A 72,089-nucleotide genomic window follows, 5' to 3' on the forward strand; every position below is an offset into this window, starting at 1 on the left:
AATTAGGAGCAACTTTGTTCAGCTTGTAAAAAAAATAAGACCTTCATTTAAAGGAAAGTCTACAAAAGTTAATACTAGGGTTAGTAAACAGTGTTTTTTCAGGCATTTATGTATTATTTTATTGTATTTTAAATGAGATTTTGGTTGAACAAAAAAGCTAAGTATCCTTCAAATAAAATCTTGAAACTGTTACTGATTTAAAAAAAAAAAAAATAGAATGAAAGCATGTAACCTCCCTTAATGTTTAATAAAATACAGCCATTATGCTTATCAGGTCCTGTGTCTATGAAACCGTGATTAAAAGAGACTTTAAAAAGTCCAGCCGTGGGACATCCAAAGCAAATAGTCAATAAGTCTGGAGTCTAGCCTGGGGTCTGCTCTCTCAAAAACAATCAGATGACTCATTGCAGGACTCTGGCTTTAATTGTGGTCCTGATTGTTAAAAATAAACTCTACTGGCCTTATGAAATCTGATTGATTAATACAGTTTTAAAGGCAGAACTAAAGCCTTGGGCGAATTAAGCCTTCATTAATGTGGTTGCCTCCTTCACTGGCAGGTGTCTTTAAGAGAGGGGCTTTTTCCCTCTGCAATGGAAACACATGTTTTAAATCCGTGTTCCCCAATGAAGTTATGAAATGTTCTGTGGTTCTGAGAGGGAGCACAACTGTTTATTTTGATAGAGAAGTAGATATTTAGTGTTGGGTCTTCATATTATAAATATTATAAAGACAGGAGGATAAGAGTAGGAAGTTGTAGGATATGAACAGTAGGAGAGAAGAATGGACAAGAGAGACTTATGACAAAAGTAAAATTATAATAATGAATAGAGGGAACCATGTATATGGGAAAGAATCCAGTCATGTCTAAAAGTGTCAATCTGATTCCTGTAATTGGTTTCATATTTGTGTAAGTATGATACACCAATATGAATCTGCAGGGAGCTGCCATGCTGAACAGACAGCCGAAGGTGTTTTTTGTGAAGAGGAAAGAGTGAAAAAAACAGGGGAAAGAAAAAGGAGGAGGTGAGGGGGTTGTGTTAACCTGAGAAAGTGCTCTTGATCTTTGCTGGGCTTCTGATACTGGAGACCTCCCAAGGGTCTCCACAGAAACTCTCCTTCACCTCTGTGTAGCTTCCACCTTCACTGATCCTGTCTACTGATGCACGCACACTCACTTGCTTGTAGCCTTCCACTGAAAAAAGACAACCAAAGGGATTGGATCCAGATGATCCAGACAGAGACAGAAGGAGACATATTGAACATTGAACTAAATTCATCTGCATCTCTCGTGTTCATCTGTGATGTTTTATAGGGTTACTGTATTGTAGAAACATGCAAATAGCCCCATGCTATACTTTTCTCTGAGTTGGGCTGAAAAAAATAATAGATATTGTTGCAAATAGTTGATTAAATACAGAAAACATATGGACACTAAAAGCAGGGAAGTGGTTAGTAGTTACAGCTCTTGCTGTATTTTGATGAGCCAGTATGTAGCGTTTAGTGCAAGAAAACATTATTTATAATTTAAAACAGAATAATATAATAAATGCAGTACATTAGCTATTTCTGGCAAACCACACAAATAATTAAGAAGTAAGCTTTAAAAATTAATGTACATTATGTAACCACATCTTGATCCCACTTTCATCATTATCTCTACCATAGTACTTATTATCCCCTATGTAAACTGTAAACTGGTTTATTAATACTCATGACTGTATTTAATTCTTGATAAGGGTAACATATAATAATGCATACAATTTTCAGAACTTGGTGAAGAACCATTCTGGAAAACCCAATTCTTTAGTGTGTGTTAAAGCATATTGACATTTATTTGACATATTACCATAAATAAGACAAGAAATGGAGTTTTGGTTATAGACGTATTTTTGTTAATTGGTTGAATTTGTTAAATGGAATAATGGAATAGAATAAAAGCATTCCCACTATATTGCTGGAACATTTCTTGTTGTAGAAAAAAAGAAATTGTAACCTAAGAGCATTGTGAAGCAAACCGTCAGATAAAATACGAGAATGATTGTTTAGAGCATAAATGATAGTAAAAACTGAATTGTTTTGTAGTCTCTTACTAATTATATTAATAACATAAAAGGATAAAAATACAATGCATCATACATTAAACTCCTGTTTCAGCAGCCGCTATCATACACATCTTGCTGAAATATCATTTAGTGAGTGAGCATGTGTGAAAAGGATGACACATTGTATACTGACTAGAACACAAAGACCTATCAGAGAGCTATGTGTCCTTGTTGTATCCTGCTGGCAAGGCTTTTCATGCTGTCATTGTGATAACTGTTTTGTTTTCCACTGTATAACACATGACCTCCTATTACTCTTTGCACTTGGTCTCACACACACTCACACACACCTCATTACATCACCTGTTTCCACTGCAAAATGCAGATCAGAAATGTCTTTTTGCCTTAAAATGTGTAGAACATGCATAAAATACATGTGCCATTTTCTCGGTTTGTAATGAATGTGATGTGACAGCGAACTTTTCCACCTCTGGTTTACACTTTATGTGTGGGCATGACAGCTTTATTATTATACTAATCAAATCATTACCAGTAAATGTTTGCTGTTTTAATATCAACATGTTATTTAATGGCTTTATTAGTTTTGTTTATGTCATAATCACATGCTAGTCATTGCTGTGTGAAAGAAATAAGAAACATCAGATCCCTAAAGGTTGTACAGATGTATTCTGAGGTCATCATCCAAACAGCTCTGCATGAAGTTTTCAGCAGTGCACCATGGTATGTGAATCATTCTTAGTTCACACAGCAGCATCATTTAGAATGTATTCCCCCAACCCAACCTGCATGACAGTGACCTCAATAAGTACCTTTGTTTTTACAAACCATTCAGCACCCTTACTCCAAACTGGTTAGAAAAACAAACAAACACTGAAGTCAGAGTACAATTACACTGGTCTGAATGTAAAAAAAAAAAATTACACTGTCTTTTTTCTATGTATACTGAAACAAAATAGATGGAACCACCAGTAGCTCCTGACTTCACATATTGGTCAAATTCTGCCTGGTCTTTAAAGTGCAAATGTATGTTAAAATAAATGACAGATGCACAAGATGCTGTACTCTGATATGATTCAACAGAAACATTACAAATAGTTATTGCAGGGGGAAAACTTCTGACACTCTCTTAAAATCAGGGATGATTCAGTGTTATGTTTGACTGAAATAGAAAACAAATAACAGATCAAACAGGCCAATGGAAAAAATGGTGGATTCATAAAAAAAAGCTTGATTTTAATGAGCTGCATCATTGAGAGCATCCTGATCAATTCCATCGCAGTGTGGTATGGCGACTCCACTATGTTTAGAAACAGAAAGCCCAGCAAAAATACCTCAATGGAGACCAGCCATGTGCCAGCCTGCTTTAAGACCTTACCCATCGTCACCAGTCCCCAAAAAGACAAGGATCACAGGAGTTAATAATTACAGACCCATCGCACTGACTTCTGCGGTTATGAAGTCTTTTGAGCGTTTGTGTTGTCCTACCTCAAAAACATTACAGACCCTCTCCTGGATGACAGTTGAGAGATTATAGTGGATTTCACGAATGACCTAGCCCCTTTCCCCCCTGTCATCCTTTGTGACTCTGCAGTGACATCTGTCGAGTCCTTCCAATTCCTGGGCACCATCATCACCCAGGAGCTCAAGTGGGAGCAGAACATCAGCTCCCTCACCAAGAAGGCTCAGCAGAGGATGTATTTCCTGCGGCAGCTGCAGAAGTTTCTCCTCCCTGCTGAGAAGGTGATCGGCTGCAGTCTCCCATCCCTCCAGGAGCTGTATGTCTCTAGAACCCGGAGACATGCAACCAAGATTGCAGCCAACCCCTCTCATCCTGTAAACAAACTCTTTCAGTCCCTTCCCTCTGTCAAGAGGTTTCAGTCCATCAGGACCGGGACCTAACACCACAAGAACAGTTTCTTCCTCACTGCAGTCAGTCTGCTGAACAGTGCCCCACTTACCCCCAGGTGACCCCCCTTTCAAAAACCTTACAGTCACTTACTTTCATATTCTAAATTGCACTACTTTTCATGCAATCTCACACTTCTGTATACAATATTTATTTAATTCAAGATTGTGTACATACTTCATGTTTGTATATATGTTTGGACCGTCACTTTCACTTTTACATATCTGTGTATATGTTTGCACTTGACACCAAGACAAATTTCTAGTAGTGTAAAGTGTTCCTTGCTGAGCCATTTGCTAAACCTGGCAATAAAACAATAAAACACTTGGCAGATGTATCTTCACCAGAACCAGCAGGTACAGGGCCAGGTATTTCCATCTACCATTATCCTACAGAATTCCACACTACAGCGTAGGACACTGTATACACACTGTGTATAACTTTTGTAAAGTCGTACATTCAATGTACATATTTAATATAGTAAATGTATATATCCCACATTCTCTAAACATTTTATGCCTTACACACATTTTGCACTAATATGATATAAAATATACCAGTGGTGGGCCGTGCATTTAATACTTGGGCCTTCAGTGGGGACTTAACCGACTTAATCCTCCTCTTAATTCCACCACTATCACGTCGCGATTATAAAAACCATCAATACTATACAAAAACGCAATATAACAACGCGTGGCATTACAAAGAGAGAGAGAGAGACATATGGAATGTGAATACCATTTTACTAAAGCAAGAAACCCAGTTAAGACAACTCCAAACCTCTACACTACAACCGCAACTGTACCACCTACATCATCTGGAGCAGTTCAGAATCAATATTTGTCTAACAACGTGACAAAAACATAAAAATGTAAATAAAATACAACCTACTTACCAGAGATGCAGACTCATAATTTCCACCGCTTCTCAGTGGCTGTAAGCCAGTGGTACCACTAGTATTCACTGGTCTGGAAGTGGTGAACAAAGCCTTTCCTGGGCTGAGACAAGCTAGCTAGCTTTGGGGTTGATCGACCTCTCCTCATGATGTCTAACTTTTCTTGAAAATGGAAGTATGTCTGAGACCAAATAAATTTCTCTTCTTTCATAGGCATTCAAAAAAAGTCTAACTCAGATGTATTCATGTGTGCAGAGCGCTACAGACGTGTTTTGCCAGTCGAACTTGGCTGTAACGGTTTCCCTCTGACCAACAATCAGAGGATGGAAAAATGCTGACGCTATTTTGGGCCAGGTAGTTGCCCTGTGAGGCGAATATGAAATCTGATTGGTTGAAAAAAAGTGCTATTTCTTAAGGAGACGATGGTAAAAAAAGGCAGAACTGACTTTGAAGGCCCTGGGCAGATTAGATTGACATGGCAGCACATAGAGGCTAAAATCTGATTGGACAAAAAAATCTAACATCCACATACACGTACTAGAAGCCGTGCAGCCAAGAGAAACACTATGAAATGAAGAGAATAAACTGTTTGAATAAATTAATACAATTTTATGGAACAAATATTAGAATTTAGGTTGTAAATGTAGGTTTGTGCTTCTGATAGTGTTTAGGCCAGCAGAGAAGGCTTTGCTGGCCCTGAAACCCCACCATTGATATACATACAGTATGTATATGAATAAACTTATGCATGTTTTTCCATGCCATTGCCTTTATATTTTTTTGCTGTACACATATTTACATACAGTATATACATTAAACGCTGTACATATATTTACATATTTATCTGCACAATTGCTACTATTTGCACTCCTAGTAGATTCTAAACTGCATTTTGTTGCTGTGTACCTGTACTACCTTTACTAACAGTACTTCTTAGTTGTGTAATGCATCTATATTTAAATATGTGGAAATAAAAGCTGAAATTCCAATATATCCTTGCATATTCATATTTTGACCCCAAACCCAAATATCTTGAATGGGTAGAAAAAAAACAAAAGAACTAGCCTTACTTTTTTTAAACTTTGGAGGGTAGTTATGCTCTAAAATGTGGCAAAGCAAACATTATTTGATGTACACATTCTCTCTGTGCTCACCCGACAAATATTTTTATGAAGTGGAAACCATAAGCAATTTCCATCTTTACCCCAATCCTATAACCAAATACCAGTTGTGGCAGATGTTTCATAAGAAAGTGCTTCCGAAGCTTTATATCCTGTTTGCATGTTTTCAATTACCAGATAAATAAATATATTATTTGCTCATGTCCCAAGCACAATGGTTCAGCAAATGTGCTGGACCGTCTCCAATCTGATTATTTCTCAAACTGACGCAAGATGCACATCTCAATATCTTCATAAAGGTCTATGATTTTAAGTAACCCTGCAGGCATGGTATGGCAACCCCATCTGCGTGAACGACCTGAGTGTCTATCTAATGCCTACTGTAGTTTTTCAAGGTCTGCATCATTGGCAGTAAATCTTTTCTAGACTGTAGACCATATGAGGAGGAATAAATGGAAATGACTGAGAGAAAAAGGAGAGAGACAGAGGGGAAGTTTTGTGAAGAATGCTGAGCTGATCTGTAAGTAATTTGGTGGTGGTGCTGGTTTGGTTTATTCATGTCTCCCTGAGCCCTAAGGGGGTTTACATCCAGTCAAGCCACTGTGAGGCAGAGCCGAGAGGAGGGATTTCTCAGAACTGAGAAGCAACTAGGGAGTAGGAGAGCAAGAGAAGGCTAGAAAGAAAGAAAAAACGAACGCAACAGATACAAATACATACATTTATATATGTATATTTATATACACCTGCTTGTGGATAACTGTCAATGATACTTCTCCAGAAATCCTCAAAACAATTTATTTTCCTTCTCCCACCGCTGTTGATTGATGACTGAGGAGCTTTGAACCCATGCTTTTTTCCTCGCACTTTGTCAAATAAAAAAAACTGGAACAATGTTGAAATGAAATTGAAATTATTGTCAAATGCTCCTCAAATTAATACCAGACAGAAAGAAGAGGAAAAGAAAAGAGAAAAGCAAGACATGTTATTTTTTGATCTGGTTTGCTTAAATTACACCTGGAAAACATGACTGCTTTTCCCGAAATGTATACTTTCATATGACTAAAGGACATGCTGTTCAGTGATTGTCTCTTTTTAATCTACATATTACATTGCAGTGGTGGTTGGTGGGTTTTGTTATACATACATACATACATAAATACATACATACATAAATACATACATACATACCTTTTGAACAAAAACCTTTTCTAAATTCAAGTAATATAGACATTTAGACACAAAATGTAGGAAGCTAATATAAAATAATCAAACAGATCATTATAACTACAGTTTACTTACTTACTTAAGAATCGCACCTACAGCAAACCCCAAGTCAGTGTCAGATGTGTCATATGTAATCCTGAAGTACAGTATTGATTGGAAATTATGAGGTTATAAGGTTTCACTGATTCAAGACAGCTACAGTACCAACCATGATTGGGAAAAGCTGTGAAAAAAGCCTCTAGTTTAGTGAGCATTCATCTTTTTTTTCCAGTTTAGCAACGATTACGACAACACTTAACACATTAGGTGATGCAAGGGTTTTAATACCTGTATATTATCATGTGGTACAGAAGACATTTTAAGACAGGCCAACACTTATGGTGTCTCTTTTCACGGTGTCTCTTTTCACGAGTCATTTGCCAAAATGACTCGTATTTTACTGTAACAATCTAACAAGAGTTTTACTATGCAACTATCGGTAACCTCTTTAGTACTGCAGCTTTTCCAGAACTTAAGTACAGTTAAAATAAACACATGGTTAAGGTCTGTGGTTAGAGTTAGGTTTACAGTATTTTTGAGTAAAAGATTCTTCATCCTTTCATTTTCATCAGAAAACCATTAATCATATGTTGAACATACAATGAGGAAATAATTATAGCCATGGCTAAATTTTATCCCGGTTTATGTGGTGCAGGATTCAAAGAAATATGTCAAACACTCATTCCTGATTCAGACAACATTAGGGCAAATCTAAAGGGTGGAGAGTTTAAACATGATAATGTTCATAATGGTCCGAGTTGTCATATTAGATGATTAATTGCTGTGACAAGGTGTTAAAAAGCTCTTAAATACTGACACCCATGACATCATGTGTGTAGCTGTCATTATTTAGGAGAACCTTGAGACAGAAAAACTGATTTGAACTTTACATCATTGACATTTAATGGAACCTTTAAACATCATGGTTGTAGGTTATAAAAATATAAATCGACATCCTGTATGATGAAAGGTGCTTATAAGCACACAACACTGTCTCGCCTTGATGACGTAATGGATGACGCTGATGACAGCAGTGACCTCTGATGTCATGGCTGCGATGGCATAGAGTATTACAGGTTCATGATTGAATTGCTTAGCCACCCAGGCACACATAGAGACAAAAAGTGTGAAATATAGTAGTGCGGTTTAAAAAACCCACTAGAATATTTTCCAAGTGAATTTATAGACATTGTATTTTACACAGCCAGGAGACGAAAGGAAAGGAAAGAGAGTGTGTGGGTCAGGTGTTCTTGGAAGGTAGCGGAAACCTTTCTGGCCCAGAGAGACGTTTACTTAAAGGTTATGAAATATGGAGGTGGGGTCAGGGAGGGGGTGTGGATTCGGGTCAGCAAAATCAGACTGACCCTAAACACACTCAATTACTCATATTACCATGAACATCAGCTCCCTCTCACTGCCTGCTCTCACTTTACCTCTACGACAACTCCGTGGCTCTCGCCTAACCTGGTTTTAAAAAAACACTCTAAATCTCCAGGGTTTTCTCAGTGTAGAGCTTTGATACTTTAAAACTGAGAAACATTTTTAGCCCCTTTTCGTTATTTAATTTTGCACGACTAAAGTTTTTATTTAATTTTGCCCAACTAAAGTTAAGATTGAGGGCTAAATAATACAGTGAAATAAAATAAAAAATAACCTACATATACACAATATAATTATATAATAATAATAATAATTAAAACAGCTGATAAGCCTACACTAAAATTAAACCCTAATCTTAACATCAGTAATCACAAGAAAACAGAGGAAAAGAAAACATGAGTTAAGAAGAAAAAAGTATCAAGAGTTAAAAAATAGCATTTTTTTTCACATAAAAAATAAGATTTGTCAAAAGTACGGTAGGAACGTAATTCGTTTTACAGGATTGCACCCATTGTACTGTATATTTTAAGAATTTTAATTGTTTTTTTATGGTTTATAACTGTTTAATCAATGTTTATGTGGTTATAAAATGCAGTATATACCCGTCAAAATACAGGGTTTACATTGTAATAATTACGGTTCATAACCATCTTTTTTACAGTTCAGAACTGTTTAATTTAATTCTCTTAAAACTGTTTATTTTGTATTAATTACAGTTAAAACCTATAATTATTTCACAAAGCAGACAGGAAACTAAACTAAGGAAAAAAATATGTAAATGCTGTTAAACTATTTTTTATTATAAATAACCACAGTGAATTCAAAGCATCATTTAAATTACACTAGCTGGGAGCTAGAAGAGATAGAAGTTACATTTCTAAACACTCAAATTTTATCTTTTAGAAGCTATTAAGAGTACTTTCATTCTAATTGAACACAAACCTAAATCAAATCATCAAAACTCATCAAAATCTATTAATAGACTTGGACATCAGTGTGGTCCCATGTATTTTTTTTTTTATTAAAGACTGGCAGGCATTTAAAACAATAATGTATTTTTCTGTTTGTGTTTTAACAGAAGTATACAGTGGCTTAAGATCAGATTAAGATCATGCATTTAAAAATGTAGACTCAGAATTAAAAAAATTTCTGCTATCTAACTGCCACTTTAAACTGAGCTTGGGAAGATACAGTACGTAACGGTTCAGATAAACATTTAATGTAAGAACTACTAAAGCAGAACAAGGCACAAGTGCTTACAGAGTATAGCTACCACTAAACACGTGGTTACAACGCAAGTCATTAACATTTCAATGTTCATAAAGTTTAAACTCGGAAACCATTTGCAGGCCACCTTTACATGGTCTCTCATCACTCATGATCAGAAAGGTCAGAGATTAGGGTGAAGACTCTTGGGTTCACTGGGAGTCGCTCATTGTTCTTTTCCACAACTTTTGTGTCCTTTTTGGGATTGATGATGAAAAAACACCTTGAAAAGAAAGAAAAAACATTGAAACTAAATATTAAGTGAACCTCCCCTCCGATGTGTCTTTCAAATACCTTTGCAGGAATTCAAGCACTGACGCCAGTTCAGTAGGGTAGTGAATGTTGAAACAGTAGTAACTGCGGAACATTAGGCAAACAGCAGCGATGAAAGTAGTGATGTCATCGTTCACAATCTTGCGGTCCACACTGAGCGAACAGCAGCATAGCAGAAGCGTCCTGTGAATACATTTCAGTTCAATGAAGACATGTACATGTAACAAGGTAATTGTGTATCGTGACTATCATACACATAGCAGTTTATTTAGTACTGCCCTGAAAAACTATCACAATAGCTTTCCACACATTCTACAACACAAATTACTAACTCCATTTAATGAAATAACCTAGTTCAAAGGTTTAGATGGTTTAGATGTTTAGATGTTACATGAAAGATGAACAAATAACAACAGGTCCTGAACATGCTTTGAATTTCCAGCATCCAAAATATCTGATCATGACCCTCGTCTTTTAACACTAATGACAATTATAAGACTCATACACAACTATTACCAAATGTCCACATATTTTAAAGACAAATCTGCACATTATACAGGGTCAGTTTTAAAAAGGGGAAATATGCAGATGTCAAAAAGCAGATAACGTGCAAGAACTGGGTTTATTTTGATAAGTTTTAAGTTTCAGATTAAACAAGACACTTGTGAACAATAATCACAAAACACAAATTCTCATGATTTATCTAATATCGTACAGTATTTAGCTTCTAGTGTATCTACACTTTTGAACTAGAATATTTGTGTAAACTGAGTTATTAGTCTGTGTTGTGGAAAATATGTAAATACTTATACTTACCACACACAATAACGCAAGGCGTCACAGGCAGGTTTTCCAACTCTACATCCTTTGCGAGGCTCATCTCTTCTACATAATGAAGAAGGAGCTCCTCTTTCTCCTCTTACAAGTAGAAGAAATGTGTCCTTCACATCATAGGGGCAACCATTTGTCTGTCCTCTCAAAACTTTTAATTTTGTGATAGCCTGTAAGACATGCTTGTTCTTGGTTGCACAAACATTCCTCATGAAGTTCAACAGTCTATTTCCTTTTCTGTCAATGCTGTTCAGGAAGGTCTCTATAAGTGGTATACCTGTGAGGTCTTTAAAGTGCTCTTCCATGACACTTTCCTGAAACAAAAATGGCCAGTCATCAGTGAGGATTTACATGTCTGTTCTCATGTCTTTTATTTTTGGTGTGCTGCATTTTCAACCCTAGCTTGAAATTTTTTGACCAAGGATTAGAATCTGGACCATTCACATCTTGCAAAGACTTTGGATATTTGGCAACCATCCTTTTGGCAACCTCCGTTAAATTCTTCCTACTTGGACAAACTTTCATCATTGCCGCAACAACAATACTCACCATGTCCCTATGCAACCGAGGAATTGGTCTTTTCTGTCTCTCAAGTGCCTGCATTAATTCCTCAGGAAACTTATTCCATAGGACTTCAAAGCTGTCCACCCAGTTCACACTAGGAGGGGAGGTGTTGAGAGATGAGCTTCATGAACTCGGAACAGAAAACAAGACCTAGGACAGAAAAGATCCTGGAGCTGAACAGACAGTTTGCTTTGGGGTTTCAGAAATTTGTGCTGTAAAAAAACAAACAAAAAAAAAAACAGTACTTAGTTGGACATGGAATAGTTCAACCAAAATGAAAAATATCATCAGGGTTTATTGCCCTATTCTTATTCCAAATCAGGCACTAATTTAGAATGACAAGATTGTAAGTAGATTACAGACAAACTTGTCTTTACAGTTGAACAGTTAATTTAACAATCACAATTTGTTTGCCTCACTGTTACTGTATAATAAACAGAATATGAAATGTATTAAATAAACAACAAAAATTTATAAATAAAAGTAATAAATATGTCTGCCCATTAAAGAGAGAGTTTACCCCAAAATGAAAATTCTGTCATTATTTAATACCATTTATAGTTGGAAGAATGTCAGTAAGGAAACAGACCTCATCTCTGCTTGGTTACTGACATTCTTTTAACTATCTTCCATTGTGTTTAGCAAAACAAAGAAATGTATACAGGTTTGGAACAAACTGGGGTTGAGTAAATAATGACAGAATTTTCATTTTGGGGTCAACTATCCCTTTAAGGTTTCTGTAACGGAATGGACTTTATGTTTACGGTAAAAATGAGCATTAAATGCCCCGTATGATCGAAACGTTTCATTGCAATCTGTAGCGGCGCACTTGAACACACCTCGTGGTTCATCATGGTGAAGTTTGACATGTAAAACATGCTCCCGAAGGGTTTGTACTGATATTCCACAGAAATAACAGCTAAACATTTTAACCACATGAACAAACACACACTCTACTGCTGTTTTAAACACCTAAATGATGTTTTACATCCCGGGCTGGAGTTTGCAAGTCGGACTATATGCGCTGTCTAGACATGCTTATGCGTCATTAAAACAGGTACAGGATACACTCGTGTTTAAATCCACACACTGATTAAAACAGTTTAATCCAACTTACCAATGTGCCCATACACATTTATCTAAGGAATAGTTTTACCTATTTGTAGTTCAGCTTCGACAATGCTTCGCAAGAATAGCCATTTCTCCACTGCTCAAATGCGAGAAAGCAAACGCTGCCGTGTGCTCCGACCAATCAGTGTTCAGCCAATCAAATTATTTTCACACTGGCGCCAAGGCGCAACGTTTATCATGATTGGATGATGCATAATGGTTACCTTTTTAAATGCTTATTACATTTTTCCTACCTTAAAACAAACACCTGAGGACAGAGACAAAACAGATTTTGGAAATTTCGATCACACAACATGAAAACTGTAAAATCACTGTTAATTGCAGCAAAACAATATTTCAGTCGTCAAAATCAAATAGACAAATGTCAAAGTGGACATTTTTAAGCTTTTTAGGCAGACAATTTAAGCATACATTTTTTTAGAAGTCGGTATATTACACATATATACCGACTATACCGAGTATATACCGAATATACCGACTTCTATTTTTTTTAGAAGTCGGTATATTACAACGTTACATAGGCAAAGATGATTTTATCACACATATGTAATAATTATTTATGTCCTCTGTCCTGCATTGTGGTTTTCAATTGCACACTGCACAGAGGTGTCAAATATGTTTATGTATTTGTAATAAGATTAGGAGGGCAATTCCATTAAACAAATTCACCAAAGATATTTTCACATTCATGACACGTTTATTTCCCTTTTGTAAAATAGAAAGACAAAATTATAATTTTTTTATGGTAACTAATACAGTATATTGTAAATTATAGTGCAATAAACTGTGTTTTTAACTGTTAAATTTAAGGTCTTACTCTGTAAAACTAATTACAGTTTTTGACTGTAAATTCTACGGTTATTGCAAGTTTTGTCAAATACGGTTCTATCCTGTAGCATTTATACGGTATTTTACTGTTAAATTTACGGACATTTTTTTACAGTGCACAGACACAGAGAGCGAGAGATAGAGCTGGAGCTAGAGAGAGCAAGCGAGAGAGAAAGAGAGAAAGGAAATCTGTGTGTTTAGTCTTACAAGCAGTGTGGGATTAAGTAAACCCACTGTTAACCCCCATTGGGGACAGATAAATCCTATTCTCACCTCCTCAAGCCAGCGATGCACCACCTTTAGATTGTCTACACGTCGAAGTTCTGCTTTCAAAACTTCATCTGACCCTGCTTCATTAGGGAGTGGTTAACATTCAAGGTCCTCAGGATGTTTGAGGGGCTTTGGGCACTGGTCATTTCCAACACCATGGTCTCAAGCCTAGAATTTTCCTAAGCAAGACATACATGGTTGTACCATGTGCTAGCAATAAACAATAAGAAATCCTGTGGTTGTCTTTAAATAGGCATATGGCTGTATGCAAAATGCACACAGACTCACAATCATGTGGTGAGGAGTTATGCTGGACGAGCTGTAGTGGAGTGTGCTAATACGGTTCACTGCAATTTGCTGATGTAAATTTTCGATTTTTAACTTTGTTTCCACAAGGAAGGAACATGAAAAATTATGAGCAAAAACCACCCTGCTGCCCACTGCAGCTTTTCACTTCGTATTTATCATTTGAAACGAAAGCTCTGCTAGAAAAGTTTCTATTGCTGTAATGACCACACTCTGCCTATAGGGGTAGTATTGCAATTAGATGGAAAGGAATGCAAACGGATCATACATGAACTTTAGGAATAGTTACCAAACATAAAGAATAGTTTCTTTCAATCTTTTTTTTTTTTTTTTTAAAGACTGCTGTTTATTTAAAGAAAAACTTAAGTTCAACTTTTCTGTTGCTCCAAGTGTGTTTGCTGATGCCCTGAGTAGTAAAGGGATAGAAAGTGTGATCTGGTGACACAGCTGAACTTTGCAATCAAAAGCAAGAAAGCATTATGTATAATAAATGTTTTCAGTTTTGACTTTTCATCTTTTTATGACCTTTGTCAGCTTTATGACACCACTTATGGTGCCTCGGGTAAGTTTGTTTTGCTGCCCTCCTTTCAACCTCTCCTCCTCGGCCCTTTCTCTTTCACTCGCTTGTTTTCCAGCCAAATGTGCCTCTGCTTTCACTCTTTCACCTTTGTTTACATTCCCTCTGTTTTTCTTTCCAGCAGGAAAACAATAATAATGTTCAGATGACACATGCATATGTGTACGTCTAAGTGTGTGTCTGTGTGCGTTTGTGTGCATATGTGTGTGTGTATGTGTGTGAACAAGTGCCAAGCCTCAAACACACTCTTGGTGACTGGAGGGGTGTTACGTACCCCTGTGACCTTCCTGAACCCTAAACATTGTGAGCAAGAGCCATAATGGAGTCCAGTTGTGGCATGCCACTTGTTTGTTTCTTCCCCAGAAATATTTACCTCAGTACACTGAAAAAAATCTTTCTCTCTTTCTGCCAAAATAGTGAGAGGTAACAGAAACAAAAAAGCAGACAGCACAGAAGCTGCTATCCTGAAAAACCAAGAGTCATTACATTTAATTTAAGCATTAGAATATATCTCCAAAGTTTGCGTTGTCTACTCAGTGACTTGATATCAAACAAGAACCCCAGATAATGAAAACTGCATGCCTGTTTCCTGTCTGCTTTTCTGTGCAAAAAAAAAAAATGGCAAAAATATTCACTGCACAGTGTCTTGTGTAAGAGCCACAGAAAATGGGTCACATAGCATTTTGTCACACAGAGAATAAGCTTTAAGGGAATAACAGTTATTCACTTTGACACAGCGGGAAGAATTTTGACAAACACAAACATTCGTACAAATATAGACAGTGAAGTATGAGCCATGAGCCCAGTTCACTGCAAACTAATCTGAGACATGTGTGAAGTATAGCTTTTCCCTATAAAACATATGGTTTCTATAGAGATACTTTGAAATTTTAGGCCTTATTATGGAAGAGACTCTTTGAAAGCCTAGGGCTAGCCATTTCAAACACTGCAGAATGGGAGGTGGTTTCAGTAGCCATTACCTCTCTGTTTGTATGTGGTGTGATTATACTATGAAGAATCATTTATCTTATTATTCTTTAGATCACGATTTCAGTCAAGGGAATTTTCTTTCATATATGGTCAGCTGATGTAAATATTGAAAATAGTTTGGTGAGTTAGCACTGACCTAAAATGCCTCAATAAAGAGCCAAAAATGCAAGATTTCTCTGCTCTTTTTTTTACTAAGCAATCAAACACTGAAGATCAGGTAACCAAACATTTACATTTATGGCATTTGGCAGACACCCTTATTTATAAAAATGTACAGTTATCTTAATAATACAATGGAGAGGTTGAGGGCTAAGGGCCTTGCTCAAGGGCCCACCAGTGGCAGCTTGGCAGTGCGGGAGTTTGAACTCATGAGATTCTGATCAAAATTCCATCATCTTTACCACCGAGCTGGCACTTATTTGCTTTTCCAGATCAGGGTAACCCTAGCAACAAGTTTTTCTGTTTGTAGCCACAAATTCAAAATCTCTCCACAGGATCCCTAGATTTTCCCAAGCCAACTGTAGTATATGATCTCTCCAGCAGATTCTAGGTTTTGGTTTTGCCCCACAGTTTTATTACAAGGAATGATTAATACACACTGCTTTGTTTAAGTAATGCGTTCCATTCACTGTTAAAGATTAGATCTTTAAAAGAGACTTTGAATTATATAAATAAGTATTTAAATTATTGATCTTCAATTATTTGTATCTTATATCACAGCATCCAAAATTCACCAACTCATAATAAAGTAATATTCAGAACAGATACATCAAACATTAATAACCTATACAAGAAAACAAATACAAAGTAACAAAGAAAAAGTAACATGCTCAAAACCTGAGCATGAAGACAAGGGGATACAGAAAGCAACAACTATTTAAAGACAAACCTGATACATGCGTGTAGTGCTGGTGCTAAGTAACCCTAAACATGAGCCAGGTGCAGACAGTCATGTAAAAGTGAGTGATTGGATGTGCAGTGGCTGATGGGTACTGATGTTTAGGGCCATAATCCTGACAATGTCTAACTTTGAATGTTATTGTCATGTAATGCAAGGTAATATATAATATAATATATAAACCAACACCATTGAAAAATAAGAAGGTAAACACTGGATATAACTCAAAAACAGCTAGAGTAGCAAAGCTGTTAAACATATACATACTCAATCTCAACAATACATTCTTATAACCTTATACAAGGTTGCCAAACAAACCACAGGTAAACATGATTAGTATCATGTAACATGCAGGGGCTACTGGGAAATCATAGTCATTAAAACAACTAAAGTAAATCTTACCTTAGTATATTTAATTTCTCTACTCGACGAAGCAACATAACTGTATTACAGTATATGTGACAGTACAGTATATACAACTCCACTGTAATAGCTGATATTGTACCAGATAAATATATTAATATAAATGCTGTTAATAATGGCAGGTCTTAGCCTCTTGCTAAATGGCAGCATCTCTCTTTATCTGCCTCTCAGTTGACCTGTGTTACTTTGCCTCAGTCTCTCATACTGAGTACATTTCTATTGCCATCTTACTTAATTTAGGTTCATCCACAAAGTGGGATGAAATATTGATCCTTAGGGTTTAGTTGCAACACTTAGCACAACTCAGTCTAGATTAAGACAAAGCAAATCAAAAGTTTTATTGCTATTCCTCTTACCATAGAATAATAGTACTATTCAATGTCAGACAAGCTGATATGCAACACAGTGACAGAAAGTGAAGTCAAGTATAAAGAAATAAAGTAAGTACTGACTAACTATACACTTTAATTCAGTAGAATAAGCAAGAGTGTAAACAATTCCTTTTTTTCACTAAAAACAAGTGCTTTCATATATAGTATTAACAATATCCACTTTGTTCATAGTCGTGAGTACGATCAGACCATGTAGAACTACTTGTGCATGCAGGTTTGTTAATTATTATGTCTCTATTGTAAAGTGACTGTGCTGTGTATCCTTCAAATATGTAATTTTTACATTTGGTTTGTGTTTATTGGATCATGTTCATGTCACAGTGCTCTGCAAAAATATCTCTGAGATCCTCTGCTCAGCAACTTCTGATCCCTGTGGGTTATGTGCTCTCTTATGAACTCTTCACACACTAATCCCACTTCTCACATTTCTGCCATATTTAGCATGATTACAGAGCAGATATAATGCCCAGGACCACCAGAAACCTAATAATGGACATATTATTGACATGGACATATTTGTGTTTTAGTGGATTTCCATCATCTGTAACATTATAATGTTAAATGTGTTAAATGTTTTAATGCATGTATTACAATTGTATGTTTTGCTTTGATGCACAATGTGTGGTGTCTTTAATTGTTTGCTCCACAAATCTGATACTAATATTGAGGGAATTATGAGTCATGTTTGGAAAATATTGGTGTATCAGGGGCCACTGGGCCAAGCGGTAGTTGCGATGACTTTGTAATAGAATTGAACTGCTGTTTCTTGATTTTTTTTTTGCTGGTCTGTTTTATTTTTTATTAAGGTCATTTCTTGTTTCTGAACAATATTTTTTTCATAAAAAACATAGACCTGTTTAACGTATCTAATAGAGCTTTGGCAGGCTCTCTATGATAAAAGCTCAGAAAAAGCTGTTATCCAATTACTGTATAAAACTGTAACCAACTAAAACTGGCATAAAATCAAATATCAAATTACTTTGCAAAAAAAAAAAATATATATATATATATATATATATATATATATATATATATATATATATATATATATATATATATATATATATATATATATATATATATATTACAAACTCTTTACTTCTCTTTATAGACCAGTTTTCTATGTAATGATTTCTAAAGGCATCTTTGCATTACAAAATTTGCTTAAAACAGTTGCAAAGTCTAAAAGATGGCTTTTCAGAGTCTTATAGCAAGGTGTTTGTCACTGTGCCTTTTCATCTTTTTTTGTTACATTCTCACTAACAGATGTAAATAAATTCAAGACATGATTCTTTCAATTTATACACTTCGGTGTATAAATTAGTCATCAACATGTGCTGTTCAATGTGATTTGCTACCTATGCTTTGCTAGCTAATACATTTAAAATGTGCTTAATGACTTTGTGTATACAGGCTTTAGTGAATGGGTAAATCGGAATGGGAGGTCACACACACCAAGAAAACACTGGAGCGCTCTCCAAGGTGCTGATCCCTCTTACGTCAGCTACTATTGCCATTAAGCACATTCATCTGTATGACACAATCCACTCAAGTAATGGCCCACTACAGTGCACTACATTTATATTGACTAAATGGCAATTATTAATTGTTTGCACAATTAATTCATACGGCATCACAAATAAAATAAATCTAAATGATGGAGTTTATTTTGAAACTGCTGAGGCATTTACTGTCTAAGTAGATGTTTATATCTAGTGTGTGTGGATGGCTTGAAAAACAGCTGTTTGTCACTGATTGCTAATGTTTTTTGCTGAGTCTCAATGCTTTGTGTTATGACAGGCTGCGGCTGACATCTTGAAGCATGTAGGTGTAATATGGACACTTTGCTTTTAATGTTCCCTTGCACCATTTAGCACAAGTGAAAATATTGCCACCCACCCCCTTCCTCACTCTCCCTGACAGACTATTCTTCCCTTTTTTCTTCATTTTCCTGAACCTGTTTGCACAGCTGTATGAAACGTGTGCCTGCTGACACTGCCACTGCTCTCTCTGAATGAGAAAAAGAGAACAGAAAAGAGAGAGAGAGAAAAGTTAAATAGGGGAATGAAGGCTGGAAAATGCTTGACAATTACTACTTTGTTAGCACTGAGGCTGGAGGATTGTTTCACAATAACAGAGACATGATGGAGAGCGAGCATATTTGTCCTGATGTTTGAAGCAGAGAGTAGAAAAGAGTCAACCTGCAAAGGAAAGAGTTTCATCAATAAGATTGCAACACTGATATATGAGTTCAAATATGTTTATGCATGTTTCTAGATCTTACACACAGGATGTGTGTAAATGGTTGCACTGACCTTGCCTGTTTGTTTATGCGGCCAGCATAAACTACACGTATTGTTGTGTAATCAAATGTGTGCAAAAGAAAAAATTTCAAGACACACAGAGCTGCTGTTACTTCCGATCTACATATTATCACAATACTTCAACAATTCATAAATATTATGACATTTGGGCTTGTTTTTGTCATGGAGCTTGGACTGGTTCTCACTCACTAAGCTCTGTGTATGTCTGTCTCTGTGTGTTTATGGCACTCACATTCTTAAATATAACAAAAACTCTTTATTGTTGTGGGTGGCCCACTTCAGAGAAACTTTGATTCCTCCCATGTTCTGCATGTAGGTCTTACAATGAATATATATAATAATAACCATTATAACCATTACTGTTAACTGTAATAATAAGTTTCAGAAGTTTAAGCACAATCCCTCGAAGATCTTAATACAAGCCTTTACATTAACCTCAGTAACCTTAATTTAAAAATAAATAAATTAAATAAACAAACAAACAAACAAACACACATGCATATATATATATATATATATATATATATATATATATATATATATATATATATATATATATATATATATATATACTTTTTGTGAACCAGAAGACTGTGAGTCGATTCTCGAACAGCATTAAATACATGTATATACAGATGCACACTGTCTTTGGACCTTTCACTGACATAATTATACCTAATTATATCTAGCCCTAATATTATTTATAGAAAACCAAACAAAAACTTAGGATTCTTTCATGTTGTTTTAACAAGCAGTTTTTCACATGGCTCAGCCAAATGTTCCCAAAATGTCCAAAATATCCCTCTCCCTATTCTTGTTCGGACATATGTCTTTAACCAGTATATATAAAAAGGCCACAATTACTCAAACACACACTTAAAATGCCTTTTTTTTTTACCACCCTTTTGTTAAAATTTGGAAAATCACACTCTTGGCATGAAAACATATACCATACATTATTTGTTCAAATACATCAAAATCTAGGTAAAGACTCTTAGCTGTTTAGCAGTTCCCTTGAACTGTATTGACTGTAAAGGATGTAGAGGCAGATATAGTGACTCACCTCCGGTTGTTCCCTGTGAGAACAAGCATCTGTGCTCTCACTCTCTCACAAATAAACACATATACACACACTGCAGGCTTTGCCATGTTTACCCATTCCATCCCAGTAAAATAATCACAGCACATGAGCATGGTAGCTGAGAGGAGAGGAGAGGGAGAAAACTGTGAAGTGACTGTTTGGCCTTCTAACCACACGCACACACACAGACATATACTTCCACAGTTACACCAGCCAGCTTGTGAGACCTGGGCCTTGTTCAAGGTCACAATTGTCTTCCTTCCAGGAAGCTCTTTTTTTCTTCTCTGTTGTTTTATGAGCTTGTGTTTTCAGCATAGAGGGCAAAACCTCAACATAGCAAGGCTACTACATCATACTGCAGCACCAGAGGTTTGAAATTAGACCCTGGGTTCAAACAGCCACTGTACAGAGCTGCCAAAAACTGAATTGAAGTGAACTGAACTTCTGTGGTATCAATAGCATGAAGTAGCAAGCGGCGGACCAACACAAAACAATAGTTTGGCTTCTCACAAACAAATAATCACAAGCACACAAGAAAGCCAGAACCTCAGGGACTAGTCAGATTTAACACTCACTGTGGAAGTACATCATTTTATTCAAACTACAATTCAGTAATCATGGGCTAAACTGTCTGGCAGTTTGCACTTTATAAACACTTGTGATTTCTTGCATACATGCAATAAATATTTTGCTGCCAGAAACTGATATTGCACAATTTGAGTGATAATAGATTGTTAATGCAGGTGGACCACTGGCCAGATTTGGTTTCAAGCTAGATGTTTAGGGCAGAATTATATACATGCCAGTATGTGTGTGTGTGTGTGTGTGTGTGTGTGTGTGTGTGTGTGTGTGTGTGTGTGCTCTGAGTGCTCGTGTTCTCAGGGGGTTCCTGATGAGACAGAGAAGAAGGGTAAAGTGACTGAAACTCAATGCCTAAATGTGCTCCATGCTCAGCCAGCCCACTTTAAGCCACTGCTGCTTATCCAAGTGACCTTAGGCTGACTTTCTCTCTAAAGGGTCATCTGGGGAAATGGTTAATGAGAGCCTAATGACCGTGAAGTCAGGACAGATGTATTGTGTAGACCTACTAGAGGAATAGCACAGAGAGCTGCTAGGGTTTCGTTCACATTGCACAAGGATTACAGTCAAGCGTGCACTTATTAATGCTATAATTCATATTGCTATTATTGAAGTTAAATTAAAATGATTACAAGTTACAGAGTTCTTAGAAGAAATTATTGCAACTTCATAATTGAGTTTTGTTGTTCACTGAAATTCCAGTCCTACATTCTTCAGGCTTTTGTATTTCTTTGTGTTATCAACAGAAGTGAACATACTGGAGTGGAAACCATCTTGCTCCATATGTGTTTATGTATTGATGATGGAGGATTTCAGGTCAATTCAAGTTAGCTGGCAGCTGTGGCCTTTTCAGCTGATAGAAAATGAAAATTGAGCAGGAACCCTGTAATTGCACATTGGAAGCCTGTGGCCCTTGACGGGGTTTAGGTTGACTAAGATAAATTGCCGGAGCTCAGCAGTGAAACCAACCACAAAGTCACCACTGGCTGCCTTAACACAGCTCCTGATAAAATAAATGGAATGATGTTGCAGTGGTTATTTATACACTGTGTGAAAATTTGGTCAAAGTACATGTGAGCCAACACACTGAATGTATACTGACTACTCGGTTTCCTGGGTTTGCTTTGTTTATACAGACTGTGTGTTTAGGCCCTTGCCTCCTCAAGCCACTGACACATTCATAGATTTTGGTCCTGAGACAAGTGCTTTCTTTGTGACACCCTAAAATATATTTCTAAGGAAGTAAGAAACATTCCTCCTCTACCCAATGTTTGTTTTTCAGTCTAAGTCACAAATACAGATGCTTAAGTGTATCCTTTATATTTTGCACCTTTAATGATATGTTAGTTTAGAAGACTGGAGAAACTACTAATGGTATCTAAATCTCGACCACTTGCTGTTGGGCAGTATTCCAGAGAAGGGCAGTTCTGCCTTGGTGTTTGGAAATCTGCGGTCAGAAGTGAGCTCTAAAAGTAGAGCCAGATGTGCTGGCAGAGCTTGCCAGGGATGCCACTGAAAAGGGCACTACTTAACACATGTAAACACATATTCTGGTTGCATGCCAAGAGAAAATAGTAGTATTTGATAGGACAGTGAAAGAGAAGTTGACAGTGCAAATATGAAAAAATACATTTGAAAAAAGTAAAACATACAAGACATTTTAAGTAATACCTATAAAACAACATTGGAAATATGGCCTTGTCGTAGACAGATATTGATGAAATAAGTTGTTTTACAAGCTAACAAATGCACTTTCCAAGCTACTTTCTCATAAACAAAATCAGCTTGCTGTCTTTCTTCACTCCATTGGATTAAAAAAAGGTTTTTGTTCTTTGGCAGTGCCACCTGAGCTCAGCATGAGCTATGAAGAATAAAATAATTTTATGAGATTTCTGCTTGGTGTTAAGTCATTTCACACTGTATTATTGAATTCTGCTGTGTGGAGTTTATGTATATGTTTCTTTTTTTAATGATCTGTTGAATTAACTTCCCATGTGAGGGCAATAAAACCGAAACCTGGAAAAATTATGAATAATCTTTTATGTTCTTATTACTTTCATGAGCAACGAATACTTTTAGTAAAAATAAAGTGCCATTATTTTATTTTTCTCATACCATTAAATTGCATTTTGTGTTTAGAGAGGAAGGATTTTACTTCCAAGTAGGATTTCACTGTAATATATGTAGCAGCCCAAAGAAATAACAATAAATGTGTAAAAAAATTTTTATTGGATTTGTTTAATTAAATACATTCAGTGGTATACTATGGACTTTGGGTGACATTACATGAGCCTACCACATGCTACTGCCTTCTTAACAGCTATAACAACTGCAACAAACTGTCAATACACATTCAATACTTCTAAACCATGCAGATGTATTTGCAATTAATCATGTTGGACAACATACATTTATAAATCGTCATAAACACAAGGATATAATTGTGCAATTCAGACCATATAAATTCAGTAACCTGCCATGCAAATCATTGTTTAACAAATATGTATTTTACAGTACTTCATGATAATATGACAACCAGTCACATTTCTGAATTTGAAATAAGAATCTTGTTGCGGATTGTCCGCTGTTACTGGTGATTGTGTTATTGACCGCCACAGAACTCTGGTCAGGGAGTTTGAGTCATCAGATAGAGTTTAGCCATTTATTGCGCAAGAATAACATTACACACAGGGTCATGTGTGCAAGGTAGTTTCTAGGAATGAAATAAAGAACCAACTGTCTAACACATTAGAAAACTACCTGATGAAACATGCCTTTGATGTCTAAACTCACTGCCACCGGATGTTGTCTGAACCTTAGAAGTACTCCTAACACTGATGGTCCAAGGGTGGGACCAGGTAGGAGCTGATTATTTAGGGACAGGCCATGATGCTTGAAGGAACAGTTGAACACCAATCGGAACTTATTGTTATGACACACCAGGTGATGAGGCAAGTACCATGCCGGCTGTGTTGCTTCCCTCTGGTCAAGTTTAAATACGCACCCTGCCTCAATGAGTTTATTGATCTCCTTTGAGTAGATTGAGGCCTTCTCAGGATCCTTACGGAGTCTTCTTTCTATACTTCTTAGATTTGCAAGCACGTGGTGCATAGACCCTTCAGGTTTCAGTGCACCCGCTTTCCATAGAAGAGGGGTGGCATAACGTTGTACTCCATCTACCATGACTCGCTGAGTTCGGGACTCCAGCAGCTGCATTGCCTCCTTGTCTTGCCTAGACCGGACAACCAGTTTCTCATTGCGGAATGGCAACACATCCAGCTGCCATAATCTTTCCACATTCCTGTAGAGAAGATCATCCGGGTGTGTAGTAGAGGTGAAGAAACACTGCTGCACTGGTGCATGGTCTGTGGTACCCATTTCTGCCCCTTGGAGAGCCCAACCAAGAGCTGTACGAATAGCTACCGGTCCCCCTTTGGTACCTTGGCGAACAGGTGCTTTGGCAGTGATAAGATTAACTTGGTCTGAGCCTATGAGCACCAATGGACGGACCTTGCGAAACGGCTGTAGAGGTAACCCCCTTAAATGTGCATACTTCTTCTGGAGTGTCCGCACTGGGTATGACTGTTCCACTAGATCGAGACCAGAGGCTGTGAATGCTCCCAACACCTTATATCGTTTCTCTGGGTTACCTCTTGGAGAGATTTCAAAGGTCACTCTAGAGCCACTAAGATAAGTGGTATCTGGTCGTACAGTGCGAAGGGCTAGAGTCTCATGTTCGCAATGCAGCTGAAGCTGCTGGACAGCAGTGGGTAGAATCATGGTGCGCTGTGCTCCATCATCCAATATGGCATAAGTCTCCATGGTCTTTGATTTGTGGTGCAGCAGCACTGGTACTACTTTCAAAAGCACTCTGCCTGATGAAATAGAGGGTAAGAGGTAGACACGGCTCTCAGAGGTAACTGACGATGTATTGTTTGTGTGACTTTGAGCCACACCATGAAGTACCTGGAGGTGAATCCCGCCACAGTCACTGCAGGGTTTCTTTAGATTGCAAGCCTCAGGTGTGTGCAAACGAGCACATCTCCAGCAGCGCTTGCCCTCTGAAATCCACTTTCTAAGGTCCGCCTCTGACTGCTCTTTAATACTGCTGCATCGAGTGATGTAGTGTTCTTTGCTACCACAGAAAAGGCAGTTGACCCTGGGTGTGGCCCTTTTACGTGATACCTGTGGAGTAGAAGAGGCTTTGACCTCTGGGAATGCTGTACCATGATACAAGGCTGTACTCTGGCCTTTAAGTTTTGCTCCGCTCTTCTCCTTAGTGCCTACAGATCTCTCATACTGATAGCGTTGCACTAACTTACTAGAGAGTCTTTGTTGCTGAGCCTTGACCTGAAGCCATCCTGCAAAGTCCTGTAGGTTGTACGGATTTATGCTAGGGGAGTTGAGCTTTCCTTGTAGCTGGAGGTACTCTATGAAGCCATCTCTTAAGAACTTGGGCAGCTTACTAAGCAGACGATCCACATGTGAGCAGCAGTTTAGCTCCATGCCTCTAGGACCCTCCAATGACAACAGCATACTCACTAGGAGGTGGACCCAAGCGAAACCCTGGAAGCTGCATGCATCATTTGGTTTTACCTCTGGTGCTGTAAGGATTGCTGCAATCTCACTTTGTGCCAACTGATGGGGCTGGCCGTATTGCAGTTGAAGAGCCTGCATAGCTGCTGAGTAGGGATATGGATGGTGGCGACAGGATTGGCCAATCATCTGGGCTTCAGGTAGTTTGAGATGTTCCAGCAAAATGTGGTACTTATATTTCTCATCCAGCTCTGCATAAGGTTCAAGGAGGTTCTCAAGTGCTAGTTTGAGGTTAGCAAACTCCTTCTCACTGTCGTTGACAAAGTCTGGAATCTTTGGCTGGGGCGCAGCATGCACAGGGCGATGAGGCATCGAATAACCTGGGTGCTTCAGAGTCTGGCTGAAAGGCTGTATGCAAGGGGTGGCTAGGACTGGAGCTGTGACATGCCCTTGTAAAGAGAGTGCAGCTGGTGAATGAACGTAAGGCACGTTGAGGGGCTGAAAGGCTGGTAGTGGAGCCTGTAGCGGTTGCTGCACTTGGCGCTGAAAACCCGCTCCAGAAACATCCTGCTGCTCAGTACGCATTAGCGGTACAGTCCCTCCTCCTGTAGCATGCTGCTGTTCAGGCCAAAGAGAATGCAGACTACCTGACGAAACCGGTGTATATCTGGGGAATGTGCTGGCTGGCTATATAGGTACGAAGTCAGGATTTGAGTCCTCCACCAAAGGCTTTCTGGCACCTACTGGGGTGGCACATGCATTTTGGTTGGCATGCAGTTCACTGTCTGGTGATTGTGGGAGAGTAGAATGCCTTGATGATAAAGGCGAGCATAGTGACATTTCTGGAGGTGATTGGGTAGGTGACATGGCAAGATTTACACCTTGATCCTCCTCACCTTCTTCCCTCAGAAACGATGTGATATGCTCCATCAGCTCATTTCGCCTTCTCCGCCGTTGTTCGTAGTGCTTAAGCTGTCTCTGCAGCGCAGCCATGTCAGCGACCTCGTCCCTTTCCTTATCAGACATAGACTTAAGTAACTCCCTCAGAGAACTCATCGACATTAAGTCCATAGGGCTTGTAGTTGGATGCCCATCCTGTCTGGAAGATGTTTGCATTTGACTAGTCATGCTCACTGCTGCTGCAGCTCCTCGCTGATCCTCAGACGCATCTACTGCAGGCTGTGAGGAACTGCCCCGTCGGTGGCTACAGTCAATAAGATAATCCTCAAGATGCTTGGGTGTGCGGCGCTGCCTGGAGGGCCTATTCAGTGCTTCAGCATAAGAGACCAAGGCTGCTTGTTCCTCTGATGACATCACTGCGGTATTCAATTAATCCGGCTCGAAGGACCATTTGTTGTGGATTATCCGCTGTTACTGGTGATTGTGTTATTGACCGCCACAGAACTCTGGTCAGGGAGTTTGAGTCATCAGATAGAGTTTAGCCATTTATTGCGCAAGAATAACATTACACACAGGGTCATGTGTGCAAGGTAGTTTCTAGGAATGAAATAAAGAACCAACTGTTTAACACATTAGAAAACCATAACATGACATGCATGAACATTAGCCAACTGGTACAACAGACAACATACAGAAGAATTAGTCTTAACTCTAATAAGTAGCTGAGACAACATACTGCATATTGCACTGAATTATCAAGAAAGATGCTTAATACAATCAATAATGAACCATCACCGTAGTTACTTAACACCGTTGTACAAATGTTACCGATGGAAAAACTAGTAACACGTTTAGCCCGAGCAACCGTACTAATGAGCAGCTATGCTACCGGCTAACCCGGCTATATAACAGGTGCATCAACACAGTTAAAATACAGATTATACATATTTAACATCCTGTAGCAAAATGAATATCACAACGTAGTCTCCTTTAACAATCTCTACGATTATAGAGGAACAGTGGAGCACACTTACAGCTTCACAAACTTTTCTTGCACTCTAACACGGCATCACCTGCAATGCATCGAGAGTGCCACTGCGCCTCGACTGCGCAATTTGTGCGCCGCTGCCTATGCTCAGTGCGCCCGTGTCTGAGAAGCCGCGCTCGAGATGCTGCGCATGCGCGACTAGCGCCGAAAAGAAGAGAATTCACAACAAATCTACAAAACACATTTATCAATATACAGCTAATTAAAGTGACACAAGCAGTATTTATTTATTTTTTTATTGTTTTTTAAAATGTATAATTCAGAGCTGGTTCTGCAATTATTTGTATTTAGGTAAAGCTTACATGAGCTATATTAACCCTCACAAGTTGCTCCACAGTCTAAGCAGCACCTCCTGCTCTGCAAAAAATATTGCTGCATCCGTTTTGAAGGTTTCAAGTTCTGAATATATTACAAAGATACACTAATCAAGAATAATGTAAACAAAATCTCTCCCAAGTATACTCATACAGCGGGGAAAATAAATATTTGACACATCAGCATTTTTATCACTAAGGGGATTTCTAAGTGGGCTATTGACACAAAATTTCCACCAGATGTAGCCATCAAGCCAAATATTGAATTTATACAAAGAAATAAGAACATTGAAGTATACAAGTTAAGTCATAATAAATGAAGTGAAATGACACAGGGAATAAGTATTGAAAACATGAAGATAACAAGGTGCAAAAGGTGCGAAAGCCAAGAGATCACCTGAAACCTGTCAGTATTGAGAGAGAAACCCTGCCCCCTATCAGTACTAATTGATATCAGCTGCTTTAGTCCTAACTGATGGCCTATAAAGGCTTCTCATTACCCAGGAGGCACACAGGAAAGACTTCATGATAGGTAAAAGCAAAGAACTCTGTCAAGATCTTCGTAATCTTATCATTGAAAAGCATTTTGATGGGAATGAAGAAATGGCACTGCCCACCACCCCAAAAACACCATACCAACATTTAAGTTTAGGGGTGGAAGCATCATGGTTTGGGGCTGCTTTTCAGCAAGGGGTACTGGCAGACTTCATATTATTGAAGGCAGGATGAATGGAGAAATGTACCGGGACATTCTGGATAAAAATCTGCTGCCATCTACCAGAAAGCTGAAAATGAAAAGAGGGTGGACATTTCAGCAAGACAATGATCACAAACACAAGGACAAGGAAACAATGAAGTGGTTTCAAAGAAAGAAAATCAAGTTGCTTGAATGGCCCAGTCAATCACCTGACCTAAATCGCATAGAAAATCTATGGAGAGAACTGAAGATCAAAGTTCATAAAAGAGGCCTAAGGAACCTTCAAGATTTAAAGACCATTTGTGTGGAAGAATGGGCCAGAATCACTCCTGAGCAATGCAGACGACTGGTCTCTCCATACAAGAGGTGTCTAGAAGCTGTAATCACAAACAAGGGCTTTTCTACAAAGTATTAAATAAAGTGTGTTCAATACTTATTCCCTGTGTCATTTCACTTTATTTATTATGACTCAACTTGTATACTTAAATGTTCTGATTTCTTTGTATGAATTCAATATTTAGCTTGATGGCTACATCTGGTGGAAATTTTGTGTCAATATCCCACTTAGAAATCCCCTTACTAATAAAAATGCTGATGTGTCAAATACTTATTTTCCCCGCTGTATGTTCAATCAGGCTTGTTGGCAGTGGAGTGTCAGAGTTTTTGCCTTGACTGCATTTGTTAAAGGTATTTTACAAATAAATTGTATAAACTAAATTGACATTTAGCATGTAAAAAGCAGGATGAACAGATTTATTTGTAATATGTTTATAGGAGCATTATTTATAGTGTATGGAAATGTATGCATATAGTGACCACTTTGATCAACTTACAATTTTCATGAATTACAGCAGTTTTACATATTTAGTATGATGTCAAGATTAAATAATGATTTACTTTATAGTCATCAAGAAGGTTTTTTGAAAATCTGACATTTTTTTAATGGCATTTGAGTGCCATTATAGAATTTGAAAATAAATAAAACAAAACAACACAACCCAAACCCATATATTGAGACAAATAATGATGGACATTTTAATTAATGCTTAGATTTTTTTGGAATTTGAATGTTGGTATATGATTCTTCTTCTTTTGGCTTCTTCCATTAGGGGTCGCCACAGCGGATCATCCGTCTTCATACTACTCTGTCCTCTACATCTGCCTCTTTCAAACCAACTAACTGCATGTCTTCCCTCACCACATCCATAAACCTCCTCCTTGGTCTTCCTCTTTTCCTCCTTCCTAGTGGCTAAACCTCAGCATTCTCCTACCGATATACCCCATATCCCTTCTCTGTACATGTCCAAACCATCTCAATCGGGTCTCTCTTTCAATTTGTCCACAAAATGTCCTACATGCACTGTCCCTCTAATATACTAATTTTTAATCCTATCTATCCTCGTCACTCCCAATGAAAATCTCAACATCCTCAGCTCTGCTACCTCTAGCTCCACCTCCTGTCTTTTACTCAATGCCATTGTCTCTAAACCATACAACATCGCAGGTCTCACCACAGTCCTATAAACTTCTCCTTTCACTTTCGCAGATACCCTACTATCACAAATCACTCCTGCCACTCTTCCCCACCAAGTCCACCCTGCCTGCACTCTTTTCTTCGCTTCTCTAACACACTCTTCATTACCTTGCACTGTTGACCCCAGGTACCTGAACTCATCCACCTTCACCACCTTTTTTCTCTGCAACCCCTCTAATGCCCTCTCTCTCATTCACACACATGTACTCTGTCTTACTCCTACTCACTTTCATTTCCTTCTCTCCAGCGCATACCTCCACCTCTCCAGGCTCTTCTCACCACAAATCACAATATCATCTGTAAACAACATAGTCTATGGAGACTCCTGTCTGACCTTGTCCGTCAACCTGTCCATCACCACTGCAAACAGAAAAGGGCTCAAAGCCGATCCTTGATGCAGTCCCACCTCCACCTTGAACCGATCTGTTGTTTCTACTGCACAATCACTGCTGTCACACTGTCCTCATACATGTCCTGCACCACTCTCACATACTTCTCTGCCACACCTGCCTTCCTCATACAATACCACAACTCCTCTCTTGTCACCCTGTCATACACTTTGTCAAAATCCACAAACACACAATGCAACTCCTTCTGACCTTCTCTATACTCCTCCATCAACATACTCAAAGCAGAATGCTGGTATATAAATATCAGTGGCAAGTGGTCAGGGCCAGCAAAGCAGAAGCACTCAGAAGCACGCCTCTATGTGCTGCCATGTCAATCTAATCTGCCCAGGGTCTGCAAGGTCTGTACTGCAGGCCCTTTTACCAAAAAGAATATTATAAATGGGTCTGTTTTTTTAACCAAGTAGATTTTAAATTGCCTCACAGGCCCAGCTAGAGTGCTCAGAATAGCATCAGCATTTTTCCGTCCTCTGATTGGTTGGTCAGAGGGAAACTGTTACTGCCAAGTTCAACTGGCAAATCACGAGTGTAGCATTTTGCACACATTAATACATCTGAGTTAGACGTTTTTATGCCTATGGAGGAAGATAAAATTATTTGGTGTCAATCCTACTTAAAAATAAATTTTCAAGAAAAGCTAGACATCGTGAGGAGAGTTCGGCCAAACCCGAAGCTAGCTAGCTTGTCTCAGCCCCGGAAAGGGTATGTTCGCCACTTCCAAAATTTTTTTGGTTTTGTCATGTTATTAGACAAATATTGATTGTGAACTGCTCCAGGTGATGTAGGTGGCACAGTTGCGGTGGTAGTATATAGGTTTGGAGTTGTTTTAACTGGGTTTCTTCTTTAGTAAAATGGTATTCACCCTTCATATGTGAATTGCCTCTCTCTCTATAACGTGATGATGGTGGTATTAAGAGGTGGATTAAGTCAGAAAGTCCCCACTGAAGGCCCAGGCACGGCCCGCCTCTGATAAATAACTATAAAATAGTTTCCTTGTGATAGTTGTTCGGCATGAATGAGCACGAAGGTACCATGTGATCCTGTCTGAAATGCAGGTGAGTGGAGCCCAAATGCAGGATGCCACAGGGGTATGGAGAAAACAGGCTTTAATATAAAAAAAAAATAGCAAGCAGAGCAATGGGGCAAAAAAAAGACACTGTACGATAAACAGTACAGAGTCAAAGGGCCAGGAGATAGAGCAATGCAGGGAAACCAAAAATCCAAAACAGTCCAAAAAAAACAAAAACCAGCAAACAAAAAAATAAAGGCAGCTAAAAACACAAAACAAAAACAAGTCCAAAGTCAAAACCAGAAACAGGGACAGGAACAAGAACAGGAACAGAATCAGGATCAGGATCAGGATCAGGATCAGGAATCAGGCAGAGTATACTGAGGGACTAGAAAGCCAGTGAGATAATCTGGCCCTGAGCTAAAGTCTTGAGGTCCTTATATAACGGGTGGCACAGGAAAAACAGCAAGATGGCCACCGACCCGGAAGTGCATGCTGTGAAACCGGACGTGCTCACCTCCATTTTCACATTAGACCATTTTAACCAACTGATCCAAAGTCTAACATCTTAACTCCTGAGCTCTTCCAGTAACTGCAACAATAGGCCTACTATCCTGAGGTTTAATTTGTTAAAAGTTGATAAAATCAGTGGCAATTCCAGATACTTAGTCATGGTGTAAGAAATGGGTGCAAGAGTAGGTTAAATAAACATGAACCGGTTATGAATCATCAAGCATTTATGAATTTTATGGAAGTGATGGATCACTCTATGTGATTAAAGGTCATAGTTGACAACATTTCCTTGCTATCTTGATTTCACCAAACCTACAGTTTGATATGCTAAACTATTACTCATGATGTACTAAACATTTACAGGACATTAAGCTACATTGGGTAATCCAAACATGTATGCACCAACCTTAGATTGAGTCAGAGTGGAGAGTTCAATATCTGGGAATTGCTGACATAAGATTGGTTAAATAATTTCAAACAGCTTTTCCTGACATTACTTCGTTTTCTTGATCCAAGGCCATGTCCACACTAATACGTTTTTAAAAACTAATATTTTTCTCTCTATTTTGACCTTTTATCCACACTGAGATTTTTAGTCAGCAAAAACTTAGCTTTTTGAAAACCCTTAACAAAGTGGATAAATGGGAAAACTTTGCTTCACAAGTGTGGACTGTGAAAATGGAGGCTTTCGAATATGAGAATGCATTTGTAGTCACAGTGCCTTCTCTTGAAATTGCAACAACATTTCAAAGGGCCGGAAAGTAAATAAATGCCAGGCAGAAACTACGTAGTTTAAAATATCTTATTTGGAAACCATAGTGTGGACGCATAGTGTTTTTTTTTAATGAAAATGCTTTCTCAATTTGACTTAGACTTAGCCCTAGCATTAGTTAGCATTGTGAAGGCCATCAAAATATAATAAATAATAAAATGTATCTTCGTGAGTAATATAGATATACATTTTTACTTTAGGATCACTAAATATTTGGAAACGTCTTTGGTGGGGTGGAAGAGTCATAAAAACAAAACCAAGAAAATAGTTTTTTCATCAGATAGATCCTGAATATTACATTTTGAATTTGAAAATAACTAATAAAAGAAAAGAAAACAATAACTAAAAAAAATTAGGTCTTCTGAAAGACTGCTAAATATGTACAGTGCAAGCTAATGCTCTGTGGAAATGCAAAACTGTACAATACTCTAAATGCTATACAAAAAGGTATTCAAAATAGTAGTGTAAAACGGAATACAAAATGTGATCCTCACAAAATAAAAATAATACAAACATTGATCAGTACACCACACACATACCTGTGCATATCCATACACATTCTAAATCAAATTAACAAAAGAAATCATTTACTCATTCACCTGTTCCCAAATGTGCTAATGTCCACAAACGTGTCTTCCTCACCAGGATTCTATATGCACAGCTAGATAGCTTATTACAACATTGCACAGTTCTTAGTTCTTCCCACATATGATGTCCTTGTTTGGTTATTGTATATTTGTGGCATTTGGCAGATGCAAGGCAACTTACAATTATCTCATTCACAGTATATAACTTGAGCAGTTTAGAGTTAGAGCCTTGCCCAGAGGTTCTGAACCCACAACCTTTCCATCATATCTCTAACACTTTAACCACTAAGCTAACACTTCCCACTGTTGTCACTGTTATTGACATGGCGAAAAGTAATGACATCCTCAGAAAGGCCAAATGTTTTTTTTCACACCTGAAACAAATCAAGAAGCTTAAATCAAGAAGCTGTAAAAACATTAAAATTCAAAAGTACTCTCCCCATGCCCATGTGGATTTACTAGACAGGAAATGACTAATCTAGACTAATCTATGACTAATCTAGATAACATTCTACCATTTTGCTGAAACCCTTACTGTAGTTATCTGATTACCATTGTTACAAAGAATGGCGTAAGTGGCATGGAATGCAGGTGATCATGTTTAATTGATTCATCCTAGGTCACATCCCTTTGTCTTTTCCGGTTTCAAGGGAAAATTTATAGGGCATTTATTTATTTATTTATTTATTTATTTATGTGATTATGTGCTTCAGTTCGGTCTGTTGGCTAATCCAAGCCACCTTTCATACATGGAGGCAGCAGACCCTCACTGTCTGACAGAGAAACCCTCTGCAAACTAAAGACAGCCTTGGCAAGCCAATGTGAACTGAAAAAAAAACACTAAATCTATCCTAACAAAATAAAAAGGAGAGAAACTACAACCCGAAAACTCTAAAACCTAAAAAAGTGTCTATAAGGGCAAAATTTCAAGAATCATGTTTTTTTTTGCTATTTAGAAAATATATGTACACAATTGATACACATAGAGATGAAAAAATAAATAAGGCACTCATAAGCAAAAAAGTAGGCCAAAAGTCTGGGGAAGTCTGGAGCAGTTCACCTGAGCACACACTGAGACACTATGAAAATCTATTGACTTGGCAGAAGATGCTAAAAAGACAGAGCTGGAATCATCATCCAAAGATGACAGCATTTTCACCTGTAATGTTCAGCAAGAGGACGGCCAAAGGTTAGACTGTACTGAAACGCATGCAGCATAAGCTCGAAAGGCAAATAAAACATTATGCCCTGGGTCTGCTGTGCTAGGAAGTAAATTAACACATGTCCACATAAACAGAGTCCCATGTACACATTGCTCATAGGCTATATTACTTCATTTTTACTAATTGATATAGGCTTTACAATTAAATCTAGCCAAAACACACACACACACACACACACACACACACACACACACACACACACACAAAATATATTTTTTGCTGTATTGTCCATAACATTTAATAGCTTTTGTTTAAAGAAGCTATACATCACCAAACAACCACAATTTTCCACTGCAGGTTATACACTTTTTGAGACCTCTTACAATATCCTTTGACCCTCCATCCTCTGCACAAAAGTTAGCACCATCTACCAAAATAGAAGTAAGGCCTTTGTAACGTGACACTTGTGCAACATCTGCACTCTGGAAAGTATGATGGAGAAAAAAGTAGAAGTGTTTGTCTTTGGGCTTTCACTAGGGGACTCTGAAATTCTGCTGCTGAATGCTTGGGTTTGCGGTAAAACTGCCGACCTGCTATTCATAGAAACCCACAATTTATCACCAACCCATCACAAGGGGTTGGAGGAGTATGTGTATTTGTGTACACAAGTACAAAGGCGGTTTAAAAGAGGTTGGGTGATTGTACATGCTACTCATGCACTACTGCCGAAAGGCTCCATAGTAATTAAGATATTTGAAAAAAATGACGACACATTCTTGGATTTAAAATCAATGTTCCTAGTCAAGAATGTCCATAAATTCATGCAAATCTTTTGCAGTTGTTATGCAATTACCAGGGTACAAACAGACATTAGAACACTACCATTGGAGACAAAAATATCTCCACAACACAAACATATAAACACAGAAAATATATTTACTCTTAAACCACTGACATATTATTTATTTATTTACCCTTTAAAATAAATATTTAGTAAACAATGACATCAGACAAAAGAATTAAATGAATGTCATTATATGTCGTTACAAGAACACATACAACATTTCTAGGCATGTTCCTGGCAGTTCAGGTATCAATAAATAAATGTATTTTCTCATCTGCGGTAACCACTTTATCCTGTTTAGGATTACAGCCGATCTAGCAACACCAAAGGCATGAGCATTCACCCTTGTTTGGAACAACAGTCAGTTGCTGGCCACCATGTATACACATTCTCACACTAATATATCTAGAGGCATTTTAGCATAGCCAATCAACCCACCTTCATTGTTTTTGGACAGCTGATCCAAAACAGCTGCACAAAATTGCAGAATCTGAAGGTGAAACCAACACAAAGGGAGAACTGTAAGGTGACAACACTGCCTGCTTATTGAAATAAAGTTTCAGTCTTAAAATTAACGTGGCTAGAGAATGAACAACATTTTTCCAGCTTAAACTGTGCCTTATAAAAAGCATCTTTGGTAGTGACAAGGTGCACTCTAATGCACAAAGGTCTTTTGACTGTGTTAAGACAAATGGAAAAAAAGTTCAAACCCAAGTTGGACGTAAATAATTTTTAATGATCTGTGGCACCTTAAAACCAGTTTACAGTAAAAGAAAGAAGACCTTGAGTTTCTGGGGGTTATGCTGGTCCATTCTGTGGTCTGGCACAAATACTGAAGAAATAGGCTAATAGTAGGCTGTAAGAATTCAAAAGCCAGTGGTAGAGGCTGCTGTGTTGATCTGTGGCAATGGCCCAATCATTGTTACTTGTGGCTAGAAAGCTGATTTTATACAGAATAAAATTATAATTAAAACATGATTATTTGTAGTTAGTAATTACATGTACATTAAAAAAAATATGGCAATGGTTAATTCTTAGACTGAGAAAAGAGTTAACAAATCTATTGATTAAAAACTAGGACACAATGTCATTAATGCAAAGTAGCATAGTTTGTATATGCTTTAGCCCTAAATGTCCCAATATGCCCAAGCACCATTGCCTCTACCTCAGCCACAATTTGTCGTAAAACTGTATCATTACATACAGATGTAGCATGTCTCATCTGATCAATTATTTGGAAATTATTTAAAAAAGGTGTACTAATAAAAGTTAATACATTTAGAAATTAAGCAATAATGCATATTGGTGCATTATGAGATGAGCCAATTACTGTTTTAATTATGAGCATACACTGCACCATATTAATATATATACATTTTGTGTTCTGGTCAAAGTGGAAAAAGCCATAATGATTAAAATGTAAGCATACAGTAGCACAGTAGGACTGTCTTGGGACTTACTGAAAGTGTTATGTTTGTCACGTCACTAACTGCTGCAGTTACACCATTGAGACTATATGTTTTATGAAAAAAGGGGTTTTTTTTTTTTTTTAACTGCAATTTTTGCCCATATTTTATTCTAATTCTAGTGCATAGCCATCTTATGCTTGAGTGTCAATAGCGCCACCTTGTGGAACATTTCCAGCCTGCTAAATATGAGTGAGTGAGTGAGTGAGTGAGTGAATATATGAAAGAAGCAATCAGCCATTAACAGCTAGGCATTTGGTAAGCACAATACACACAGCACTCTTCCAAGTAAAGTGGTCTCTCTCTAAGAGTTACTTTTATTGTTAATTTAAAAAATAAACACACAGTCACCCATAACTGCACACATGCGTTTTCATACTTTTTCCTTTTTATCCACTAAAGAACAAAAAAACTGTAGGAAACAGGTCACACAATACACACAGTTTTCAGCAGTAGGAAAATGCCAACCAAGTTAGTCTTTGTCACTAACCTTTTAAGATATTTCAGTAGTAAATACAAAAAGAGTTTGGCTGGCCTAAACGCATGAGAAAAGCAATCACCAGCTTGGACAAGAAAATTTAAATAAAGAGAAAACAGAAAAGGCAATATATGTTGTTGGCCAAGTCAGTAGGACAAGCCATCTGCCATCATTAGATATTTAGAATGCTGAACAGACTTAAGGAACCACATACACACACACACACACACACACACACACACACACACACACACACACACAAACACAAACACACACTCACGCACTCACGCACTCACACACACTGAGTTGGAGTTTTCAGTTCAAAAGGTTGGAATACTTCTGTAATCATTGCTACAAAAATATATCAACGTTGAAGTAATAAATGCACAACCACAGACCCCCTCAATCTGCACAAGTTACACAATACATTTCAGAAGTGAAACTCCCTTCTCAGAACAATCATAAATAATAAACATAACCATTAAAGGCTGCGCATGTTATATAACTGTGTATGGATTATTAGCCAATTATAGCAGGGAGGCTTGAACGGCACTCACTAAAACGTTTCCCAGATGTACAGCTGTACACTCTTACTAACAAAGTCAATTTTGGAACCCGTAAATGTTCTATGCAAAACCCTGCTCTTTTAGATAGCATTAAATATCAGACACCTTTATGGAGGATAAAAATAAAAAAAATGATTCCCTTCAATAAAGATTCCTTTAAATAAATCCTTTATGGGCAGACTTTACTAAAAGTAGAGTCAGCATATCTGAATGCTAAACATACCTTTGAGTATGTCAAGGCTCACAATTAATACATCCTTTTCCTTCTGTTTTTCATGATTGGGGTCACAGTAAACAACAGGTTGATTTCAAGTCCTCAAAAGTGATCTTTACACCTTCTCAAGCCAACTGTGGTACAAAAATTCTCTATTGGGGCCTAAGTCTGTCTCAGAGTTCCATCTTATTTTAGTGTAGAGGGACAACAGTTTTTCTTCAAGTCTCTCCTAGTCTGCCAAGGTCCTCATCCTATCACAAAGTCCGAGCCCACTTACCCTGCAAACCTCATTTTCACTGCATGCACTTCCACACATATTCTTTGAATCAATACCCACAGCTCATAGGACTGAAACATAGATGGAAAAGTGAACTTTGTCGGATACTGCACCACTTTTGCCACTGACCTGATCCTTTTGTCTTGCTTAAACAAAAATGTATGAAACAAAAGAACAAGGGCTATATTTTATTTTTACACATGGACAAGATTAAAATACTGTACCTTTTATTGGGTGTAGATTTGTAGTAGCCCTACGCTATAGTAGGGGGAAAAGTTCAGATTAGATCTCTCTTCCCAGACAACATCACAATGGCTCTTAATGTAGTCTCTCATTTATCTTACTTTGTCTCATATTTATCTCACGTCTCACATTGTCTTCCCTCTATTTTGCCATTTGTCTTGACTTATCTCTAAATAAATATTCCTGAACCACTTTGTTGATCCATCCTGTGTCTTTAAGCTTAAGAAATGTCTCCGAACAAATACTTTTTTTTCAGAAAATTCGATTGGCCCAAATGGTAGTATTAATTACCTAAATAGATTACTAATAGTACACAAGGAGGCAAGGTATGAGTGAAATTGACATGGCATACCAGCAGATATGAAAATGAGCAATCTGTGTTGAGTTGAAAAGGTCATTTTATGTAGATTTTTGTTAATCTGTGAAACAGCTTTAGGCTGTACTCTGAAGCCTGTCCAATGTGAAACTTTAAAAATACCAGCTGGTAGGATATCACAGAATCAGCATTGAACTCCACTCAGATACTTTGTCACAGTAATAAGCACAATAGTGCTGCCAGAACATATAGCATACAATCTCCCAATGCAATCACTGTAAAATGTATCACTTTAATATCATCATTAATCCCATGAATTAATTTTCTTCCTTTTTTACACCATTAAAAAAAGTGCATATAGATGGACAGGGAAGGAAAAATTAAAACAGTGGTGATGATGACATCAGGTTGGACATTTTTATCACTGGATTTCTGTCCCATGTAACCTGTTTGGTCTGTATTCTTGTAGAAATAAAGGGACACAAAATGAACGCATTTATATCGAGACAAACGTTTCTTTAATACCAAACACATGGCTAGAAGCACTGCTGGTCTGCAGAAGACATTACATTGGAAACCTTCCAGCTCAATTTCCTTTGTTGGCTTCTGAATCAGATACACATAAAACAATAATGAAACAGTACTTATACTGCTATAAATACGTCTAGTGCTTGTACCGCCTCAGTGAGAATACTGATACAACTGTTCTGTCATGATTACCCGCATTCACATATTCTGTGGTGATTTATGAAATCAAACTGCTTTTTTTAAATTAAGCCCAACTGAACTTTATCCCCAGAGCTTGAGATGAAGTATTAATCAGTGTAATATTTCTGTATCTAGGAAACAACCATCTGTTTTTTTTTTTTTTTTTTGGGGATTCTGACATGGCATGCTATTCTACATAACAGTTATGTCCATAGTCTTTCAAAAGAAATAATTAAATAGCTACTTCTGGATTCAGGCTGATTCTAAATAGGTTCTACTGTGCAAATATTAGACAAGTTTGTATTGCAATGTGGATTTTCCTCCTGGACTGGAGCGCCTGATCCTTGCTTAGTCTGTTAAAGAGCTAAGTGTGTGGTAAGGCCCAGACTCTCTGACCTCTGGGTGTCTGCAGAAGTGCTGAAAAGTGTGACAAAGGCTCTGTGGATTCTGGAACACTTTACTCTGAGCCTTTCTGCTAAATTCCCCTTTATTTATAGACAGATCTGCACACCTGATGACTTATTAGTAGCTATTACTATGGACAGAAACAACAAGCAGCAGTAAAATGAGTAAGAGAAAAAGATGGTACAATATAAGAAAAAATGAGAGACTAAAAGATAAAGAAAAAAAATATTTTTAAACAATATGGGAGATGGTTTGGCAAGATGCATGTGTCTATCTCCTATTCTAGGACATGGGGGTCAGACTCCTAAAGTGAATCAGTCACAGAAGACTCCATCAAAATACATTATCTGTTTTTTTTCAATGCTGCAGAGTCAGTAAACATTGATGGAAAACAGATTTGAGATATTTACAAGGAAAGAACAGTAGTGTAGAAGTCCAATATATCCATCCATTCATCTTCATTAATCAATTTATTCTGAATAGGGTCATGGTAGATCTGGTGCTTATCCTTGGAACACTGAGCATTAAGCAGAAATGTGCCATGGATAGGATGCCAAGGCACCAGATTCACACACTTAATCTCACTTGTATGCAGTATAATAGAAGCCTATATGTGGATTTCCTTTAAGTTCTCCAAAATAAGATGTAAGTAGGTGATACTTTCATCTTATTTTGGCAATGGAAAATATCCAGAAACGAAAATAAAATCCACACAGACACTGACAGAATGAACAAAACTTTGCACAGACAGAAATTATTAAAACTAATTAACAATTAATTAACAATTGTTTAATGAATGCTATGAAGTATTTTATTTGTATATAAATACATTCAATGAGACTAGAGACAATGAGGTTTGTTCCATAAGACAGTTTAGTATCTGTTATCAAGCTATTTCTGTTCTCATCACCTGAAAATCTCTCCCTACCATGGAAGATGGCCCAATATGAACAGCCTCTCTCTTCTAAGACTTTGTAAGATTCTAAACATTTAAAAAGCACAGCCACACAAGACTTTTAAATAAACATCTGTATAAAACCATATCAATAATACATTTTTGTTTGTATAAAATAGCACATAAAAGCCATTTATTATTAGAGATAAACTATGTAGAGTGTTCATACAAGTTCCTGTAAATGAGCTTTAATTATAGAAATGATCAATTAGAAGCGCATCTTTAATAACCTGAGATTCAAATTACAGTTGATCTTATAATCAGAACTGTGTTCTAATAGGAAATGAATTAAGCAATCTGTGGCAATAAATAATAAAAAAATTGTTTTAATGAAATAGTTTTATTATGTATTAATCTTGATATAAAAAATATTTGTACAATGTACTAGGCTTCTGAACATTTTGTTTACAGTGGCAAAGCAACCGGCATTCCATATGCAAGCAGTGTTATGACAAATGTGTGGTGGTTGCATGGATTATGTCATTGTGAATGGGGCATAAGTAAAAAGACGTTGACTCTAGAATTGAAGCAGTGGGTGGGCGGGCGCAAAATGTGTTACTGCTATGACTTAAAACGTTCATGATCATCACCATCAATTTCTGAATAACCAAATGAACAGTAAACCTTTTCCATAATTCATCAATTCCAGGTCTAATTTGTTTATGTATCCTTTCAAAAACAGAAGTAAAAGCCAATGACTGCTGTGATGAGAATAAGGCAACATGTTTTAGTGATATTGGATCTCACCTAACATTAGGAAAGGGCACTTCTGAATTCCTGGCATACAAAGCTCTGGCTTTGTTTAAATCCAAGCTATTAGTGGGAAGAAAAACAAGTTTAATTATAAGTTTTACACAAGTAAAGCATATAAGAATATTAGAGCACACAGTAACTCTATAACATAATTTTAATGCTTGAAAATGCAAGTATCATGATGAAACTCATAAAAAAACTCTGCAAGCTCTTAATGCCCTTATAAATTCTTTCCTAAACCTAAGGTGATTAAAATTGTTCATTTAGATGTTTATTTTAAACGTTGTCTGCTGCTTTCATGTTTATCCAGTACGTATTTTTCTTTTCTGATTGAAAACAGGGAAAGATTGGAGTTAAAGGATCCAGAAAGTTTCCATTGTGTGGGCAAAAAAGTTAAGGATCGGGGCAGAGGGTAACTATAGGGTAATGTGCTATGGGCAATGGTTAGAAGTATGAAAAAGAATATCAACCTGTTTTTTTATTTTCTGTACAGACCAAGAATGAAATGTTGCTGGAGAAGAGTACAGCATTCTGAAGGTTAGGTCTCATTTGTTTAATTCATTATGTGTACTGGGATTGTGTGATTTTTCTGGCTAAACCCAGTTAGTATAGCTGTAATTAAAAAAATCACAGAAATTATCATACCAGTGTGTCTAAAAGTGACATTTTATTTATTCATTTGTTCACAAAGCAAAGATAAAGATACTGAAATGGAGCTTTTTATGTTTACTTTTTTTTTTTTTTTTTGCCACATTTGCTTACTGCTTTGAGAAATTCTAACAAACTCATCTGCATTTTTTAAAATTATTATTTTAATGATACCATAGCCATCCTATTATTACATTTTACTTAAATTAATTTCAAGGTAATTAGGTGATTGTGTGTTTCTGAAAGACTGAAAGACACATACTGAATAGTCATCCATTGAAATTGTTTTATTGTAATAACTTTATATATATTAATATTGTTAAAAAGGTTTTGCCCATGAACCAATGAGCTTCTATTCATGGTAAACCAAGGAAGAGGAACATAAATGTTTTTGACTTTATGCCCTTGTTTACCAATGATGCATGTTATGAAACTTGACCCAAGACTTACGGGTCAGCTATCGTTGAAATAGTCTATAAAATTTGCACTTTTGCAACTTTTGAGCCAGCCTTTGCCATTTGTTGGAACACCATTATGACTATATGAGTTGTGAAGGGCACAAATAATACTTAACATCTCACGATTAAATATATTATAGATCCCCTTCCTGTAAAGTGTAAACTCATTTGGTGCCTCTGAGCAGACCTTTAGAAATTACTGCATTTGGAAGTGAGACAGACATCCAACTTAATTCTGATCATATATCACTGAGTTCCTTTCAGCTCAACAAATCTCTTTTTTGTGACTCAAGACCACACACATAATGCACTGTCTTTAAAATTTTCAATTACTGGAAGATTCTGGCAAAGACAGGGTACAGAGATTTTCACACACTTCATATATTATTTAAGTAAAATAATTGTAAAGGTAAAGACTACCTCAATGAATACACATATACAAATTAGATAACCCAGGTAACACTCTGACTCTAAACCTTCATCTCAACCTCTCAAAATCATATGTCATAATCTCACAAAGGTTGCACTAGAAGGAAATCTTTTATTAAGCATGTTTTCTTTTCCTGTAGGCGGCAGACAAAAAAATTCATCCTGAGATTTATTTTATGTTCCCCTCGGCAGTGTGGCATCCAAAAATCACACGCCATTCTGGGTTCACAAGGAGAAAAGAATTTCAATCATAACAATGGGTTTAGAGATGGCAGGAGACACAATTGTGCTAAATGTTACAAGCTAAGAAACATGGGATCAAGGGTAGAAGGTTTGGGAATGAAAAGAATAATGTATTTCATTGTGCCACTGAAAGAATGATAAAAAGAAACTGTTGTTTCAGTATTTTCATTCATTCCCCTAAAAGACAGATCTAAATTTTCAGTGCTCAGCTCCTTAGGATTCCAAAGAAAACACCAGCATTGTAGTGAATGACCCTTGCTCCATATCCCCAGGCCAAATCAAAAGAGAAATAATTAAAAAGGGGGCAAATTTGAGAGCAAGTAGCAGGGGAAAAAATGCAGTTTTACTGCATGGAGTCCAAAATATTCAAGGGTTTACTTTGTATGGCACTATAGCATTAAAAAGATGCATGGATTTATTAACAACAGCTTGCCTTTGGAAAAGTAATCATATTTTAATGGAAACAGTCCTGTCAGAAGAAATCATCTCACTCCATTGCAACATAATTAGATGTCATGGTCTGAAAAAAATTTGCACTTAACACTTCTGTTGGAGTGGACTTTAAATAGCCTAAAAGTGCTGGGTAGCAAGCTCTAACGCAAGCTGAATCAAAACTGTGAAATTAAAAACCTCATGTTGACTTTGTCCCCACAAAAATTATGCTTCATTTATTTTAGATTATAGTTTTGTTATTATCTTTGATTAGCCATTCTTTGTACTGCTTTGATTTTATTATAATATGCTGTCTCCTAAAAGCTAAAAGCCCCAAATTCCTTCCTAATGACAAGAGTCCGTGTTTGGAGCGACAGTTTATTTTATGGTAAATTTAGCTATTGTAGCTTTAGTGATGAATATGTCTTTCCAAGTGCTTGGAAGCACTTTAGAGAAATCTTGAAATGAATTTTCAAGGCAAAAGCACAGGATTGCATACTGTGGTGGAATGCTATTCCTTAGTTAAATTTTCCCCTTTGTAGCCTGTCTTATTGATTGGCATATGTTGAGTCAGTTGAAGTTCACCAAAACAATAATACAAATTTACAAATAAAATACTCTTTCCATACATTAATCATTCAGATAACAGATGCATTTCATCACTGAACTTTGTTATTTTCTTGTAACATTCAATACTAGTATAACTAAATTCTTTCTGAAGCTTAAATGATTATGAACAAGATAGAACGTATAAAAAAATCAATTCAAGTCAAGTCAAGAGGCTTTTTCAAGTCAAGTCAAGCAGCAGTCTTAGCAAAAGTAATAAGGGTGAAATAGTCTGTAGGTGTATGCTAAATACTTGACCATGCTATAAAATTAATTCCAGTTCAGTCTGAATTTCAGTTTTTAATACATTTTTATCGCACTTATTAGGATGCAATAGGGATAAAATGGATCAGGAATTTGACTGGTAAAAATATATTGTAATAATATACTGGTAAAAATATACTATTAAAAACTTGACATAAACTTATTGTTGCAAATGATCCAAAATGTGTTTTATTTATATAAACATATACAGTATCTCACAAAAATTAGTACACCCCTCACATTTCAGCAACCATTTTAGTAAATCTTCTCAAGGGATAATACTATAGAAATGAAACTTGGATATATTTTAGAGTAGTCAATGCAGCTTGTATAGCAGTAGAGATTTACTGTTCTATAAAAAAAACTCAGCATACAGCCATTATTGTCAAAATAGCAAGAAAATTGTGTCTTGCCTACAGTCAAGCATGGTGGTGGTAGCATTATGGTCTGAGGCTGCATGAGTGCTGCTGGTACTGGGTGCTGTGGTTTATTGAGGGAAACATGGATTCCAACATGTACTGTGACATTCTGAAGAAGAATGACACCCTCCGCCACTTAATACGTACTCCTTAATATTATTTAAAACCCCAGTGTTACGAGGAATACGTGTACCATTACACCCCTGAGATATATATATATATATATATATATATATATATATATATATATATATATATATATATATATATATGCGTACTTTATACTTTGGTACTTTAAACGTTAAAACTATGACTGGTAAGAGGGGAGAGAGTTAGCTGATATGATGGAGGAGAAAGGTAGACATGTTGTGTGTTCAGGATACCAAGTGGAAAGGGAGTTAGGCCAGGAACATTGGAGGGTTTAAACTATTTTACCATGGTGTTGATGGAAAAATAAATGGGGTAGGTGTCATTCTGAAGGAAGAGTACAGTAAGAGTTTAGTGGAGGTGAAGAGAGTTTCTGAGAGAGTGATGAATGTAAAGCTGGAAGTTGAAGGGGTGATGATCAATATGGTGGATATAATGGGGATGTTGGTGAAGGGAACAGAGGTGATGAGGAGGTAATGGGTATGGTAAATATGTATGGCCTTAAGAAGAGGAATGTGGAAGGGCAGATGGTGGTACATTTTTCTAAAAGGAAGGAAATGGCAGTGGCGAACACGTATTTTGAGAAGTAGGAGGAGCATAGGGTAACGTATAAGAGCAGAGGAAGGTGCACACAGGTGGACTATGTTGTATGTAGGAGATACAACCTGAAGGAGATTGGAGACTGTAAGGTGTTGGCAGGGGACAGTGTAGCTAGACAGCATCAGATGGTGGTCTGTAGGAAACTGAAACAAACAAACACCATGCAGCATCAGTGATTTGCCTCTAGAGGCCGCTCTTGTAATGACAGCAGACCGGAAGCCGGAAAAACTATTGGTATGGTTTCTGCAGATAGTTCCAGCAATTGACTATTGATCAACAAAACCTCGACTTTGAATATACAACTCACACAATGAACAATTTGAGAAAAAATGAAAATAAGTTTATACTGTGTTCCGCAGGCAATTCTTTTCCTTCATTTAAATTCGACCTGGACATCAGAAACTCCATCCAAGTAAGTTGTTTAAGTAAGTATATTCGAAATAAATGAATACTTGTAAATGATAAATACTTGTAAATTTTATAGCCAATATTACAACCCAGATTTGCATTGCTTATTAGAGTCTTTGGCAATGAGGACATAAGGTGCAGTTAGAAGCATGCAACAGGCCCCCTCCCTTTATTTTCTTCTTGAGACTTGTGTCTTGGTTAAACTCTTTCTTTATTTTTTCTTTCCTCTTATATAATTCAGTATGGAGACTGTGGAAGTGGACCAGCTTGAGTCAATAAAGGTAATCAAAACCTCCTCAACGACTAAAGGTGGACACAGGGGTCAGACAGTTCCTTAATTTTCCCATTTGCTCTTGGAGACCGAAGTGCAGCTGACTCCAGAGCCTGTCCAGACAACACTCACCAAAGAGGATCAGATTGTTACTTTGCTACCTGAAGATGAATCAGATGATCAAGACAAGTCCTCCAGGTCTACACTACAGAAAGCATAGCAGGAGTGTGAAGGCTCCCCAGGATCAGCAGTGCTCAAGACTGAAGGCAATAAAAGTGGGACATGTTCCTGAATCCAGTTCTTGTGTTATTTCAATCAGAGTATCTCCTGCAAAGGTTTTCCCATTCCACTTCAGCCGAGGAAGAAGACCAATACAAAATCTCGAGAATCACATTCTCAAACCAACACTTTCCACAAAACAAACCTCAGTCTGGTGATGATCCCATCATCCCAAACAGAGGTGCTCTCTTCTCTTCATCTCTGCCATCTTCATCCAACTTCTATGCTGAAATCCCCGGCTCCACTGATGCACCTATCCATGGCTCCAACCAGTAGTCTGTCTTCATGAGGCTAAACAACCGGATCAAAGCCCTGAAGGTGAAAATGTCACTCAGCAGGCGTTACCTGGAACAGCTCAGTCAAAGGTGACTACAGTTTTCAGTTTGTTGGAAAATAAGAGAGAGAAGGTTGGATGATGTAGAGGTGGTGAAGCAAGAAGTGGATAGGATTAGTAAGCAGGAAATGAGAGCAGTGATAAAGAGGATGAAGACTGGAAAGTCGGTTGGACCAGATGACACCGGTAGAAGCATGGAGTTGTTTAGGAGAGATGGCAGTGGAGTTTTTAACCAGATTGTTTAACAAATTTGGAAGGTGAGAGGATGCCTGGGGAATGGAGAAGGCGTGTGCTGGTACCGATCTTTAAGAATAAGGGAGATGTGCAGTAACCACAGGGGAATAAAGTTAATCAGTCACACTATGAAGTTATGGAAAGGAGTAGTGGAAGCTGAGAGAAGAGGTGACCAGCCATGAGCAACAGTATGGTTTTATGCCAAAGAAGAGGACTACAGATGCATTATTTGCTTTGAGAATGTTGATTAAGAAGTAAAGAGAAGGTCAGAAGGAGTTGCATTGTGTGTTTGTGGATGTAGAGAAAGCATGTGACAGGGTGTCGAAAGAGAAGTTGTGGTATTGTATTAGGAAGTCAGGTGTGTCAGAGAAGTTTGCGAGGGTGGTGCAGGACATGTATGAGGACAGTGTGACAGCAGTTAAGTGTGCAGTAGGAACGACAGACTGGTTTTAGGTGGAGGTTGGACTGCATCAAGGATCGGCTCTAAGCCCTTTCCTGTTTGCAGTGTTGATGGACAAGTTGAAGGACGAGGTCAGACAGGAGTCTCCGTGGACAGTGATGTTTGCGGTTGATATTGTGATTTGTGGTGAGAGTAGGGATCAGGTTGAGAAGAGCCTGGAGAGGTGGAGGTATGTGATGGAGAGAAGGGGAATAAAAGTCAGTAGGAGTAAGACAGAATACATGTGTGTGAATGAAAGGGAGGGCAGTAGAATGGTGCGGTTGCAAAGAGAAGAAGTGGAGAAGGTGGAGGAGTTCAGGTACCTTGGTTCAACAGTGCAAAAAATGGAAAGTGTGTTAGAGAAGTGAAGAAAAGAGTGCAGGCAGGGTGGAGTGGGTGGAGAAGAGTGATAGGAGTGATTTGTGATAGAAGAGTATCTGCAAGAGTGAAAGGGAAAGTTTATATGACTGTGGTAAAATCTGAGATGTTGTATGGTTTGGAGACAGTGGCATTTAGTAAAAGACACAAGGTGGAGCTGGAAGTAGCAGAGCTGAAGATGTTGAGATTTTCATTGGGAGTGATGAGGATAGACAGGATTATTTAAGTAGAGGGATGGCGCATGTAGGACGTTTTGGAGACAAGGTGAGGGAGGCGCTATTAAGATGGTTTGGACATGTGTATATCGGTAAAAGAATGCTGAGGATGGAGCCACCAGGAATGACTAAAAGAGGATGGCCAAGGAAGAGGGTTATGTATTTGGTGAGGGAACACATGCAGGTAGTTGGTTTAAAAGAGGCCGATGTAGAGGACAGGGGGGTATGGAGATGGGAGAAGCAGAATATATATACAGTTCAACCTCGATACTCGCAGGGGTTATGTTCCATGACCCCTTGTGAGTAACAAAAAATCGTGATGTTTTGACTCTTTCCTTTTGATGGTTCCTTTTTTCAAGGGGAATTGTACATGTACTGTTTAGTAAACTCAACATAAATTGTGAATTACTTGTCATAAATGTTTAATTTACTACTTTAAATGAATAATACAGTAATAAAATAGTTTTTCAAACATTTCTAAGTAATTTTATTAGTACAAGCTCTGTTTTGAAACGAGTTACTCTTAGTCAAGTTCCAAATTAAAAGTCGCAAACTATCAAGGTCGCGAGTGTCAAGGTCGTGAGTATGGAACATACAGCAAAATATAAATTGGTCACCTTGCATCCATTTACATCCGCTAACATATTCTTACCTCTCATTTATAAGTAACTTACTTTCCTCAGCACTTCATTGCTTCTGTATTATCTTTTTACAAGCCACCAGGCCCTTTTTTATTACTCGCTTCTATCTCTAAATCTCTTTCTTTTTTATTTCTAAGCTGGCCAAAAGAGTTAGCCTTGCTTTTCTTGGATTTTTCTCCTTACTGAATGATTGATAGATTATTCAATTGTTCCTGAGGTTGCTTTGTCTGCACATTTCACACTCTATCCACTCGATTTAATGAAGCGCAAGTGGGTAAGAACTAGTAACATAAAACCTACCTCCTGATCATGCTGTACTTTAAAATAAGAATACCAGTGTTCAAGATTTATATATATACTGACAGAATCTTATCCACAGCTCTTTGCATGTGTCTATTTAGCAATGTGAGGAGTGAACTGAACTGGAAACCTTGAGGGTGGCATAGATGGGAAACCAAATCTTTAACACACAGCGTTTCAGGGACAGTTCTGTTCTAAAAAGTGATCTGTAGCCCAGCCCCCCTCCACCCCCCTTTTGTTCCCCCACTCATTCTCTCCCTCTACAACATGTTATTAAGCTGTCCCTCTAGTTATACAGAACAGCCACTCTGTTTATTTTGGCAGGAGATGAATCTATGAAAACAGTCAAAGTTTTTAGACTCTGGTGCATCTTAGCTAAAAATAGAAATAATATGATATTTTCACTCAGACTAGACCATGAGCAGCAAGTCATGTGACCACCACACATCCGTGAGTTAGAGATGAGTATAAGGATTTCTAGTCAGATTGGCTCTTCAGACAATTCAGAATAGGAAGTACTATTAATTAGCTAAAACATTCACAGCAGGGAAAACACTAACTTATGTGAACCGATGTGTTTTAGTAAATAACATCTGAGAGCAGCCCTAGAAAGTGTTTCTTGCCAGCTTTCAACAAAGCTTTCAAATGTAGTTTGTCTGGGGGCTTGTGTGGTTAACCAGGAAAACCTCCTAACACCCTTTCTTCCTCGAGACACTGTGAATCGCCCTGCTTCTGGAAGGCCTACATGGGATAATATTTTAATTAGCTAAAAATGATTTCACCAGATGGCTGCTCTAAGGTGGTGCATTCATTTGCTATGTGATGCAAAGGTTAGTTTTATTGACAGTGGATGTTCCAGTGGCTATAAAGAGACAAGGGTGGCCTGAGTTATGTAATCCATCCAGTCTTGTTTTCCAGAAAGAGTACCAAAAGTCAGCAGTCTTATTTGTGATCTTTGTTTGAACTATTCAGGACAAGAAACTAACTAACCTAGAATGAGTGGGAGGTTTTTAATTTCATATTAGTGTAGACGATCATCTAGATCAAAATTCTCGGGCAAAAAAGTCCACATTTATTAAAATGAGCAACGCATTTGCAGCACTTATGTTTAATTTACTAAATGCCTGGTCAGGGTTGCTGATTTAAATGAGACCACTATTATAATTTAGCCTATGTTCTGAAAAATAGAATCTGAAACCAAAATTCCCTGAAAATGTAATTTGCAATAAATCAAACAATAAAATAATTCAACAGTTTAAATTTGTGGGAAATATCTGAGGGTTACAAAGAGTAAAATGGGCTTATGCAGAGAAGTTAACTTTTATAGAACCTAGAAAGTTAGCAGCACAGATAACTGTTAGATTAGCTATTAATATAGCAAGAGATATAGGAAATGCTTCTTGGATATTGCACCAGCCCCTCAGAGGATTTTCAGCAACTGTATGAAGACGACTGGGAGACTAGCCATGGAGGCGGGCTTAAGCAAAAAGCAGCTTCTTAGCCATATGTATAGGGACACAACATTCCTTATCACACATGCCAGAAATGTATATTCAGGGAAGTTGAGTATGATAGAAAGATTGGGGCAGTGATTGCTTAGTAGTTAAAGCCTGTGGATCTGAAGATTGTGAGTTCAAATCTTAGCCACAAAAAGCTGCCACTCCTTGGACCCTAAACAAGGCCCTTAAACCCCATAGCTGCGAGTTGTGTGTTGCTCTGGATAAGGTCGTCTTCCAAATGTAGACATGATGTAAATGTAAAGGACTGTGGATTTGTGGGAGAGTTCTGGAGAATGAGTGAAGGAAATAGAAACAGGGTGGTGAACACTTATGTGTTTTTTGTTTTTGTTTGAAGCTGGTGTGTCTGTGGCAGTCAGTAGCCTGGTTCAGTGAACTTTTTATTTGCGAAACTCTCTTTTCACATTTCACTGTGGGGAAAGATGCTACACTACAATATTAACTTTTACATGCATATTTTTAAAGATTTTGAAGGTTCAAAATACAGACAGATAAAAATATTTGGATTAGATACACAGATAAATGTATAAATTATTGTTGCACAAATGGTTATTGCATGTCCATTTGTTTTTAATAACCCAGGGTAAATATCTTTTTTTTTTAAGAGAGTGTTCCATAATTTTGAATTTTTTTTTTTTTTTACATCAATGTGCTTGTGGCATTTGTTAGACCCATAGGGTTTGTTATTTCCATTTAACATGGGAGACAAATCAGGTTTTTTTTTTATATTTGTTTTGTTTTAATGTATAAAAAAAGACACATTTCAAACACAATAGTGTGATGGAAAACACAGTTCTTCAGCATTGGTTGCTGTTTAACCTGAAGGACACTTTGCTGAAATGCATCTGTTACTCTGTTGCACGTTTTATGTTTACAAGGCAAGAGGAGAACCACGTGAAAATAGGATTGCTGCTGAATATCACGTTCACTTCCCAGCACCACACAATGTGCCGGTTACTGCACTGCACAGGGACCTGCAGTACACCGCCAATCAAAATACTATTCCAGGACTGTAGAGTGAGACGAAAGAAAACAAGGCTGAAGTAGATATAAATACCAGCAGACTGTCAAATTTTTGGAATACTTTGCAAGATGGAAGATGAGACAAATGTAAAAGGCAAAGATAAAGAGAGAACGAAGCAGGGGGGCTGTTTATATAAAATCTTATAGTTTATGCTGGCCTCCAGATCCCCTCTAACAGTAGACTGTTTGTTTAATGGTGCATTTGAATAATTATAATGATATAACTGAGGGTTTTGACAGGTGGTGGCAAATGCACAGTCATGTCTTTTGGAATATTGGAGACCTTAGTGACTGGGGGGTCTGAATCATATGTTGCAATCAAATCTGCCCAAGTGTACAGAGGTAATTCTATCAGAACAAAAATCCACAGGCATTATTCTTTCACTTACTCTGGGGACCTAGCCTTCTGTTGTACTTACAAATTGCTGAACAGATTTACTGCCAAGTTTATCTACATATGTTGACATAGATCATGGAAGAATGCTGCATAAGAAATTATTCAAAAAAGTAGCCATCTGTAATGTTAATGGCTATAGTGTATTTACATAATATTCTACTGTACCAAAGCTCTTCTATAGTCTGTCCACTCCACATTCTCATGGGCAGTTATTTTCAGTCAAACAATACCATCTACTTGAAGAGAATGAATGTAGAATGATTCATTCTAGAACATTTAGAACATTAGAATTTAGAACATTTCAAATATGGATTCAACAGTGCTGAAAATAGCTCAAACAGTGTAGTTCCAATAACACATGAAATACAAATTGTTTTCCTTTTCTTTCTTTACATTACAGACCAGATTAAACCTGCATAACTATTGGTGTAAAAATATAGTTGGATTAACTACTAAGTGGTAGGAGTGCTATCACTACGAGTTATGATGCCACAGCCATCCAAAGCTGGGAGTTAAAAATATGCAGAAGTGGTCCTGATTTTTGCCTGGATATTGCCATTAATATATCTACTGTTAATCAGAGCAACACAATAGCTGGCTCTACCTGTGTGCCTTAGAAAAAGCATGTTCTAACACTTACTCTCCAGTGTTCCCACCTAACTACCTACTAACTACTTAAAAATAATCTGAATTGCCAGACATATATTACAACTACAGATGACACTGTTTGGCAATAATATCCATATTAGGCAGTAGTGTGTGTCTCTTCATACTGTCCCTGATTCTATGGCCTCTACATAATTTAATATCACAACTCCACATTTCCTATTTTCTGTTCTTCCACCTTACATGGTCCTGATCCTTTCCTTACATTAGTTAGTGTTTTTTATCTCCATTTGTTTTCCTTTCCCTCCTCACTGTCTGCCCCAGGACCCCAGCAGCCTGCCCTTCTCACTGCCTGTAACTCAACCACTTATTTTCGTTTGTGCTGGAGGAGCTGATGACCTTGAAGAACTCTGTAAAGCTTGCCAGTAAAACATTGAAGGATTACCGGTATGTAACTGCACATTCATGTGGTTTGTTTAAATAACCTCGTGCTACGGAGCAGAACACAATATATTACATTTTACGAGCCTCAGAAATGCACCATCTCTGCCCCTACTGTCAATTATCCACAAATAGCACTGCAGCCATTCTCTCTTTTTCTCAAAATACATTTCATTTAAAAAATCCAGTTGTTTCTGCAGTTAGTGCAATATTCCTGCTTGCTTAGAATAAACACATTACAAATTCACACAAATATATTGAACAAAGAAAAAATTATGCCAAGATATACCACATTCTCTCTTTATTCATCCAAATTCTTGACATGAAATTTGATACGATGTTACAATAAACTTGCTATTATTACTGTGCAGTTTGGATCAAATGAATTTAGATCAAAATATGTGAAAACAATATGGTCATTTAGTATTCCCATGTATATCTGCCCCTTAAATGATCTGTGTAGGTTTTTGAAAGACTCTTTGGATTATGACCTGATGTATTTTGCTAAAAATAAAACATAAACGTTGTCAGAGCCAAACATGTTATACTTTCTTGAGTGACCAATTCATTTTTGATCAACTGGAAAAATAATTTTTACTGAAGGACAAAAACCCCAAACCAGTTTAGACTAAAGTTTTTGAAGAGGTCCAGCATCTGGTGATGTCTATGGATCACAAAAGAATGAGACAAATCATTAACTGCAAAATATTCATAACAAAATATAAAAAGCTTATGTAAATGAGTAATAAAACTTTACACTCATCCAATATCAGAGTTTTGAAAAATGCCAGTGATTCCTGAGCATGGTATGCTTTTTGGTGCCAGACTGGCTGGTATTCCAGAATCTACTAAACTCCTGTGGTTTTCTTGTGCAATAGACTCTAGAATTTTCACAGAATAGAAGAAACAGCAAAAAAAAAACAACAAAAAAAAAACATTCAGGTGAACAAGTCTGTAGGCAGAAATTATTATTTAAAAAAGTTAATAAGAGAATTGTTGAAGATGGTTTTAAGATAACACAAAAAAACACTCAAAGCAAATGAAAAATTTCAGCATGCAAAACACACAAACCTATACTGTATATCACACAACAACAGCAAAAGACTACATAAGGTTTCACTCCTGTCAACTAAAGAACCTGAATATAAGAAATTGAGAAGAATTTCCATAGCCGTTCAGTCAGCTTGATACAGTTTGACAATTCTTCTCTGATCTCTTTTACACCCACAGAACCCTATGCATTGTGCTGCTGCCAAATAATTGGCTGACTGGATAACTGCATGAATGAGCAGGTGTACAGGTGTTTCTAATAAAGTGGACTATGTGTTAGATAGATATGCCATAATATAGATTCAGGCGAATACTTTAAATACAGATGCAGCAATCTATATGTTAACCACAGGATCTGTGAATGGTTAACTTTCCAACCACAAATCTATAACTATTATATACAGTAGATGCATCACAGATAACTATGTTATGTCACCCCCTCATCTAGCAGTTAGGAAGCAGACACAAAGTTTCAATAAACTGTATGGAAATTCTATCCTGTTTAAATGATTACCCTTGTGTTTTGCTCCCTAATGTGAGGTCCTATCATATGGAAATTCAATAGAACTTCCCAGATGCTGGCTAAAGATAACAGAGTATTGCCTTGCCCTTATCCTTACTATTGCTTTCCTTTTCAGCTATAATTTCCCTCTCTCTCTTTGTAATGGAATACAAACTGTCCACATAAGTTAATCTGTCAAGGCTCATTACTCAAACCCACGAAAAACCAAAGCCACACTATAAATCAAAGAGCCGCATCTAAACTCTTGGAATTTTGATGCATCATATCACACAAACACCTTCTGTATTAAGAAAACACATGCTGTCTGAGTTAAACTACTCTGACATCCTCTTCAGGCAAATATGACTTGCCTCAGGTGGTAAAAATAGTCAGTTTAATCAAACAAGCAATAATATAATTAAAACAACATCTCAATAATAATTAATCATCAGTGCTAAGTGGTTTGAGGCTCTCACAAGGACTGTACTTATTAAAATTGATCCTTGTGTTATATGAAAGTGAAAACATCATTATCATCATTTTTTTTATTGTGAGAAAAGCTATATGGTTATTTATATATATATATATATATATATATATATATATATATATATATATATATATATATATATATATATATACACACACAGATACAGATATATACTATACACAGTATATTTTACACAATCAGAAAGATATTTGTATACATGCTCAAAGACAGTATGCCATCTGTAATTAATTGTGTCTTAATCATAGCCAATTTGGAGCCTTTAGACAGCTTAGTGGTTTTAAAAACCTCTCCCAGGTTTGTACACTGTCAGCAAGCAGGTTTACAAGCACCTGGGTGAAAAATAAAACAAGTAAATAAAATATAAATAGCATAGTAAAATAACAATGAGCACATTGGTATATCAAACAATTTTATTTACCAAGGAGCGTGTGTTCCAGACACGCAATGTTTATAAAACTATGCCATAAAAACACAAGTCTGGACAATGATTTTTTTACTGAAGTATTGAAAAAATTATTTGGGTGCTGTCATTATGTTTTATTTTATCCTTTATATAATGTGCTGAGTTGTGGTCACATTCATTGCATCACAAATAATTCTTGCAGTTACTGATTTTAGACACAGTCTCATGACTGAAATCCAGACTCAACTCACATTGTGCACGGGGTATTTAGACTTCAGATGAAAAACTCATTCATTACACAGACATCTGCACTGTAGATACAAGCTAAGCGGTGCACTCCAAATACAGTATCTAAATGATACACAATCTTGACCTTAGACTTAAGCAGATTTTCTTTTCTGATTATCAGCGATTAATGGTAAGTCCAGTGCTACTCTCTTGACAGTTTCGGTAACTACACTATGCCAAGATTCATGGTTTGAGCAATGCAATGACACATTGAAATACAGTAATATGCAAGTGTCCCTGTAAAGTGCATGGAATATTTTTATTTCTCATGTTGGAGATTATATGGAAGTAATATCTGAAGTATCTTAACAACTTACTTTTATATGGCTAAAATGAAAGAAGTTATGTTTTTAAGGGCTTGGAAAACTTAGCTGATCTTTAGCACATTGAAAACAAACAAACTAAACTGACAATAGTAAATTAATTAAACAAATAAAAATCAAAAAAGCATAATATATTAGACATACAATGCACAAATTGCAATTTCATTGGTGTGATTGTGAGACATATAAAATGTGAATGTTTTTTTTTCATGTCCTGTCACATGTTGCAATGAACAACAAAAGCTAACAAATTTCCATTCCTATTCTAAATGTAAGAGATACTGAATCAATTGCAACTGATATAAGCTGCTCAATAGTAATAGAAGAAGTCAAATTAAGAAATTAAGAGATATTAATGTGATAATTAAAACCAGGACTCTTCCTACTTCACTATATTTGCAGTATAGTAAAGTCCTAGGTTTTTTATTGTTATTACTTTATATGGAAGTCTAACCCAACCATTAGGGTTGCACAAGCCAGTGCACTCTTAGTGCCAGTCCCAAGCCCGGATAAATGGGGAGGGTTGTCTTAGGAAGGGCATCCAGCGTAAAACATGTGCCAAATCAAATATGCGGATCACGAATAAGAATTTCATACCGGATTGGTCGAGGCCTGGGTTACCAATGACCGCCACAGGTATCGTTAGCCTACAGGGTACAGGTGGAAATTGGGCTACTGTTGGCCAAAGGAGGAGAAAGAAAGGAGAAAAACGTCTACAGAGACAGCAGGGAAAGGAGAAGTGTAGGAGAGTGGAGGTTAGGGTTGGTACTTTAAATGTTGGTACTATGACTGGTAAAGGGAGAGAGGTAGCTGATATGATGGAGAGGAGAACGGTGGATATGTTGTGTGTTCAGGAGACCAAGTGGAAAGGCCAATGACATTGGAGGTGGGTTTAAACTGTTCTACCATGGTGTGGATGGAAAAGAAATGGTGTAGGGGTGATCCTGAAGGAAGAGTACAGTAAAAGTGTAGTGAAGGTGAAGAGAGTTTTTAAAAGGTTGATGAATGTGAAGCTGGAAGTTGAAGGGTTGATGATTAAATGTTATCAGTGCTTATGCTCCACAAGTGGGCTGTGAGATGGAGGAGAAGGAAAAGTTCGGAGAAATATAGAAAAGGTCAGAAGGAGTTGTGGTATTGTATGAGGAAGTCAGGTGTGTCAGAGAAGTATGTAAGGGTGGTGCAGGACATGTATGAGGACAGTGTGACAGCAGTTAAGTGTGCAGTAGGAACAAAAAACTGGTTCAAGGTGGAGGTTGGACTGCATCAAGGATCGGCTCTGAGCCCTTTCCTGTTTGACGTGGTGATGGACAGGTTGATGGACAAGGTCAGACAGGAGTCTCTGTGGACTATGATGTTTGCGGATGATATTGTGATTTGTGGGGAAAGTAGGGAGCAGGTTGAGATGTGCTGGAGAGAAGGGGAATGAAAGTCAGTAGGAGTAAGACAGAGTACATGTGTGTGAATGAAAGTGAGGGCAGTGGAATGGTTCGGTTGCAGGGAGAAGAGGTGGAGAAGGTGGAGGATTTCAGGTCCCTGGGGTCAACAGTGCAGAGTAATGGAGAGTGTGTTAGAGAAGAAGAAAAGAGTGCAGGCAGGATGGAGTGGGTGGAGAAGAGTGGCAGGAATGCTTTGTGTTAGAAGGGTATCTGCAAGAGTGAAAGGGAAAGTTTATAGGACTGTGGTGTGACCTGGCATTGAATAAAAGACAGGAGGTGGAGCTGGAGGTAGCAGAGCTGAAGATGTTGAGGTTTTCGTTGGGAGTGACGAAGTTGGACACAATTAGAAATTAATTTATTAGAGGGACAGCACATGTAGGACGTTTTGGAGACAAGGTGAGGGAGGCGAGATTGAGATGGTTTGGACATGTGCAGAGGAGGGACATAGGGTATATCGGTAGGAAAATGCTGAGGATGGAGCTACCAGGAAGGAGGAAATGAGGAAGGCCAAGGAGGAGGTTCATGGATGTTGTGATAGAAGACATGCAGGTAGTTGGTGTGACAGAGGCAGATGTAGAGGACAGGGGGGTATGGAGCCGGATGATCCGCTGTGGTGCTGTGAAGCCGAAAGAAGATGAATAAGATTTCATATGGAAGTCTACTAAAATATGTAAAAATATGAAAAATAATATGAAACTTTCTGTATATTTGGTATATTTAATATTTAGCCATATTCAGCACAAACCGTTGTCTTAAAATATTAAAGATATTGAGCAGTTTGGGAGAGAACATAACTAGCTGGCCAGAAATAATAAATCTACATAAATAATAATCAGTTCATCTTATTTGGATTGTAATTTTAATAACTGGGCATTTGACAGCATTAACGAGCCACTTTAAGGGTAAATAAATTAAGCTAATTTAACTACATTAACTACAGCTACCTGCTAGATACCTACATAATTTCCTTCAATTTCCTTTCAGGTAATATCTATTTTATAGAAGGATAAATATATCCCAGATAAAAATAGGTCCTGGCATGTGAGTTGAACAGTCATTAATGGGAAGATGGACTGCTCTGATACAATATCAAAACAACATTCTTATGTTTTGTCAAAAAAGTCTTCCACATCTTTGACACATCCTTTAAGCTTTGAAGATTAATTTCCCATGTACCTTGTGTGGTGTTTTATCCTTAAAGCATACAGCATGCAACGTGTGTATTTGGCATGAACTCTTACAGACTGAGTGTGTGCACTGATACAGGGCTGTGGTTGTGCTTTTAGTCTAAACAATGCTTATAGAGCATAATACATTAAAGCAAAGCAGACGTAAACACGGCTTCAAAAGCAATTGTATTGTCTAGATTTTGTTAATTATTTTGTGTGTGTGTGTGTGTGTGTGTGTGTGTGTGTGTGTGTGTGTGTGTGTGTGTGTCAGAGATGGCAAAGTACACACATCCTTAACTCAGTTAGAAGTACAGATACTCATTTAAAATACTCTAGTAAAAGTTGAAGTACTGACTACTTTCACAAAAATGAAAGCAAAGAAGTTTGGGCCATTACTACTACCTATTTTAGTGTTACACTGTTAACTGGACCTCACAACATATTAATATATTAATATATTAATTAAAAAAAAATGCATTACCTAATGAATGAATGTATCCAGGCTGAACATCCACCATATAGAACACAAGCAGAGAAAAGATGATGAGGAGCCGGAATGTCTGTGTTCTCAGTCATGATTACATCGCTGACTCTCTCTGTCTCATCCATGTTAGCCCCATACTACTTGTTGCCTTCTGCCTTGCTCATTGTTAACTTCAAACTAGCCGAGATTTGTGGTATGTGAGAGCCAGGAAATGATACACCAGTGGTGGGTTAAAAAAGCCACGCAATGACAAAAAATAGGTTAATAGGCTAAAAACAGCACAAAATGGGAAGAATTAATATTGATCATGTCACCAAATAGATTAAAACTAAAGTAACGAGCCCGTTTTTAAAATTAAGAAGTTAAAAGTACAGATATTTGTGTAAAAAATTTAATATGTAAAAGTAAAATGTTATAAAAAATGTATAAAATGTATAAAAAAATTAATATTAAAGTAAAGTACTGATACCAGAAAAATCTGCTTAAGTACAATAACATTAAAGTATTTGTACTTCATTACTTCCCATCTCTGGTGTGTGTGTGTGTGTGTGTGTGTGTGTGTGTGTGTGTGTGTGTGTGTGTGTGTGTGTGTGTGTAGCTGTGGCTGTGTGTCCCGGGATAGAGATTCAGTAAAAACCCTGACTAAAAGAAAGTGATTACTAAGGATGAATGAGTAAATACATGAATTAATAAATGAATAAACCTCAGCCACAACCTTAATTCTTAACTACTTTTACTGTTTCTCTCTCATGACCTGACACTAATTATAGCAGCACACTTATGTGATTCAGCAACTCTTGAAATGAAAGCCCTGGGCGGATACAATATTACATGCACACATATGTGAAACATTTTCACCTAAGTCAAGCTGCACAGTACATAATTTTTAATTTATCTTTTTGAACATTTTCCTTGTGACTGGTATGTCATCCCTTATTTCAGCATCTATTTCTCACTCTCTCTCTTGATTTCTCTCACTCGCTCTCTCTCTCTTTTTTTGCTCTGTCACTCTAGTTTATTACTTTTTTGCTCTATCTCTGCTATTGAGTCATGGTGGGTGTCACCCTTAGGCTGAACTCTACAGCAGCACTTTAGTGAGTTAGGTGTCGGGTTTAGCCCCAGGTCACCATTAAGTACGAGCAATCTACCTCTTCACAGGGACCCTCTCCCTTGAGAGCATAGCATTCTTATTTTTCAGTGTATGTCCGTGAATCTGTGTGTAAACATATGAAAATAAGAGAACAATATAGAGGAAAACACAGATAGAGAATCTGTGTGTAATGTGTACACTTCTCACTTCTTCTCTCTAGCTACTTAACAGACTGCTCCTAAACCTAAGTAACCCAGGCATGACTCAAACAGCATCTGGCATCCAGATGGAGGCCCGAAAAGAGTCCTTATTCCTTTTTTCCCCTTTAACTCACTCACTCATTCACCCACTCACTTACTCATTTGCTCGTATTTGCTTACAAATATGAACAAGTAAATCTGTTTGTGTGTTCTATATATATAAATATACTGTATATAGCAGTGAAAATCTAAACATGGGTCACTGTGTCAATGGTCAGGTTTTAACATGGTTTAGTAATTGTGTCAAAACCTGATCCCTGACACAGTGACCCAGCTCTTCACTGCTCACCACAGGGTCATGACCAGAACAACCCTGACCCTATCTGTTTTTCCAACCTCATCTGTGAAGGTGTTGGGTCAGTGGAGTTCAAGTTCATTAATCGACATCTTCCCATCAGCTGCATGATTTAATAACCCAATAATGTCGCCTTTACTAAGCCACACTCCTCAGACAAAGACAATATTTAAGGTCTCTTTTTAACCATAATAATAATTTCTACAATAGCAAAAATATAGAGTCCACGGTCCAATAGTAAACTGTCATATCAGCTTAGTGTGGCATAGCCTGCTGGACATAGCAAGCTGCAGGAATCCTTATAAGGCGAGCTGGTAAGATTCTTTGAACTGCTCTGGTTGTTGAGGAAATTGTTAAACAGGCCTTGTGTGTTTATCAATAATAGAATCTGACAATCTAACTTATCGCTGTGTGTTGCCTTCTGAAGCCTCCAAGGTTCACTGGATACACAATTACTCTTAATAAACAAGTAATTGGTCCTTTTTCCCAGTGGGTACACACAGAGTGCAGAAAGGCCTGTCTGTTCACACAATATGCACTTGATTTGACTAATGGGGGAATCACACGGTATAAGACAGTAATGTCAAATTTTAAGGTTCACTTGGCATATTATCTCACTTAAGATACCAAAGACAAGTTGAATTACAGTTTCTAGTAAATACATTTAATATACAGTGTCATTGTCAAAGGCATTGTTAATAAATGTTGTCAATTAACTAGCAAGCATGGTTTGACTCGAAATAATCCATTTTCATTTCTAAGATCCCACACTAATACAGCATGTCAGAATGGCACACACAAAGTATTTTTATAGTTAAACTCTATAATAATTTTTTATTAAAATAAATTAACAAAACAAAACATTTTAATCAATGACCCTATATGAGATCATGATTCCCATATTATGAAACTTTAAATCATCATCACAGAAAGGAGTCTGAATGCTACAGATGCCTTATTTCTTTTGTTTCATTGCCCCATACTCAGTTTTTTTTATACTTTTTGTTCATCAAAGTATCAATGTGAAAGACATTAGACCTACATAATTCTGACAAGACAGAAATATATCGACTAGTGTCACAGATAAATTTTACTTGCAAGTCAATAAACCAAGCTTACCTACATATAACTTACTTGAAACTAAATCATACATAAAAAATCACTTATGGTTTCTAATATATGTAGATACTATAGTAACCAATCTGCTTGAAATATTTACTTAAAAAGCCTTAATATTAACTTCACTGTGACACCCAACTTCTGCTGCTCATTTACTACACTTTTACTGAGGCTACTTATTTTCCTCATACAAATGGTAATCATTTGGATATTTTTCACATTTTTCAGAACAAAAACATTTCTGGTCATGAAGAGGTTCCCTTTTCTCTGGTAACACTTCGTGCTCATCAACAGCATATGGACCATTTCTGGCTCAGTTGTGTTTAAGCTGCGAAACCTAGAAATGTGTGAGACAGATGAAGTTTGTTTCCCAGCACCACTCTGCAAATGCTGGAAATTTCTGAAGCTTTCTTGTGTTTTTTCTGTACATCACTTCCAAACAACATCTGAAGTAATTTACTCATTTATTTCCCAAAAATTATTTATTTCCTAATTATTTTACTGAGTAACCAGAATTAACTACAAATGTGGGTTTAATATACAACTGTACAAGTGTATGTGAATAACAAAACAAACAGCTTGTCTTGCTATGAAGAAATCACAAAATTCCCTGTCCAAAAACTTAAAGTAACAGGTTACCTCTGATTATTACAAAACAATGAATCCTTCCGAAAATGTGAAATAAATGTTTTTGTTCCTACTGAAAAATTCACCATCTAAGAATTATACACATTTTCTTTTAAGTGCATACTCTATAATAAATGTATATTGATGTATGTGAAATTCAAAAGTCTTTAAAAAAAAATCAAACATCTGCTCTCAAAACTGTCATTGAGAAAAGCGTCCCAATGATTTAATAGTTAAGAAATTGAAATACACACTTTTTATACCAATACATTTATTTGTGATAATCTTACTTTTTCTCAAATAGACATGCCATTAAAGAAGCCATCAAGCTCATCATTACAAAAAAGAATCAAATCTGTTCATAAAAGCCTAGAGTTGAGAGGTGCTTTAAACAAACACAACCTTACAAATGCAACCCACATGGAAATGAACAGATAGCTGCCAAGGACATATCTGTGATTCTACTCATCCTTCTCTGAGTTCAGCTGGAGGTTACAGCTCCATTGCACTGAACCTCTCTGCTGAATTATTTCTCTCAATTGTATTTTGTAGCCCTGATAACACTAAAATGAAGTTGTATTTAGTGAAGCAGATTAATTATATTGTGTCTTAGACATTGCCATTTATTTAATGCTACATTGACTGTACATTCTTAGACTATGCTAATTCGATATTGAGCAACCCAGCAATATCCACAATTACTAATTTTCTGAATATGGATAGACCCTGTTTCTATGACTGGCTTCTGGGTCACACATCTATTACAATATTTGGGATCTGACTAATCAATGAAATTAATCTGTATTTCATTTCCCCAGTGGAAAGCTAAAACTTACTATGGGAAGAGGTATAAACAGTCATTTTCAACTTGGAATTGTCTCTTTTCATTAGTGCTCAAAACAGCAATAAGAAAAGGGAATCTTTTTTAAGTCAGTGTTTTCATTTTAATTGTAAATTGTTTTATTTCAAGCAGCTTGTTCATTGACAGTTGCTCTATCCCAATTTTACACTAATTTGTATTTAACCTATAACTTGCTTACAATAATGATATCACTTCCTGAGCAAAAAGTTTGTAAATGTTTATGGCTTATGGCCTTTATGCATACAAAAGAAATGCTAATTACACACAGCTGTATACAAAAGCCATCATTAAAACCAGATGACAGGCACTGGCATAATAAAAATAAGGAATGTGTAAAGGACATTAGACACTGAAGCCTGGGTAACTTCCTCTTACTTACTTCTGAAAACAATAGAAGTGTTTCTGCATGTATTATTACTAGTACAGTTTTTATTTTCTTATTGGAAGCATCCTTACTATCACCAGTATATTTAAGTTTTTTGCTCTATGATGTTCACATTACATTAGCTCATAGGAAAATGCACACCCATATGTCAATTTGGTTTACATTTCAATGACACCAGGATAATAGATACAACATACCTGTTTTTTCCATCCCTACAAAGCCCCCAGATTTGTATTGGTCTTTAAATTAGTGTTTGAAATGTACATAGTAATTTATTGTAATACTACTAATCAGTAGCCATAAGTGAAATTTTATGACAGAGCTGAAAAGATTCTCAGAAGCTCCTGAACATTTAATCATTTAAAGAACACACAAAATCACATATCTCTGGGGTCCAACATATTTTGTTCAGTGTCTTTGGCTACATGTGTGACAACGATAACCTGCCCTGTGGCTGAATGTGTGTTGGAGCCAGGTCTATCTCAGTAAACCCCTCAGTAAATTTAGAAGAAGAGCATTTGCATAGTTAGGATACACAGGGCTAACTCTGGGGAACTTATTACAGTCATATTTAATAACTTAAATTATGAAGCGTCATTCTGAAACCAATAGTCACACCCCACACTGTAAAACAAAACTAATTAAGGTGGGGGATACCCAAAAGAAGAAGAAAGAAATTTCTGTTTGTTTTTTATATTAATGCAGTACATATGTTGATTTCACACAGGAAAAGGTTATGTTTGTTTTATTGTGGCACATTCTGTCATTAAAATCACAAAACATAATGGGTGGAAATAAATATATATACGCTGATATAATCATTTAGTGGTAAATATTATTCAAGAAGCATTTGGTCTGAATATAGGCACAGATAGTCATCCCTTTTTTAGTTACTAACATCAAATGAATTATCATGGCCACATCAAACATGTCAGTGATATAATTCTTCTTTGGTCCTTGTGTTCTGAACCCCACAGTACATAAACTGCATAGCAAAGTTATCTTAGAGAAAATGATTATCATTTACAGACATGTAAATTATATGATTTGTGATATGATATGATATATATAGATAAATATTAGATTAGGTTTATAGTTGTGATTCATCTCTCTTGCTCTAAGCAGATAATCTCTAAATTGATTACTACATGTATAGAATTTTTTATTCAATAGTTTTAACAAGTTCCACTACTGTATACACAGCAAAAAACTAATTAAGGTGAGAGATACTCACAAGAAGTAGGAAATTATTATTATTTTTTTTTATATTAATGAGGTGCATATGTTGATTCCACACAGCAAAAGATTTTTATTTTTATTGTGACACATTCCACGAATAAAATCACAATGCGTACTACATGTATAAAATGTTATAGTCAATTGTTGGAACACTTAAAAAATTAAATGAAAAGTGGTTTAGAAAATGAAGACTAAACTAATTTTACACTTTCTCTCCTGGCCGTTTGAGTCAGAAAACTGGTCACTGGTCCTATTAAAAACATTGGTCTAAGGTGTAGCCCACATAAGGTGTGGAAGCAAAATGCACTTGGAGTTCATCCTTCAACAATTAACTTGACTGATTATTGTTTAATATTAGGCAAAGGTATTTAATGGTTATTGATATACAAAACCAGAACTTCATAGGACTAAACACTGTAAGAAGCTCACATTCGTGTATTAAGGAAAATGCTATCTAGTGCTGTAGTGCCTACCATGTGCACAAAAGTGACATACTGAACGGTATAGGTGATTCAAGGCTTGCATGGAATTTTAGCAAGAAATGTAAATGCAAACTTAGGCAGTTGCATTCAAAATAATGAGCCATAAATGCAATAATGCAATAAATAACACATAATAACCAGACAGCCATAACAGTCATTACACTGACCCTACCTACAAAAAAAAATTGCAACAAAAATGGAATGTCAATTCCATTTGACATTATTTCATGGAGATTAAACATTATGTTTAAGTCCATGTTTAAGTCCCACACATGGAAACTGGGAAACATAAATAATTAGTGTAGTTTTGGGAATCTTATTGGTAAAGAAACAAAATGTTTGCAGGTTAAGGAAAAAGACCCAAATTTCCACATCTGTTTTGCCTTAATAGCTTGGGAATTTTGTGCTATGGATCCTGTATAACTGGGGTCCATTCCCAGTGTTTGCAGAAGGACTCGCGGACATGTATAAAAACCTTATACAAGGTGCCAGGAAAGCTGACCTATGACCCTGTTGGAATTCTGGTCTACTGATATTTGTGTGTGAGCATCCTGTGTGCTGGTGCCCTTGTAGCTTAAGGGGTTGACCTAGGCCATGTGCTGTGTTACAAGAAGGCCCCACAAATGCAAGGGCAGGTCATTACCAAACCCTGGCGACTGTAATACTGTACATGTTAGGGAAGTTCGAGGGTTGTCTAATTCCCATGTTATAGATACCTTATTAAGACAACTCCAGATGTGTAGCTCTGGCCTCTTTAAATATCCTGTGCAAAGATGAGTTCAGATTCCACAACCCCATTAACCTCTGGGAAAACTGTCTGGCATTGTGAACTTAAAGTTTACATTAGCAAAAACACAAATGAAATAGTATCATGGCTATGGAACTAGTTGTTAAAATTGAAACTGTTGATGTCCCGCAAAAATAAATAAATAAAAAAAATGAATTCCAGCCTTTACAAGAATATTTTAAACTTTTTTAGTACAACCCTTATTTCTAGTCCCCTTTCAGGAACTCGAGCTGTGTCAAAAACGCTTTGGAAACAAACTCTGAATCACGTGTAATTTGTTCAATGGAAAGTGCGGCATCACCAGCGGGGTGAGGTCACGACCAGGAAGCTATAAAAGCACATGGAGTGAAGCTGGCGCTAGCTTCTATTTGTTCATGAAGTGCTCTATATGTGTACGTATTTCTATATGTAAGTGCCATATGGCAAGAAAACTAAGCACACCTTCTGGCTGTGTGTTCCTCTGTGTCCCTTTGCAGATGTGTCTTGGTGGGTCCTGCGTACTGTAGACAGAGGCTATACAATTCAGTTCGGGTCTTGTCCAATTCGATGGGGTGAAGGAGGCTTTGGTCATAAAACAAGAGGTAAACACTCTACTGAGGAAGGAGACCATCGATGTGGTCCCTCCATCAGACAGAGAGTCTGGTCTAAAGCCAGTACTTCATAGTTCCCAAAAAGGACAGGGGGTTGCCTCCTATTCTACTGTAGATCTACGTCAGCTGAACCGCTCACTAATGCTGAATGCCAAAAAGAGTGTGATTTCTCCATCAGAGAGTAATGGGTCGTATGGGATTTGACCCTTATGCATGTGCAGCTGTCTCCTGCCCACATTGCGTCCCTACTTACAGCTGTCTTGACCTCACTGTCAAGTAGTTCTAGAGATTGCTAGGGTTAATGCCAGTTTGCCTTAGATGTCTGGAGAGATCCCAGGTTCTCTCTAATTGGGAGTTCCCTATTATTGCATAACACTAACGACGGATGCTTCTCTCATGGGTTGGGGAGTGGTCATGAGTGCCCACTCTGCCCAAGGTATGTGTGGACCCCATCCACTGTGGCACATCAATTGATTAGAGATGCTGGCCATGCTTCTAACCTTGAAGCATTTCCTGTCGGACCTCAGAGATCACCATGTGTTGGTCTGCTCGGACAACACCTCATTGGTCTTTTATAACAACCACCAGGGATGTGCTTTGGCCTCCTGTACAAGCTGGCATACCAGATTCTGTGGGCCCAGGGGAAGCTGCTCTCCTTGAGGCCAGCATATATCTCAGGCCATCTAAATGAAGGAGCAGATGCCTTTTCAAGACAAGGGCTGAGAGCGGAGGAACGGCAAATTCACCCTCTGGTGGTGGAGCAGATCTGGGAGAGATTTGGCAGAGCTCAAGTAGACTTGTTTGTGATTCAAGAGACATCGCCCTGTCCCCTATCTATTTCTCCCTTACACCTGCAGCCCTTTTTACGGCTGAATGCCATGGCTCATGGGTGGTGGAGGCTGCGCCATTATGACTTTCCCTCTGTCACACTGCTTCCGGGAGTTCTGGAGACAGTTCGCGGGACAGAGTTTGCCTTCTCCTGGTGGCCTCATGGTGGCTGGGCAGACCATGGTTCGTTGACCTGATAGCCCTTCTTAAACACCCTCGCTGTGAGATTTCTCTCAGGAGGGATCACCTCTCTCAGGCAGGGGGCACAATAGTTCACTCTCACCCAGAGCTGTGGAGACTGTGGCTCTCTAATTCAGAGCTCCCTCCACGAGGAGGTTGTATGTCGCTAGACATACAACCTCCTCGGACCATGGTTGTTGGCAGACCATGGCAGACCATGGTTCGTTGACCTGATAGCCCTTCCTAAACACCCTCGCTGTGAGATTCCTCTCAGGAGGGATCACCTCTCTCAGGCAGGGGGCACAATAGTTCACTCTTACCCAGAGCTGTGGAGACTGTGGCTCTCTAATTCAGAGCTCCCTCCACGAGGAGGTTGTATGTCGCTAGACAGCCCCTGTTCAGTGTATGGTGCGATCAGCACCAATTCGATCCAGTTAACTGCTTGGTTGGTTCAGTGCTGGCATTCCTTCAAAAACAGTTCGCTAAAGGGTTGGCTCCATCCACCCTTAAAGTCTATGTGTCCACCATTTTAGCTTATTATGCCCCCCTGGCAGGGCAATCACTGGGCACTGGGCACTGCGCTGGTGCTGCTTTTTTCTTTGTGGCACCCGGAGGCTGAGGTGCGAATTAGAGTTCATGTGTGTGACTTGGCTATTGTCTATATGAGCCCCCCTTCAAGCTGTTGGCCAGTGCCTTCCTGTACCCTAGAACAGGGTACATCCCTAAGGTGCCCTCGATCGTCCCACGACCTGTTATGCTCCAGGCATTCCATCCTTATCCTTTTCAGGCCCCAGACCAGGAAAAGCTAAACTGACTGTCCAGTGTAAGCACCCTGAAAGGGATCGTCTCCAGGTAACGTATTTAACCATGGTTCCCTAAGGGAACGAGATGCTGCGTCTCCGCCGGCATCCCTGCAGAGCTTCCTTCCCTTTTCAGAAGCTAGCAACAGCTTCACTCCATGCATTTTTATAACCTCCTGGTCGTGATATCACCCCAGCGGTGACACCACACTTTCCATTGGATGGATTACACACATGATTCAGAGCATGGACAACGCGGAAGCGTTCCCAAAGCGTTGTTGACGCAGCGTCTCTTTCCCTAAGGGAACCATGGTTACATACGTAACCTGGAGACGTTCCTGAACACTGTATTCTATGTTCCTCTGTACTGTACTTGGTTTAATAAGAATCTTAAAATCAGTAAACAGAATAATAACAGTTTAGTAGTCTTAAAGGTCTGTGTATCTTCATTCAATTTTCATCTAAGAAAGAGAATATGACAAATGAAAAGGACCGATATATTTTTTCATCTAATCCTCCATAACCAAACTATGGGAAAACAAGTAATTTTTTCATTTCTTCGTGGATGCACAGAAAAGAAAATCAAATAAAAAACTAAAACAAGAAAGGGCTTGATTTTTGTATGTCTAATTGCAGAACTGCAGAAGTAATATGTTGCAGCAGTTTAAGACCAGAAGTGGGAGGAGCTTATACAGTATATAGAGGTTGTTGTGATACTTAATATGCACCTAATCTTTTTTTTTTTTATTAGCTATCAGCTATTTTACATATATTTTTATGTTATTAATATCTACAATATTTAATGAAAAACGTTTTTAATAAAGTTGCGGACTAAACACAATCGTATGCACATTAGCCGTCAACTTAAGGAATCTATCTGATTAAATAGCAATCATTATGTGATTTTGTGTGTTCTTGGTTTTGAAATTGTGTGTCTCCAGTCTCTTGCCCTGTTTCCCGTTTTTATAATGTGCAGTTTTTATGAGTTTATTTCCAGCGTCTGCTCTCCAGTTTCCACACCCCTTTGTAAGACTTTGTGTTGGTGTTTTGGTGTAATGTTATTGATCTCCTGTTATCTCATGCTAAGTTGTGTAGACTGCATAACTGTCCTGCCCTTTTTTTGATTTTTGAGAATTTTTCCTTTTGGATTATATATTTGTTTGGGAGTGATAGTTTTCGCTTTTGTGTTTTGTGGACTCTAATAAATAAAAACATAAACAAAAACTGAATGACCAGAACATACACAGACTCTTAAACATAAGGTATTTTTAAAGCCTTTTTACACCTAACAAATCCTAACAAGCAGACAGCATTTGATGCATTGTTCTTGGGGTGAGAGTAAAGCAGAAAAGAAGTTCCAGTGTTTGCCCTCAAATTTTTACCTTGAATTGACTTTTAACAAAGCTGGTGTTTGGCAATGCATCAGAACTTTAACTCTTTAACATAGAACTTAACTCTTTGTTTCTTAAGCAATACACCATCTTTAAAGCATTAGAAAGTATGGCAAACTGACTATACCAAGCCCAGATTTACAAGAAAGAACAGATACATTTTTTCTCCATTTATAATGGAATCTATAACAGTTTGCTAAACTGCTAAAAACTGTAAAAATACAGAAAGACTACAGTGATACTGTTCAAATGCCCAATAACAACAATATCCTCTTATGTTTATTCTCACACTCACCTTTTTCTACACTCCTTCCTTATATAAAAAAATTATATATTATATTAATTTGTTGCCACAAGAGCTAGATAAACATGGTTGCACTTTAGAGACTTCACTTGAAATTACCATAATTTTGCTCTACACAGGACCACTAGCAGTTGACAGGACATGGGCAAGAGGACAAAGTGAATGCTTGGGTCGCAGTCTCTACTCCAGGGTGAGGATAAGGGTGGTTATAGAGAGAGAGAGGTAGATGGGATATTTAATAGGTGATCAAGTGTGGTGTTTTTACTGTAACCTTTCCTTAATTTGTGAAAATGTTTTGCAGAGGAGAAATGTTCCAGGGCTCAACGCAGACTAATCAGTGTGTCTAAAGAACACAAAGCATGACATTTTTTACATCGGCTTGTCAATAGAACCATAGTACCAGAAAAAGGGTGAAAAAGTCTTAAAAGTTCTTTTGCTGTTTTTGCTGATCCAATTTCTACATGTATTTTTTCTCCTTTTCTCTCTCTCTCTCTCTCTCTCTCTCTCTCTCTCTCTCTCTCTCTCTCTCTCTCTCTCTCTCTCTCTGTAGCAGTAAAATAGTTTTGCCCTAATCTTTTTATCTGAGGAACAAATGAACAATGTATATGTTTTATTTTTTCTGGTTTTAATACATTTGTACAAAATATTTTACTGGTTTCAAAACATAAACCAATCAAAAGAACCTAATTCCCCATAAATGTTGAAGAGCAAGACTTGTGATCCTTGAAGCCTGGAGCCATGCCTCACTATTGTACTAAGATGCACTGTGAGCTTGGCAGTTTAACCATAATTATAGACTAGTTTAAGCTTTTACCATGAGCTACAAAGTGCAAGGAGTATATAACTTTTCCTTAGTTCCAGAGCAATCGTTTGCAAAGTCTCTGAGTTC

At 37.4% G+C, this 72,089-nt stretch overlaps 2 protein-coding genes across 5 annotated transcripts; both read right to left on the bottom strand.

Moving 5' to 3' along the window:
- Positions 1-9,751: 9,751 nt before the first annotated feature.
- LOC124387662 lies at positions 9,752-12,933 on the bottom strand. Of its 4 annotated transcripts, none has more exons than XR_006926204.1 (5): positions 12,719-12,933; positions 11,548-11,712; positions 11,276-11,312; positions 10,189-10,350; positions 9,752-10,117 (listed from the first exon to the last, which is right to left on the bottom strand). XR_006926204.1 is itself a non-coding variant. In XM_046852155.1 (5 exons), exons 2-5 carry the CDS (start codon positions 11,599-11,601, stop codon positions 10,301-10,303), a joined length of 243 nt encoding a protein of 80 aa, XP_046708111.1. In that variant the 5' UTR covers positions 11,602-11,712; positions 12,719-12,933; the 3' UTR covers positions 9,752-10,300. The 4 variants fall into 4 exon arrangements, 3 of the variants coding, with proteins under 3 accessions (XP_046708111.1, XP_046708109.1, XP_046708110.1); XM_046852155.1 differs by adding an exon at positions 10,984-11,085 and having other exon boundaries at positions 9,752-10,350; XM_046852153.1 differs by having other exon boundaries at positions 10,984-11,312.
- Positions 12,934-26,281: 13,348 nt separating this feature from the next.
- On the bottom strand, positions 26,282-28,009 carry LOC124386849. Its single transcript, XM_046850837.1, has 2 exons — positions 27,832-28,009; positions 26,282-27,394 (listed from the first exon to the last, which is right to left on the bottom strand). Exon 2 carries the CDS (start codon positions 27,209-27,211, stop codon positions 26,585-26,587), a length of 627 nt encoding a protein of 208 aa, XP_046706793.1. The 5' UTR covers positions 27,212-27,394; positions 27,832-28,009; the 3' UTR covers positions 26,282-26,584.
- Positions 28,010-72,089: the final 44,080 nt, after the last annotated feature.

The sequence above is a fragment of the Silurus meridionalis genome, chromosome 6 (genome assembly GCF_014805685.1).
Source record: "Silurus meridionalis isolate SWU-2019-XX chromosome 6, ASM1480568v1, whole genome shotgun sequence".
In the NCBI taxonomy this organism is placed as follows: domain Eukaryota; kingdom Metazoa; phylum Chordata; class Actinopteri; order Siluriformes; family Siluridae; genus Silurus; species Silurus meridionalis.

Coding starts and splice junctions, on each gene's coding strand:
- LOC124387662 (XM_046852153.1), bottom strand. CDS start 11,601: ATGCAGGCACTTGAGAGACAGAAAAGACCAATTCCTCGGTTGCATAGG. Junction 11,313..11,547: donor CTCGGTTGCATAGGGACATG/GTGAGTATTGTT, acceptor TTTTTGTTTCAG/GAAAGTGTCATGGAAGAGCA. Junction 10,351..10,983: donor GCCTTGCGTTATTGTGTGTG/GTAAGTATAAGT, acceptor ATGTATTCACAG/GACGCTTCTGCTATGCTGCT.
- LOC124386849 (XM_046850837.1), bottom strand. CDS start 27,211: ATGTCATCAGAGGAACAAGCAGCCTTGGTCTCTTATGCTGAAGCACTG.